The 72,089-nt window shown below is 38.2% G+C and overlaps 2 protein-coding genes and 1 non-coding gene across 7 annotated transcripts; 2 read left to right on the top strand and 1 right to left on the bottom strand.

The window, feature by feature from the left end:
* Positions 1-24,214: 24,214 nt before the first annotated feature.
* Positions 24,215-36,466, top strand: EIF4G2 (eukaryotic translation initiation factor 4 gamma 2). Of its 5 annotated transcripts, none has more exons than XM_075755176.1 (22): positions 24,215-24,550; positions 26,364-26,428; positions 26,584-26,649; positions 27,079-27,204; positions 27,555-27,657; positions 28,311-28,442; positions 28,534-28,600; positions 28,684-28,835; positions 29,270-29,380; positions 29,950-30,033; positions 30,117-30,215; positions 30,456-30,597; positions 30,681-30,841; positions 31,271-31,384; positions 32,161-32,286; positions 32,534-32,638; positions 32,722-32,937; positions 33,257-33,515; positions 33,742-33,946; positions 34,403-34,614; positions 34,759-34,880; positions 35,203-36,466. In XM_075755176.1, the coding sequence occupies exons 8-22, from the start codon at positions 28,752-28,754 to the stop codon at positions 35,266-35,268; spliced, it is 2,106 nt and encodes a 701-aa protein (XP_075611291.1). In that variant the 5' UTR covers positions 24,215-24,550; positions 26,364-26,428; positions 26,584-26,649; positions 27,079-27,204; positions 27,555-27,657; positions 28,311-28,442; positions 28,534-28,600; positions 28,684-28,751; the 3' UTR covers positions 35,269-36,466. The 5 variants fall into 5 exon arrangements, with proteins under 5 accessions (XP_075611291.1, XP_075611290.1, XP_075611292.1 ...); XM_075755175.1 differs by having other exon boundaries at positions 24,224-24,550; positions 26,318-26,428; XM_075755177.1 differs by lacking the exon at positions 31,271-31,384 and having other exon boundaries at positions 24,224-24,550; positions 26,318-26,428.
* Positions 31,426-31,577, top strand: LOC142602226 (small nucleolar RNA SNORD97). Its single transcript, XR_012835906.1, has one exon. It is a non-coding gene; the product is annotated as a small nucleolar RNA SNORD97 (small nucleolar RNA).
* Positions 36,467-50,202: 13,736 nt separating the features above from the next.
* On the bottom strand, positions 50,203-71,750 carry CTR9 (CTR9 component of Paf1/RNA polymerase II complex). Its single transcript, XM_010313610.2, has 25 exons — positions 71,608-71,750; positions 69,428-69,526; positions 68,584-68,823; positions 68,372-68,489; positions 67,636-67,725; positions 66,184-66,332; positions 63,489-63,596; positions 62,919-63,026; positions 62,563-62,799; positions 61,759-61,848; positions 61,527-61,655; positions 61,237-61,420; positions 60,128-60,216; positions 59,698-59,883; positions 59,430-59,517; positions 59,032-59,180; positions 56,907-57,023; positions 56,583-56,728; positions 54,978-55,049; positions 53,646-53,781; positions 53,002-53,148; positions 52,402-52,559; positions 52,022-52,118; positions 51,557-51,669; positions 50,203-51,297 (listed from the first exon to the last, which is right to left on the bottom strand). The coding sequence occupies exons 1-25, from the start codon at positions 71,650-71,652 to the stop codon at positions 50,889-50,891; spliced, it is 3,504 nt and encodes a 1,167-aa protein (XP_010311912.2). The 5' UTR covers positions 71,653-71,750; the 3' UTR covers positions 50,203-50,888.
* Positions 71,751-72,089: the final 339 nt, after the last annotated feature.

The raw sequence follows: 72,089 nt of genomic DNA, 5'->3' as shown, positions 1-72,089 counted from the left end.
TCCTCTGCTAGCAGTGAGCAGAGCTGAGACCTTTGAAGTTCATGAACAGCATTTTTAAAACAATGCAGGATATCTCAGTACAAGTGACGTGTATGAAGAAGTAGTTTCAAGACTGAGTTTGGCTGTTTTTAACGGGATTTATGAAATGTGATACCTGCTGCAGCAGAGAGGTGGATTCTAAGATCCAAAGAGTCACTTCCAATCTCACATTCCCATTCTGCAGACAGAGTTTGGGAAAGTATCGGGAAAGTAATAGCAGCAACTTACGCCAAGACCATCGCTGTTCACTGCCTTGGTCAGAATCTAACTTACATACAAAAGAAAAGAAACCTGCTTTTCAGGTTACCCTGACAAAAAAGGAAAAAGGCATGGCTAAAATCACACCATATAAAAAGGGTCATAGGGTCACTAAGTCTCCTAGCGGCTACATTAAGTAAAACTCATAACTGACTCAAAAAAAAAAAAATTGTTTTTACCTGCTCTCATCAAATCTGCTGTTGAGTAGCCAACAGTATAAAGTTGTTCTTCTGTCATACTCTCACTTAACCTCTTCTACTTTTGCTTTTTCCTAGGCAAATACATCAACACAATATAAAAAAGGGAAAAATCCGTATAAATGGAAGCACATTGGTGTTGCAGAGGAGGCTTCTATTTGAGCAACAGATCCCTCCAAGCCACATAAGGATTACAGAGAATGTACCACCAGAGCGTTATTTTATCTCCGTGAATGGGGGAAGGGAAAAAGAGGTGTATTTACAAAAGAACATACTGTTTTTAGAACCCTGAAGGAACACTTCCCAAGGTCTATCTACCAAATACTCCCTGTGAGGGACAGAGAAATCTCTGCATGCCAGCAAGGGAGCTTACACAATGAGATTTCAGTCTCACCTGCTCTCATCAATCCTGTCTGGTAAAGCCAGTAGGATAAAATGCAAAAAGTAGGAATGCAAATTTCTTCAGCCACAGTGCTCAGACAGCAAGGAAAAGGCTTCTATCAGCCAGCATCCAAAATAACCCAAGGTCAGATTTCCTGGAACTCAGCTGCAGAGGGCATGCACTTGAGTGTACAACCCTCTGCCATTCTTGTACCTCCTGATTCTCTCCAGGCTACTGATTTACATCTCCCACCTGCTGGGTAGTCATATGCTATCTATCAGTAAAATCTGTTCCCACTGTCTCACAGATTGCTGTTCTTAATCTCTGGATTGTTGAAGTTCAAAATCTCAGGTCACTACCCTCCGATACAGTTCCAAATGTAATCTGAAGGAGTTTCTAGTTGCCTGAGACAGGACTGTAGTCTTGCTTGGCAGGTGTTTTGAAAGGATTTTCCATCTCATCTTGTTGCCTTTCAGCAGTCAGATGAAAAATGTCTTGAGCATCTGGGATGACATGTATTTGGGGTTTTACACTTAGTCAAAAAAATATTTATCCAACAGATGGAAACGTGATAAACTAGTCTCTAAAGTAAGCATGCCTTTTGAAAATCTCATGCCTGAGTCAACATCCATAGTTGGCAGTAGACTGTTATGATTTCAAAAGTGTCATTGCATACAACAGAGAAAATGTCAGAATCAATCCTCCTCCTTCTTTATATTAAAAAATGTGCTTATAACCTCAGAAACATATGGGTAATCTGAGTAATTGAGTAAAATCTAATACCTTAGAGGAACTATTTATACACAGGATGAGTCAAAATTACATTTGTTTTACGTATGGTAATCCAATCTTTGCAAAAATTCTCAATAAGGCCTGATCTACAATTAAAAGGTTTTGCCATCCTAGCCAGGTTGGCTAAAAGGATGACAAAAAAAATCACAACCCTACTCAGTACTTTTATGCAGCAATGCACTCCATAAAGACATTTGAGAAAAGAAAATTGCTTATGAGTTTATTTTATTAAGCTGTAGAGGCAAAAGAATTATCTGTTTAAGTTGTTTTTATGCAAGTGGGGATTGCCAATGTAAGCACAGAAAACTATGGTAGGAAACAAACTAAACACTGGACCTAAACTAAATAACATATTTAACATTGGTCATCTTTGATATTTAGTTCCAGATCTGAACTTTGCAGACAGAATTTTTATCTAGCTAGTAAGAGGTGGTACAGCTGTGTTTGTATTAGCAGGCACAAATATTACCTCGATTTCCTTTACTTCCATCACACACTGTAGCCTCAGAGTTACAGTTAGTCACCTTAACATTTTGATTGTACGACTTATCACAAGCCACAGGAAAAAAAAAAAGATGTGACATTTCATCCTGAAGAGCCTTTTGTCAATAATTATTCATGGAGGTAAAGTTCAGGAAAAATTGCTTTCTACTTCCTCAATGATAACATTTATGAATATCATAAATTAGATTGTAAGAGTATCTTTAAAGCTTTTGTTCTACTTTAAGAGACTTTACAGATTATCTGTACGTAATATATTAACCAAATAAGTAAGTATAATCTGTTTATATTACCAGAACATACATGTCTTTAGTCTTCACACTTTTTCTTTAAATATGTACTGCTGCCTTCTGGAATAGAAATTAATGAAAATGGTCTTCTCAAGACTTCATAAACATGACTGTGAACTTGGAAATCAATTATTTCTGTAACACCTAATTTTTGGTAAAATAGCTTCCACTCTTGTGCAGGACTTTCAACTTGACAGATGTCAAATAGCACCTTGAAGAAAAAAGAAAAAAGCAGCAAAAAATATGTTGTCTTTTACTACTGAGAAAAAAAGCCAAAGTATTTCCTACATGAGTTCTTCAATCATCTGAATATATTCTTTTGAGATTATAGGCTATGGTCATTCTGTTAAGGTTATGGTAAAAAATTTCAGAGGTGAATGAAATTAGGATTTTAAAGTGTACTAAGCTCATACAAAAAGTTTTCAGTTTCCTTAAGTACTCAAAATGCTCAACTTTCAGTTATCTTGACTGTTCAGTACTTATGACAGCGTATTGTATCACATGTATCTAAATGCACCTGAGTGTATTTGAGAGTCATCTATTCAATTACAATCACACAGATTTCAATAAGCAGAAATCTTTTGAGTTGAAATCTTTTTTTCTGGATCTCACTTACTGATATTGCCTACTTTTCAGATCAAACAATTAAGTCCAGGTAATTTAAATTCTGAGGCATTTCCTATTTTTTAAATGCTTTAGTTTGCAGACTTAATATGTTTTCTTTTTCTTAAGATACAAATATACCTTTTGTGATGATTTCTGCTTTTACTTGTAATTATCCCATTACAATTGGAATACAATTCCAATTGTATTTGAAGTTAAATAAGTTTCACAGAACTAAATAATCAGATCACAACCCTATGGAACTAGTGAAGTTACACTCAAGTACAAATAATTTTTCCCTAGGAAAGTCTCTCTGAGTTCTACAAGACTGCTCAGTGAGTAACTTTTGTGAAGGTGAGTATTTGTGGGGTCAGACCTTAGTACATAATGTTATACTTTCTTCTTTGCTGCTTTCTCAAAAAAGGTGCTTTTAACCTGCATATTACACTTACTCATTGCTCATGAATTTTCACAATGCATAGAAATTGTTGTTCTTCCCCTCCATCTGTATCCAAAATTTTAAAGTAACCTCTGATTTCACCATCAGACACACTGAGGAGCTCCCACAGGTGTAACACATACTTCAGCAGAACTAATTCACCATCTTTACAGTGCTGCTGATGATAGATGTTTCAGCCTTAAACGTGTATTGAGAGCCACCGTTTCTCAAAAGGCTTCAGAAGAAACATACTTTTAAGCTTCAATTCAATCAATAATAATGTACAAAGATTACATGGGCAAAAATGTTGTGTAGTTATTTGTTCTCCTAGGTCTCAAATCAGCTGGCAGTAAAAGTCCTGACCCTCTCTGTTGCAGTTATCATATGAAAGGTTTGAGGAGGGAAATGACATTTTGGTATTTTACAGTGACTTTTTTTTTTTTAACCACAGTTGCTTAGCTGCTGAATACATATGAACATGCAGAAAGACCCAGAAAACCAGATTGTAAGTTGAAGAGAATGCAAAGAGCTGCAGGGAATTAATTAATTCTTACACATGCCATAGCCTTTTTTCAAAAAACAACCCTTAGGGATCAAGTAGCACTTAATAATCAAGCAATGGTGAGAATTACTCAGGACCTAAATATGATTAAAATGTATATGTTCACAGTAAGATATCAAAGCTCAAATACTCAGGGGTCAGAGACTTTTCAAATATGTTGCACTAGACCATAGTCTTCTTTCCCAAATGAGAGGCTGAGGACGCTGACAGAAACCTAGCAGAATTTAAAAATCCCTCCAACTCGAACAAATGAAACGCTGCTCACCAGATGATCTTAAAATCAGCAGTATGAAGAAGGGACTTCTCAACTCTGGGATTTCTGTTGAGTTCTGAAGGAGATATTGCATCTCCTAGCCAACTCCCTCAATATGTTACGGCGCTAAACCCATGCTAGCTTTGCTACCAGCCTTTCACAATCTGCAATCATGGGTTGCCAAAACCTGCTTTAGACTGTACTCTGGCAAAACTCCCATTGACCAGCATACATGCTGACATAGCGCTAAAGTACCACATGTGGAACACCAATGCATAGTGGTTCAGAAAAGGGGAGACTTTAAAGAATGCTCATTTTACACATTTTTAAAAATACAATTTTTTACTTATGGATTGATTTCCTTTACATAAAGCCAATAATACCCATGTTTAAAGCTACATAAATGCTGCAGCTATTGTGCTAAGGCTTGTAAAAGCTTTGGTAACAAATTCCTGTATGGCTCATTACCTCTGCTCACTTGATCGATTACCTATTTTTAGCAAAGTCTGCATAAAAAATGAAATGGCCTCTGTATTTTGTTTTTACCTATGTGGTATATATTATGTTACCAGTTTCCATTCAGAACCATACCAACCATCAGTGCAATAAAGCATTGTGCCTTCAGTTATTTAAACAGAGTTTGAACACTAAGATGTAGGGTTTGATTCCATCGTGTTTTACTATTCCATTATTAGGCTACCTCATGAAAATGAATGCATTCATTGCTCAGAGCAAGTCCTGCTTCATCTGAATAAGACTGCGGAATCAGCCTCCTCCTATCATCTTTCCTCATGGGCTTCTGTGCTAGAGCTCCTGTAAACAACCGCAGTCTCAGAAGACAAGCCTTGGCAAGAAATCCATAATTCTACTAATTTCACAAGTGTTTGAATTACATAACCTTCTTCATTTTCATCATTGTTACAGAACTATCATATTTCTCTGTATTCACTGCTGTAGTATTTTACAGTAACAACTCAGAAGAATAAAGGTAGCAATAGTCTCACTGTATTCTCTGCAACTAACACTATAGAATTAAGTGGTGTCCTGGATTTCATGCAAAGTCTTAAATTTATCAGTTTTCAGATTATGGAGAATAAAATTTTGAAATCAGAGAAAGTTCTCTTAGCTGTAGCTTTACAAAAAGGTAAATAGTGAAGGCTTTCAAATAGTAAAATCGCATATATAGAAGATACATTTCTGTCCATGTACCCTCCATTTTAGCTTTGAAACAGAATGTCATCACTTACCAGGTTAGTCCTTTGTTATTAACCTAACAAGCAGCTTCCATTGTGAACACTCTTATATTCTATCAATCATGTCTCCCTCTCTCTCATCCTAGCATAGAGAATATATACTGGCATAATTTTTTTAAGCATCAGTGAATATAGAGATAATTTATTTTCAAAGGGGAATTCCCTACAGTCTGGCTGAATACATTAGCTTTTCAAACCATCTAATCAATGGATGCATCTATATGAGTCTTTAAGTTCAGATCAGGAGTATGCTTTTGAAGCGAGTCTCCTGTTCATTCACTCTTACCTTACTTTGTTTCACATGGCTGAGATCAGAGAGTACAGCTAGATATCTCCCAAATGAAACAAAGCTGAAAGATACACTCTACAGAGTATCTAATGTGCTCCAACTATTACTGGACTTCCAGTTCACAGGAGCAAACTAGAGCTAGTTCAAAGCAGTCCTTTCCCCCCACTCACATATAATGTGGATGTCAGGTTCTCAGCACCAACTATAGATTGGCTCTTATTGCACAACACTTTCTGACCTAGACACGGCCAATATTAGCTGAGGGCAGTGGGGAGGCTGGAGCCAAATTTTGCACGGCAGGATGTATTTCCTTCTTACATCTCAGCTTTCCTCTTAATAAAATTTCCTTTGAAGTTATTTTAAAAATAGATCTTTTTGTTTGCATAGGACAAATGGATGCAAGTTAGATTCATGTACATCAGGAAGTTCAAAATGGAAACTCCAAGTTCTAGCAATAAGTCTGACGTTACATGCATGCAAGTGCATGTTATCTGCATGTACAAAGATGAATATACTGAATGTGTGGTTTGTATTGGACAGCTTAGTGGATTCCTAATGGGAGGATGCAAGCCTCTCTTTAACCTGTTTGGTGGTTTATATGGAATACACCTGTGTTGTTAGTTTGGTTTACATCAGAGATGTACATCACCATAACCAGCATTATCTGTCACCTATTTTTGCAGTTCAAGGAGGGGCTAATTGCTGCATAGGTATGTAAGAGTGAGATACCATTTCCTCTATAGAAGTGCTCTCTTCACTTTAAATTGGCAGAAACGGAGGGAGAAACTTATGCTATTTTCACATGTTCTGTGTCCTCTACACAGTCTGCCTTCTTTGCGCACTCAGACAAGTGATAGATGATGACCACAAACTGTCTTGTGGGCTAGCCTGAGCAATAGCGTGCTATCACTGTGAGTGCCCACACGGCCTCATCAGCCTGTGTTTCTCTCCACTCAAGAAGAGTAACAATGTCTCTCACAGAATCTATGCACACTTCCAGTAGGGCAAGAGTGAGAGGGTTTCAGCATCTCCCTTCCAATCTCCCATATCCTTGGCACAACTGACAGCACCACTAAAATACTATACTGAAATAGTATAGTGCAGTCCTACAGCTTTTCTCTATCATCTCCTCAACTGTACTTTTAACATCTTTGTTGGCGACACAGACAGTGGGATCGAGTGCACCCTCAGCAAGTTTGCCGACGACACCAAGCTGTGTGGTGTGGTCAACACACTGGAGGGAAGGGATGCCATCCAGAGGGACCTTGACAGGCTTGAGAGGTGGGCCTGTGCAAACTTCATGAAGTTCAACAAGGCCAAGTGCAAGGTCCTGCACATGGGTTGGGGCAATCCCAAGCACAACTACAGGCTGGGCAGAGAATGGATTCAGAGCAGCCCTGAGGAGAAGGGCCTGGGGCTGTTGGTGGACAAGAAGCTCAACATGAGCCGGCAGTGTGTGCTTGCAGCCCAGAAAGCCAACCATATCCTGGGCTGCAGTAAAAGAATTGTGACCAGCAGGTCAAGGGAGATGATTCTCTCCCTCTACTTCACTCTTGTGAGACTCCACCTGGAGTACTGCATTCAGCTCTGGAGTCCCCAGTACAAGAAAAATATGGACCTGCTGGAGTGAGTTCAGAGGAGGGCCACAAAGATGATCAGAGGGCTGGAGCTCCTCTCCTGTGAAAACAGGCTGAGAGAGCTGGATTGTTCAGCCTGGAGGAGAAAAGGCTCCAAGGAGACCTTTTAGCAGCCTTCCAGTACCTGAAGGGGCCTACAAGAAAGCTGGAGAGGGACTGTTTACAAGAGCATGTAGTGACAGGACAAGGGGTAATGGCTTTAAGCTGAAGGTGGGTAGATTTAGATTAGATGTTAGAAAGAAATTCTTCACTGTGAGGGTGGTGAGGCACTGGAACAGGTTGCCTAGAGAAGTTTTGGATGCCCCATCCCTGGAAGTGTTCAAGGCCAGGTTGGATAGGGCTTTGGGCAACCTGGTCTAGTGGAGGGGGTTGGAACTAGATGATCTTTGAGGTCACTTCCAGCCCAAACCACTCTATGATTCTATGATACTTTGCCAGACTGCCCCAGTTCCTAAATATGGCAAGTGAGCTTGAAGAGGTGAGAAAAACAGTTGTGGTGTGTGAGAAACGCAAATAATAGAAGTGCTATGACAGCAAAGCAGGAAAAAGGGTTTAAACCCTACCTCCACCTGAAGCCCCATTCCATGGAATCACCCACAGCATGCAATAATTTATATTTTTAAATGCTATAATTTCTAACATGAGTCAGTTACCAATCTATTTCTGATCTGAACAGGAAAGACAGCAGAACAACTTTAATCACAGCTGAACCAAAATTAGAACAGAAAATGGATCAGTTCAGTTCCTTTATTTATACTAACCAACTTTAGGTGTACCTATATGAGTCAATCAGAATAAAAGAAGAGTATCCCTAAGCTCCTTCTGTAGATAGTGAGGATCAGAAGCTGGTTTAAAGTGTAATTCAAAACACAGAATTGGGTATTGGAAGGGGCCTGTTCTCTCCAAAGCTTTTACTTAGAAAACTGGCTAAGTCATTCAGCCAGCTAAATTAAGTGATCATCTAAGTGGTGGTGACAGTAGCATGCCTAAGCAATACCTGTAAGATTCACCTCTACACCACTTTGGTTTCATTATGGTGTTTGTGCAGATCCAAGCACACCAAGGCCCTGACAGAGATGGGGGCTTCTAAACACCGGTATAGAACAGAGCAGCAAGTTGAACATGAGTCAGCAATGCACTTCTGCAGTGATGAAGGCAAACCACATACTCAACTGCATTAGCACACGCATAGCTAGCATATTGGGGAAAGCTGTTATTCCCCTTTGCTCAGCATTTGTGAGGCCACATCCAGAATACCCTTTACTGGAATACTGTGTCCAGTTTTGCACTCAGTATAGGAGAGAAAAAGACAAACTGGAGGGGGTCCAGAGGCAGCCTCTGCCAATGGCTAGGGGACTGCAGCACATTATATGAGCTGAGACTAAGAGAACTAGGTTTATTTAGCAAGTTAAAAAAAAAAAAAAAGCTGCAAGGAACCCAAATGTGGTTTTCTACCACCTAGAGAGCAGTTACAGAGAAAACAAAAGCACACTCTTTCCAGAGATATGCAGGGAAAGAACAAAAGGCAATTCTGACTGTGCACAAGGAAAAAAAATCTTCACCATGAGAGTAGCTAAGCACTGCAGCAAGGCAGCAAGGCCCTAGAGAGGCTGCGCAAACTCCATCTGTAGAGATTTTCAGAACCAAACAGGACAAGTCCTGAACCTCTGAGATTAACCATGCCTTGAGCAGGACTGTGAACTAGATGACCTCCACACATCACTTCTGACCTGAATTCTACAGTTCTAAAACTGAGACTCACACATGACACATATGGATATACATGTTAAAAATCAATATAAAGTCGTTTAAAAAAAAAGGTCATGCCAATGTGTGACATCGGAAAACCTTTTTCTCCATGGCAGAACAGTGATAGCTACAAAAATGACACTGACGAAAAGAAGAATAAATCCTTAGTAATAGACTACGATGCTATTGAGGACATCTTATTATTAGAAGATCAACACAATAAGCTTGATGGCACTAGAAACGCAATCAAGCACCAAGATGGCAGATATGAACTCATTAAAATATTAAATGTATAAGCTTTGTTAAAACTGCAGAAAAACTGCTGCCTGTACAATCTGCTGAAGCCCTGCTAACTCATCAATCTCATAATTCCTTTGGAAAACTTGCAAACAGAGAATTACATAAATCAAAATCTTACAGAGGAATTAATAAAAATATGGAGGTATCCTGATGTACAAAGATATCGATTGTAGTGGTTAACATATAAATAGCTCTTCTTTTAATAGCCCAAAAGACAAAAGTAATATTCAGCAGCAAGGCTGCCCTTAAAGCTAGTTGCATGTAAAAAGGAAAAAATCTGTGTCTTTTTCCAAGCTATTTTGACTACTAACAACTCAGGTTCAAGATAAATTTGATATGGGTAATATATGCAGCATGTTTACATTTGGCGTTTACAGCTGCACTTAGGTGATTTTATAGATGTATGTATAGATAAGCATAGGGTCAGGCATGGATACAGCAAATGGCTTAATACAAAGATGGAGATTTCTTGTTTAGTTGCCTAGCAATAAGATCTGACTCCTGAAAGCTAACAAATACTGATTAGAGAATGCAATAGAATTATTTAATGTATCATACAAAAAGGAACATAAGGCAATTGAAGAAAGGGAAATGCTAGGCCAGAAAAAAATCAATTCTATCCAGTGAAACCTACTCAGGAAATACATGATATGAAGAAACTACAATATCTAAACTAAAGAAAGCCTCAGTCTGTTGACTGTCAATATTTTTCATCATTCTTCTTTTAGCAGAAAGTCTAATTCCATGTTGGCTAATGGATCTGGCTTTTGAATTGCTGTGTTTAACTTTGTTCAGCCCCCTCAATAGAGTTTGGAAGCTGGAGAGAGAGGTATTTTTTAAAATTTAACTGGATTAACACGATAGCATTTCTCTTCTTGGAAAACACAGTATGATACTAATTGAAAGTCTGATGACATTGACTACACTGGTGGAGGGGCAAAAGCCCACACTTGTGTTTTATTTGTTATGAAGAGCTTTAAAATTGCACTGATGCCTTTTAACACATTTATAAGGTCTCTTTTTTCAGTTCTTTCAATATTACAAATGTTTTTCTCTCAGTACTTTAGAGGTAGAACAGGAAGGTCACAAGCTAAGGATAGGTAGCATACTACAAGTCCAGCATAGATTGGAAGTATTTACTTCTGGGCATAGTACTGACATTGATCTTTCCCCTTATAATCTAAATTTAAATAGATTATTCTACATTAAAACTTTCTACTGGAAAACAGAGGCCACTGGATAGTATTCCAGCATTATAAGCAGTGTGGACTTGTAATACACTATTTATGAATTATTTAAACTTGAAAGAAAACACGTGACTCCTCTTTCCAACCTTTCTTTAAAACATTCTTCTTTAACAAAGCCTCTAAAACTGTACTTCCCAAGACCTGCTCCTGTTGGAGCTGTCACTTAACAGTATTCCATCTGCTTGGGACAGAAACAGTCATAAAATTCCTTTCATGTGTCCTGTTACACCAGCATAAATCTACAATAACTCCACAGACTTCCTGTGTGACGCACTCACTCGGGGTTTGTCTACACAAGCAAGTAAACATAAAGGGAAACTAACCTCAATTCAGACCACAGTACCAACTGTGAACTAACTCGTAGTGTAAACATTCTTACCACACAGAAAGCAGCTTTTCCCACTCTGAATACGGATTAAAATACTTTGAACAAAGACAGTCCTAGCAAAATCCAAAGGTGTAATCACATTCCACAATGCAGTGCTTTACAAAAATAATTAAAGTTTCAGTATCAGAAGCAGCATATCTTTCATCTACTCATCTATATCCTGCTTCTCAAATGTTCTCTAACTTAACTTAGGGGTAGTTTTAGATACTGTACACAGCCTTGCATTTTGGCATGAAAACACCCTTTCACTGTTCGTAACATACATAGAATAACCCATAACTTTGTACTTAAACAGCACTCATTTTTCCACTAAGACAATGCCTTTATTTCTTAATCTTCCTTCCCCAGTTGCAGAGACTGCTACACAGACTAATTAACTCCTTCTTGATTTGGTCTTGTACTGTGGCTCCTTTGTCCTTGTTACAGCAGTGTGAAACACCCTTAAATGGGACATAAATTATATTTACTACATGAAATGTCTTAATAAAAAAGGAATTTACATTACTGATTTTTCTATGTTGTTCAGACTATAGTGATAGAAACTACATAAATATCTAGAAAAGCAAAAGCAGATAAAAGTGAAGGACACACAAGTGAAGATTTCGACGTGTGAATCATGGTGAGTAATTCAACCACTGCTAATTTACTGAGATACAAATTGATTTGCTTTTTCATTACAGTATTTTATGTATAATAGTAATTTACAGATTTCTAATAATTGAATTACCTATGCTCCTACCACCTACATGCTGGGATGAAAAGCATTGTTCCTAGGTCTTTCTAAACACATCTGAAATTTTGAGACTGTATAAAACCGCGTAGTCATCCCTCTCTACCCATCTCTCTCACAGATCCCCAGAACAATCTGGCACTAAGGAAATCCATGTGGTCAATGTAAAAAATCATAATCTCATTGGAAAAAAACTGTAGAGGCAGTGGGGACACAGAGGTGGCTCTGATCTCTTGTTGATTCTCAAAAGTTTCATACACCTTATGTGGTATAAATAGTGACTTCAGAGAGTTTCCAAAAAAACAAGAAATTAGATAGAAACTTCCAAGGTAAGACTAATTAGTTTCCTTATTTGGGGCAATGCGGAAAACTTTGCATCTATTCTGATATCATAAGTATAGAACCCAACTTTTTTTTTTTTTCCTATGTCATAAGAAATAAAAGCCTAAGGTATTAATTTCAGTCACATGCACCTGTAATTTGAGCTCTGCTCTTCACTCCATTTTTTTTGTTTTGATCTCTTTGTCAAGTCACAAGAAATGTAACATATTAAGTTTGAACTCTTAATTCACTTTGAACTCTTAATTCATTGTGACAGTAGTACACTGTCTACCCTACTTTCATATTTCCACATCACTATTGGCTTAAACAATATTCAAAGATCTGCTGTCAATTACATAGCAAAGATCATGTCTAATTTGTAAGATGAATTGAAAGGAACCGGTATTTATAAACATATTTACTTACAATACTCACACTTGCAAACAAATCTATGTTGCCAATGTACAAGATAACGTATCTTACTTGGTGTATTATGACAGTAACAGGTTATTCTGCATTTGACATTTTCCAGTGCTTCACACTGCACAAGAAACCACAATACTTCATGTTCCCAACCAAGATCCCATAATCCAGTTACTTATGGTTACTCCAGTGTGGAGAATGTGGAAGGAGATGCTCTGGTGAGTATGTATACACCCCCTGTATGAAGTATGACTACTCTTTTCTATCTTTTTATCTAAATTACACACCAGCAAATAGACAAGAAACTGTCTTAGGAATTACATTTCATAATAAAACGTATGTTACACATATATGTAGCCCAATACATTTTTTAGTCTGGCCTAATAGCAAAAGTTATCAAGCTAAACGCACTATAAATTCTACTCATAGTATCATAAGCAAGGTAGCAATGCCACTCTTTCTTGAATTAGATGTCACTATGGTGTACACTGCTTTAGGTAGTCTCATCCTCTTCCTTTTTTACCACTCAAACCACAAACCTTGCTTTCAGTATCTATTTCTAAAATTCCTTTCAAAAATTTTTAATTACAAGGCCTGCATAAATCCTGCATCTGAATAACAAAAAAGACATTTTGGTGCAAGCATATTTTGTATACTTTTATCTACAGATGTGGAGATTTACACTCCTTATCTAAGCAACCATACTTAAAATTGAGATAAAGCAAGTGTTCTACTCTCTCACTCTAAGTAGGAAACATCCATCCCACGTTCTGTGTTTGTCATCCTCTTAGCAAGGTACACCTCAGGTATATCCTGCCTGTCAGGCAAGATATTGTCCTTCAAGCAAATCCCTTTGAATTCTCCTCTCAAGAAACAGTCCATGAAAGCAAGAATCAATGTTATAGTAGTGTGACCATAATTTTTTTAATTATAGTTAATGACAGTTGTTATCTGTAATAGGTTGTAACACCATACAGAGGAGATGGCATCATATGAGGCTAGATCATCAACTGACATCAAAAGGAGGCCAACAGTGTTCTCAGTTCTTTTTTTTTCCAGGCAGCCCTAGTTGCATTAGTAGTGATTTCCCTTCAAGAGCTCAGTGACAGCAATTCTGAGAGGGGGGCAGCAAAAGTCACAACTTTGGATCTTGTAAAAGAACCAATGGTTTGAAACATCAGTGCCAACCCTTTTAAGATCAGCTCTAGCAAGACTGAGGAGTGAGATTTCTGACATCAGGGTTTTTTCTTTACTTTCCAGTAAAGTTTCTAGCTGCAAAACCTTCTTTTGAATCCTGAGGTTCACAGATTCTGAGACCTTGCTGGCCTACAGTATAAATACTGAAGCATTTTTTTCCTCTTTTTCTTGATAGCTGGCTAAACTCCAAATAAAACAATGAATGCTTCTTAGAAATATTTACAGGGATTGGGAAAAAAAAGATATTAAATAGATAATATTTTTTATATGAATTTACATGTGAAAACATAAATACCATGGTGATATTCTGCATGTTTTAAAGCAGCCCGAAGACTTCTTTTAGATTCTTTCTGCCTACAACATGTAAATGAAATAGCAGTTTGAGTAAAGAAGCAATAACTAACTGATCAAATTTTGCCATATCAACTAGCATGTGTTTTCTGTTGAAATATCCTTGATCTTCATAAAGACTTGTAACTTGTGAAACCTATCTATCCTGCAAAGATTTGTGGAAAGAGATCACTATCAGAATGGAGGAAGTCACTAATGAGTTTAATATATCAGCGACACAAATACCAGATTTTCAAATGTTGTATCTTACTCAGAATTTCTGCAGATCTGGGCAGTCACCGGACCTGAACATGAGTTACAATTTCTTTTAAAAGACTTTTTGTTCTTATTTCCATTGAGAAGTGACAACAATCTCCAGCAAGGATAGAGTTAAATTTCTTCTTCCACTTTCACACAAGTGCTCAAGGTAAGGTAAAGAGGCTGCAAACTAGGTAAGATTACACTCAAACATTTAGAGGGTCTATGCAACTTTGATAAGAGGAGAGAAAGGACTTCAGAGGACTTATCCAAAACATAGCTGCTGGAAGGCAGAGTACATGCCCAGGTGGGTTGGGTTTTTTGCGTGTATTCTATCTGATGTTTCTGTAGCAGTTACGATACAATTTGTGCAGGCTGAAGCTTGTTACAGATAAAATCTGTTTTCTGTAACTTGGCTTCTACTGCTTTGCAACTTTTGCTAACAGAATAAAGAAAAAACGGTTAGAGGGGAGCACGCTGCACCCAAAGTTCACCTCTAGTCAATTCAAATGGAGTATAACTGTTCTTGGCATCTTTCTTTGCCTTGCCTCTTCATGTTGTACTGCTGCTAACAATTCACGGAGCAATCGTCAGTCCCTTTAAGTGTAGTCTTCTTAAAGAATACATTTTCTGCAAGTGACCCTCTTGGCAATGCATTATCTGTAGATACAGTTATGTGTTAAGGAAGAGTATAATGTTGGTTGATTACAGGTAGGAAGATAACCTCCTATCCATAATATAATCAACCTTTGTACTAGTTCTTCCTCATCTTAGTCAATTGATGTGACTACACCTGTTGCCTACCAAACTTCATTATCTCCTGGAAAATAATGCTTACATTAAAGAAATTCATGGTATCCATGGTCCTTGCTAGGAAATAACAGAGGTTAAGGATGCCACCCAAATCTGTTGTTAAAGAAATAAATGTACATTATCTTTGTACTATTAATTGAAAGGCACAAATATGAAAATCAGCAAGCTGTATCTTTTGTTTATGAGGAAAATGTAAGTCAGGAAAAGACAATAAAGACAGAACAAAAATGAAGTTTATGCTAAATAAAGCACAAGTGATCTTTTTCCATTTTTAGTACACCCAAATGCTATAGCCTATGTCACTAATATTTGTGCAGGAGCAATGTACCATTTGTTTTCCCTTTTGTAACTGTTAGTGTTACCAAAATAAGCTTTTTTTTTTTTTTTCTGTACATATTCTATTTGAAATCAATCCCTTATGGGTTCTGACTGGCATAACAAGTGAAACTGGGAAATGTAGCCTAGAGTACTGAAGAAGGAAAAAGAGTTTTATAAAAACTCATGGAATATAGCTATTGTTTCACTCCACTTTAAAGGCAGACAGCTTTAGTCCTTATTTACCTATATGAGGTGAAATGCTTTGCTTAAGTGCTTGGATTTTTCTCTGTGGCATCTATGTAGGTACACACAGGAAAAGTAATCCTACTTATCTTTTTAAATTACCAGTTCAACTGTGCTATGTTTCTAATCAGACATTCTTATTGCTCAGAATTAATTTGGTTTAACTGTTGGTTTGTTTGGTGTTTTTTTTAATGTACTTAGAAAGTGCTTTAATAATTTAGTTTAAGACATCCAGCTGAAAGAATCCAAGTTCTAATTTCAATTAATCCAAAAACTGTGCATTTGGACTCACCTTCCAGAGTGTTCTCCTGCTGACACATACTCAGCCTTGCACTTTTTGTATTTGTCACAGTGCTATCATGATTCTATATCTGTTTGGCTGAAAGACATAATGCAAGTATATTTACAATGTGGTTGCTGGAAGCAAGATGAATGGGGAGCTGGCTAAGAATGCATTTATTACTTAAGAAAATCAGGACCAAGAAAGAGAAGGACAAGTGTAAGGAACACCAGAAAGCTTTTACCAAGCTAACTGAGGATGGAAATACCCATTGGGAGGAATAGTTTTGACATCATCTGTATATGTTTTGGCTTCTCTAGGTACTTTAGTCCCTTAGAGGAGAAGGAAGCTGAGCTCTTACTGAAGTTTTCTACTGTAGCTTCTAATCTGCAAAAGCGGACAAACCAAACTGTGACCTTCAATCAGAACAAGCTTTAAATTTAAATTACTGACTCCTGTTTTTCTTAAGCTTTTCTACCAATGTTATTTAGGAAACAACAGTAATAAACCTTTCTAATGGAGCTAGATGAAAATCAGAGTTAGTATATTTGAAGCAAGCACCCTATAACTCTGCTTTCAACTAATTCTCTGAGAGCTGCTGCATTCAATAAATTACTCAATAAAGTATACAATATGGATAAAATGCTGCGTCAAATTAATCCCTGATAAAACTAACATTAAGTCAGTAGTTACGAGACTATGTCCCTTTGTGTTTGTTTAGAGCCTAAACAGAGTTCCACTTGCTAAAAATACAGTACTAAAAGTCTGTAGAAGGAATAAAGCTCCAGTGTTGATTTGATTAGCTCCAGTGTTTATTTCATCCTCTTAAATACTTCAATCCCAGCAGGCTCAGCTGTCACAGTATGTGAACAATGCTGAAACCAGAAATTATCTAGGAACTTAATCTTTAGAAAATTTTGTAATTCCACCTAATATCATCTCAATCTAGGCATCCAGCTATTTACATCCGAAACAAACGTGTCTGTGGCAGATGTGCTAACTTGGATTCACTGTATGTGGGAGTTCTCTTTCAGACACACAGCATGTAAATGCTAAGCCTGAAAGCCTTGCAAAATTAAAATAATTTCAGTAAAACATTTAACCAGAATAACTACCTAGCATGAAATTATGCTTACTTGTATTTTTTCACTTAAAAAACCCCAACAACAACAACAAAAACAAAACCAGAAACAAAACCATTTCCTTTTTACCAAGGAAATCCAGGGGAAAATGCCCCAGTTGGAGATTCTTCTGATTACAGGTATTTCACTATAAGCATACATACAGCTTAACTCTCTCCTGTCTCCCCCCTCCCTTCACCTTGCAACCCTACATGAGATTGCTCACCAACCATAATACAGCAATTCCTGCAGCTGCACATGAGGTTGTTGCCAGGTGGCAAGGCCATACTAGCTCAGAACCTGCAAAACCCCTAAGTTTTCATAATCTTTTCTTCCTTTCACTTTTACTCAAAATTGCATAAGAGAGAATCCAGAGAAATGGGATCATGTTATTCAACTACACCTCTGAAGTCCTTTTTTGCCTTTTGTAAATGATTATTAATTTCCTAAGTTCACTAAACTTGTGAAGCTGGCTAATGGGGAATAATTCTATGGTGCTGAAGTGGCTTGTATTGCCCCAGAGTGTTAAGTATTTTCAATCCACAGAACACATTTAACATTTTCATAGAATCATAGAATGGTTTGGGTTGGAAGGAACCTTTAAAGGTCATCTAGTCCAACCCCCTGCAATGAGCAAGGACATCTTCAACTAGTTCACATTGCTCAGAGCCCTGTCCAACCTGACCTTGAATGTTTCCAGGGATGGGGCATCTACTACCTCTCTGGGCAACCTGTTCCAGTGTTTCACCACCCCCATCATGAAACATTTCTTCCTTATATCTAGTCTGAATCTACCCTCTTTTAGTTTAAAACCATTACCCCTTGTCCTATCACTACAGGCCCTATTAAAAAGTCTGTCCCCATCTTTTTTATAAGCCCCTTTTTTAGTACTGAAATGCCTCAGTAAGGTCTCCCTGGAGCCTTCTCTTCTCCAGGCTGAACCACCCCAACTTTCTCGGTCTTTCCTCATAGAAAAGGTGTTCCATCCCACTGATCATTTTTGTGGCCCTCCTCTGGACATGCTTAAGTTTTACTGTATGATGTAAAATGCCACATGAAGCCAGAAATACCTACTGGCTAGCTTCAGAGTCAGCTCTAGCTTTTTTTTTTAACATCTGAGAGTCTTTAGATGTTTGGCCTGATTTAGGTCATGTTCTGATACTGGTTTCAGTTCTCTTCCCCTGCCTCTCTTCCCAAAGTAAGTACAACCAACAATTTGGGTACAAATGGGAAAAAGCCTTCTTTATGCAATTTCTTTAGAAATCAAACTGATTTCACCAGGAAAAAAATACATAATTTCAATGAGTAGCTGCACTTGCTTTAAATGGATAAAGGACTAAAGAATGCCAATATAAAAATACTGTACAGAAATGCAAAACAATTTTAACACACTATAAGTAGACTGGATTTAATAAAGGGAACCATAGGTCAAACAATGGAAATGCTGTTTATTGTAATCTAATGGTTTCATGACCTTGAACCTATTTAAAAATACAGGTTTGTAATAACAAGCTTATATGTACAAGTAACCATCTTATATTAAGGAAAGATTTTGAACTTTTCAGACAGTTAACAAGGGAGAACTGAAGGACTTCACTGACGTCCAAAAGGTTAACTTGGATTTATAACTGTTTGCCTGATTTCCCTGTAGTTTTGCTTTCTCTTGATGACTGAAAATGCTAAGTAGCTTTTCCTCACCCTTTTTCTAGCTCAAGTGGATCTTTGATCCCTAAATAACATAAAATCTGGCTGTTACAGAAACCTAATGTAGTATTAATGCTATCCTTTGTCATTAATAGAAATTATATTAACAGCAATCATTGATAACTATCATATGCGAATATTACTTTAAATTGTAAGAAGACACACTACATTTCTGCCCATGTAAAAGTAAGGCAAACAGCAAGTACCTCACTACATCCAACAAAAGCTCTTTTCTACAAGCAACTAAAAGTATATACATGTTCTGTGGTGTATTCCTAGTGTTTCCTACGCACACAAACTGTGACACAGCATTTTCTGCAATGAAAAAGATAATACAAAATTATTTTGATAACACCAAATGCAGCATTTTAATAATAGTAATTTCCTATCCATGCTTCTGAGTTCATCAATAATATATTTTTATAAAGATAAGAGTAATGCAATGCAGCTATAGGACACTCTGATGCTCTTCCAGCTCAATCGGCTGTAATTTGTGTTCAGCTTCAGTAGGTGTTTATGAATATGGTAAGTACTTCATATAGAAGATGACTGCCACAAAACCACTTAAGCAGCCAGATTACAGTGGAATCAAGCCAACACATTTTAAAAATGATACTAGGATTATTACTTCTTAAACATCGTACAATTAAAACACAGAACTCACTAAGACATGATATTGGAGAGGCCTAAAAGGTATCAAAATTAGACATTAACATAGAAAATGGAAATACTAATAACTATAAAAATTACAAATTATAGACATGCTTTAAGGTAATTCAAACATGAGCTGGTAATGGTTAGGAGAAAGAAAAGCTCTTCTCTTGGCAAATAATGAAATTGATAAATTTTAAAGCCTTCTTACTTTAAAGCTGGCGCTAACCAATGTCAGAAACAGAACATTGCAGTATAGCACATTCACTCTGCTGATGCTAAAGAATATGAACAAATATGTCATTTTAGAAGACTAGAGAACATAAAAATTTTGAAGCTTACATGTTTCATTGAACTAGACCTGCTGAGAAGACAGTCACTGTTGGGTTTGGGTTTTGGGGGTTTTTTGGTTGTTTTTTTCTTTTCCTAAACCATTCTGGGAATACATATGCAATCTTCCTCTTTGAAAGTTATGATTATTATGCATTAGTACAATTATATTGGCTAAAAATATTCACTGTTCTAAACAGGACTCTGAAAGCAAAGCAAGCTGTACTGTTATGGGCACTGCCTCACTTTCCTTAGTTGCCTGTATAAACATTCACTGGTGAAATACCAATATCTCTGACACTTGAGTATTCTTAGCAGTTTTCACTGGCTAAATATAAAGTCACACCCCAAGTATCTTTCCAAATTTCTGACAAAGAACCACCATAAGAGTCCTGTGCAGTTGGAAGTGTCAGACTAATTGTTATAATTAATAAATCTATCAAGTCTTTATGGTCTTAAATAAAGAATAAGGAGATTTTTTTTTTTAAAAATACATCTGGTAAAGTATGAAGGACTGGTTCTGAGCAGCAGAAAATCCAGGTGCTGAGTTAAGGTATAGGGAACAGCATTTCCAAAGACAACTGGATGAAAGCAAAATCATTGGTTTTATTAGATAGAAGACTCACTGAAATCTGCTGCAAAGGATTCTCCAAAGAAAGGGAAAAGAGAAGTGACCTCCCATGTGGTTAAGGTCCACAACTGTTTAGAAGGAATGCTCTTGCCTCAGTGAGTATTGTTAAACCAGCCTCACTAAAAATAATCTCTACAGATATTCCTAAGTTTAATACCAGTATACGCTCTGCAAATTAATATCCTATAGAGAACAACCACAAAGCTTTCTGTGACACTTTCACACCACCCATACTATATTGTACAAATTAGGCAGAAAACCAATATATTAGTGCATTTTTCCAAAAGACAACGCAAACAATTCTTCTAATAGTGCTTCTACACAGTGTAAATGGGTTTGCTGTTAAGAGCATTCTGCTTCAGTGGAAGTGCCAAAAAAATGTTTAAATGAAAAATATAGGTGTGTTTTTCAGTTTGGGTTTGTTTTTTGTTGGTCTTTTTTTTCCCCCCAGGCCTTTTTTCTACAGTACAGGTCTCCTTGAGACAGACTTCTATTGCAGGAAAAACTGAGTACATTTGGTTAAAAGTTCGTGACAGCCGCTTCATTCATGGGGTGGGTAAGAAACTATATATACATGGCTTTGGAGAAAAATGAGGCTCACATGAAAAGGCAGGCAGAAAAACTGTTTGGAAAGTAAGAAGGTGCAGGAGGTGATTATGTTGGAGAAATTAGCATAAAGCAAACCAGGGTGTGAATTTTCAGTGAATTACTTTGCAGTAATTCTCTACATGGATGCTTTGGTTCATACTCTATGCATGTCTATACTACATTAATGGGGCACTCTGCATAAAACCCAACCTAGCTAGATCCAAAACCAGTACAGTGATGAGATGCAGTATTTACTTGGGATGGTAGAGTGCCACATAGCTACAGCTACCCTGTCATCAGCACTCTGTCTGGAATCTCCACCCAGCAGGGCTCAGCTTTGTAATCACTGCAATGCAACCTACTACACAAGGTAATCACAGTGATTCCAGCTTGGCAATAGTAAGAAAAACCTCCCAGTTCTGCAAAGCTCTTTTCCCACATTTTGTGGGTTGTGTTGGTAGATGACAACAGCCAGTCCGGGTTCTGAGCTATGCCATATGCACAGCAAGAGGCATCCCTCTTCCTCTCAGCCAGATACTGCATCTGTGGCAGCAACTCCTGTTTCTGTGCCACATAGTGATAGCTTCTTCGTGACACTTTACCGACTTCTCCTCCAAATAACCAGTGGCAGTGCACTCCAGTTGGAATTCTGCATAGATTCTGCAAGTTCAGACTTGCAGAAACAAATCCAGAACTACCACTATGTCAATTGTAAAACAGCTTATTTGAATTAAAGCATCACTGGTGTTCAAGGCAAGTGGAAGAGAGAAAGGGGGAAAATCCAAAGGGGGGGGGGGGGATCGGGGGGATTTGAACAATGTACTGAGGTGATTGATGGGTGCAAGGTGATACTGAAACTGAGAGCTATTAAATTCCATTTGCTGATTATTATTTTTTAATTTATTTTTGTGAAGTCAAGGGGACAAATTAAAATATATAGGTATATTTGTTACTGAATAATCATCTAAACAATTGGGCTGCTACATTCTCAGACATGAATAATGGTGTCTTCCACATTAATTTATAGAATTTAAGAAGTAGGTGAGATGTATAAAATAGAAAGCATTTCACAATCACTTTTGTCCTCTGTACTACTGTTCATTGCTTTCATCAATTATACTAGTGCAGCTGGTCTATAAGGCTGACAAAGTGTGGCACAGATGTGAAGGAAAGCTATGAGCAGTCAAGCGCAGAAACTTCTTAGGTTCCCACCTGCCAAAGCCAGTGTGAGCTACAGAATAGCATATATCCTGCTGGCCTTAACATAATGCAGAATTGAGCCCTAAAAAACCAATCATAGTTTTAAGAAGTACCTACCATGTTTTACAGGTTTCCCATTCTCTTATCTTCTTCCTCCCCCCACCCCACCCCCCAAAAAAAGATAAATTCTCATTAATTTTCACTTATGGGGTCTCTCCCCTAAACAGTGTTGGAATCCTTATGCTGGCAACAGTGCATGAGAATATTCTGCCATCAAACGCAAAACAAAATCCTTGCTTTTACTTCCATTTTTAATATTTGCAAGTATTTTTATTACATTTTACTCTGAGAATGTTTATTTCAATAATATTAACTGGTTTAAATATTGGTTGACTTTGCTGTTGCTTCTGTGCCCATTGACCCCTTCTTTCAAACTGGATTCCATTGATTTCAGTGGAGTTCTGCACAGTTCTGTTGTTGCAGATTCACATGCAAGGTCCAAGATTTTGCAGTAATATGACTATTGTTAAATGCAGGAAAGTGTAATTTTATAAAAATTCTGGTATGACAAGTACCCGTCACTGCTATGTTCACACTTATGCAACACATATGTGCTCAAAACTTACTTTCAGGTAGTTTATTCAAGATTTTCCTTAACACAACCTGATAAGTAAACTGTCCTTAATGCTTACAGGTATGAGATGGGGAAACCTATCTTGAACAAACTTCATCCCAGCTAAGATGCGACATTAAGAACTCCTGTATGACAGCACCTTTTAGGCCTTATATAACCCTTGGGACATCGTGGCACGCTGTGTTGAAAGCATTAGGAACGAGGTTGGCTTTGGGAAACTTGAAGTTCTGCAATATCATTTGTTTGGACTTGCCGTCTATATGGTTCAAGAGTTATTACATGTATCACTTTCTCCCAGTCATCTGAATTATGAGTCATACAAACTGAAAGCGGAAGGCGTACATGTGAACAAAGCAGATATGGATGTTTGTGGAGTTTGTTGTCAGGTTAACTTAGCTCTGGTTTTCTGTCCTGCCCCATCTAGGGCAAGTAAGTTCAAATCTTTGACAAGCCCAGGTAGCTGCTACCTCAGTGACAATCTGGGACAGAGACCTGACCTAAAAGTTAAAACCTCACATCAGTAAGCCTCTGCAAGTCTCCCATGACTCAAACTTCCACCTAGAGCTAAGAGCCTGGCCATCTTTGTTTAACTGAACAGGAGCAAGAAAACCCCACATAAAAATGTCTCTCAAGAATCCTGGTTGTCCATGGGTTGCCTGCAGGACGCCCTGCCACGGACAGGCCAGCTAATAGCTAAAAGCACATGCAGAGATAGAAATAGTTTCCAAACCCAGAAAGCAAACCTGAAACTGGATCCATACAGACAGGCTCTTGGAACTCAAATGGCAAGTCTCCTCCTTCGGATCTGATTGCAAGCTCAGGACTACAGTCTGTAATCAGCTAACTTTTTACCTCAACTAAATTTGAAATGTGGTCTGACTGAAGTGAAACCTAAGTTTAAATATATTTATTAAATAAAAAACAACCAAACAAAAAAACTTTATGAGAATACATATATATTAAACTACCCTTCTATGAACGTGACAGAATCAACTGTAACTCACACTCTAGGCCTCTAGAACTGAGGCTCTGTCATGCTTGAAGCACAGGAGCAAGCAGCGAAGGAAAAAGGCATCCAAGCTACCGCCATTAACCGGGTACGCCACTTGCGCAAATGTCCCTTCCCTCCTAGGTCTCACCGCCACCCATGTGGCGTAACGGCTTTCGCGAATACGGATGCTGCACTGCGGCGGTGGCACAGTTCAACCAAACTTCCTCCCTCCTCCGCCCACTTCGACGTTAAGACCATCCCCTTTCTCGGTTGTGATTGGCAAGACGGGCGGAGCCCTTCGCGGCGATTGGCGGCTGCTGGAGGGAGGTGGGGTAGGTTGTGTGAAGGGTAATAAAGTTAGTGGGGCTGCCTCGGTGCGCTTTAGACGCGGCAGCGAGTCGGCTCTCTATGGAGGTGGCGGAGGGAAGTGTTGGGCCGTTGCTGTTCCTGCTGTGGTGACTCGGAGACTCGCCCTGTCTCGCGCGCTCCCCCCTTCCCCTCCCCAGCCCCGGTCCCCGGCTCCCTTCCCCTCCCCCCCCTTCTCTTGCCTTTTCCCCTGCCCTTGGTAGCCGCCGGGACCCGGGGAAGCTGACAAGGCCGTAGGGAAGGTGAGAAATGCGGGAGTGGCGGGAGAGCGATCTGGGGCCGGGAGGGAACGGGTACTGTTTCTGTATCCGTCGCTTAAAATGGCGGCTGCCCGAAGTGGCCGCCATTTTCTCGTCGGCCGCTTCTCACTTTTCTTCCGCACAAAATGGCGGCTCAGGTCGATGGCGGTTCGTGCTGTCCGCTTTAGCATTACCGCAGACGCTAAACGAAGAGTTAGAGGAGATCGGCAGCCCCACCGAGGCGTGGAAGGGAAGCTGAGCAGAAGCGTTTGGAGTTAGAGCCGCATATCTGCAGCAAGGAAGATGTGGTTCTGATAGTGCCGGTTTGTAGCTCAGCCTTTCGGGGGATCGGATCGGCTGTAGGATCCTCGTCTCTAGCAGCGGTCTTTGGGGGTCCCTGTTGCCCGAGAGGTTTACCCTTGCAGGGTAGTAGCCTCGCTACTCGCGGGCTGTGGTCTTAAGATCTTTCAGTATCGGCATTGCTGGGGGGGACGGAAGGAGGGGGTGAAGTTACTTGTTCCCGAGAGGATGTTTTTTTTCCGCTCATTTACTCCTGTGTCTGTTCTGAGTGAGCGGACTACCGGATAGCTGTCCTTGTCGGCAGTAGCCTCGCCTTGCCCGTGTTTCCTGTTCAGGCTTCGGCGGCGAGTAAAGCGAAGTCCCTGCTTGAGCGGAGGTGGTGATGCGGGGGATACCGCCTGCTTCCTCCCTCCCCCGCGGACCGAGGTGGATTCCGCGAGTGGAAGGCACCGTATCCGTCGGCGGGGAAGGAGCGGAGCTCGCTCACTTCCCTCGCAGAGAACAAAGAAGCGGCAGAGTTCCTGGCGGCGCCTGAGCCTGGAAACGGGCGGCGCCCGGTGGGGGAAGGGGAGGCGGTTCGGTGCGCCCGGAGCCGCCAGCTCCATGCGGCAGGGTAGCGCCTGCCTCCTGCGGGGGGCGCCCCTCCCGCTCCTGCAGCCCTTTTGTTCGGCGGCAGCCATGTTGGGAGCCTTTCCTCGTGCCGCCGGTGGCGGTGTGCGGAGGGTTGTCGGGGCGCGGTGGTAACGGCCGCCGCCGCCTTAGTGGGGAGAGGTGTGTTCTGTTGGGCGCTTCTCGGGCTGGCTTTCCGAGGAGGTGACTGCGTGCTCAGTATTATGTCTCGGAGCAGATCTGTGATGGAGCCTCAGAGTGCCTGTAGGGTTTTTTACGTGCTCCCCAGGCCTATCTATCCCTGTGATGAGCTTTCTGCTACGTGAGCAGTGCAATGAAAATCCTCCTGCTCCTGCAAGCTAAAGTTTGAGGTGGGGAGGGGCGATATTTATTTTCATCATTTCATAGCTTAATTGGCCCTTTGGACTTTGATCTAGACTACATTCCTCCTACATTAAGTGTGCATTTTGTGATCTGGTACTTTTCACTTCGAAATTTTGACTACTTTGTCTCGCCATAATTATAGTTTGTAAAACCAATAAAGGATTCGTTTAATTATGGTGTACTAACAAAAAAACCACCTCTTTCTGCTAGTGCTGTTGGCAGGTTGACAAGGTAAATTTGAGGGATCTTACTTTCTCAGTTCGTAGTTTCCTTATGTCTCCTCCCTCACTTCCATTGGCAAATATGTCAATAATGATGAAATTTGCCTTCCTGTGAATATCCCGAGTATTACATAAATAAGAGTTTTCTTGCCTTTTGTGAAGTTTAGTGTTTGAGGGTTCCCCTTCTCAAACAAATGTTTGTACTTCTAGTGCTAGTAAAACAACTATAATATGAATGCTTGATTTGTCTTTCTAGGTTTTGTTTTTCCCCACCCCGTCAATTTAATTTTATTCTTTTGAAGATTCTTCGTTGTCAAGCCGCCAAAGTGGAGAGTGCGATTGCAGAAGGGGGTGCTTCTCGTTTCAGGTACTAGTGCTTTTTGTTTGTTTGGACACTTGGCAGTGGAAACTGTCCTTTGAGGAGAATTTAAACTTGTCTCATGTTTATGTCAAAACTGATAAGTAATTGAAAAAGCATTGGGATTTTGAACTTACACAGGATTACATGGTTGTTTTTAACAGTGCTTCTTCAGGCGGAGGAGGTGGTAGGGGTGCACCTCAGCACTATCCCAAGACTGCCAGCAACAGGTATGTCATCTTGCTGTTTGATTTGGCATGATTTTCAAGGCAGAGAATGCTTGATGGTGAATACTGACCTGAAAATAGAGTATCTTAAAGTTTTACAAGGAGTACCTACTGAGTTCATGAGTTAATGTACTCCAGTCTGTGGCAGGAAAGCATACAATCTGTTCAAAGTGTCATGAGTGGCATGAGATGCACAGACTTTCTCATGCGTTCCACTTAGAGGGTTTTCTTGGGTGTCTTTTTTTATTGAATAAATTTGGCAGTATTGTTGAATACTACGCAACAGATGTTGCAGTGTTGGTAAGGGTAAGTGCATGCTTCTTAAAACTAGTAACATAATTAGCTTAAGTAAAGCAATACTGAAAGGTTAAAAGGTCAGTTCTTGAAATTGTTCGGGTCTCTTTAACAATCATATTCTTGAAAATTTTACAGCGAGTTCCTGGGGAAAACCCCAGGGCAAAACGCTCAGAAATGGATTCCTTCACGAAGCACTAGACGAGATGACGACTCCGCAAACGACAAAGAACGACATGATGCAATCTTCAGGAAAGTAAGAGGGTAAGTTCTTAAAGATAAATACTTTCTTACTGTTTTTTCGGCTATATATATATCTAATAAATGGGCTGGAATAAAGGAAGATAGGTGGATGTTGAGTTCTTTGGGGGGAAGGATGCAGAAACTGATAGGCCTGCAGCAGCAAACACTTCCGATCTTGTGAGAGGATTATTCTTTTCAATAATACTTTACATTCCAAAGATCTCCCCCCACCCCCAAAAAAAAGGTTTGATGGGAAACTGCACATTTCAGTCTTCAGTAGACTTAGAAGTAAAGGTAAACTTGGGTCTGAAATCACTTGTCGTGTGCTTACAGTATCTGTAATCTGGATTTTTATTTTTGTTCCTTTTTAGCATACTAAATAAGCTTACTCCTGAAAAGTTCGACAAGCTATGCCTTGAGCTCCTCAATGTGGGTGTAGAATCTAAGCTCATCCTAAAAGGGGTCATACTGCTGGTAAGCTGGCTGCATTTCTTTTAACTACAGTTTTCTTGCATGTTACAAATAAAGACGTTGGCTGGTTTTGATGGGATACAGAAGTAACATGGCTAATGTGGTGTTTGATAATCCAAACATACAGAAATATTATTCTTTCCTTTTGTGTAAGAAGGGTATATTGGATGAAGTAGACTTAATGCTCTAACTTTCTGTTTTGGAAATCTCAAGAATCACTAAATGTGATTAGGGATTACTTTTTTTTTTTAAATAAGATGTTAGTTAGCAATCTTATTTCCCTGCCCTGCCTCTTCCTGTTTTCTTGACAAACAAGCCTAGTGGTCTTAGAAAAGCTACCGTGGGTGACTTGGTACACTGATCTCTCATGTCACTGTATAATCTGAGATCATGTTGGCGATACCAACTTCGGTATTCTGATGATAAAATTTGTCCTATTTGATGGCTAAGGATTATAGAAGCTCTTTGGTAGCATAGAGCAGGTTTTTCCCTTTGCTTCAACATTAGGACTAGTATTAAACCAAAATCCATTATTTCTGTATATTTGAAATAGCATAAAATAGATGCTCCAGATCACACAGTGGTGATATTCCATTGTGTGTCTTGCTAGTAATGTTTGCATCCTACTACATGCTACCTTACTCAAATTTATTTAGATCGTAGACAAAGCCCTCGAAGAGCCCAAGTATAGCTCACTGTATGCTCAACTATGTCTGCGGCTGGCAGAAGATGCACCCAACTTTGATGGCCCATCAGCAGAGAGTCATCCAGGACAGAAGCAAAGCACAGTGAGTATATCTCTCAATCTGGAATAAATCTTGCTAGCATGTATAGTTGTGCTGATTAGCTTAATTGTTTTCTTTGTTCTTTTTTTCTTAGACATTCAGACGCCTCCTAATATCTAAACTTCAAGATGAATTTGAAAACCGAACCAGAAATGTTGATAGTAAGCTTTAAAACCACTTTATTATGGAATTTATTTATCTTCTCTTTCCACAGCCATGTTAAACAGGCTTCTTTGTTTTTCAGTCTATGATAAGCATGATGGTCCCCTCCTCCCTGAGGAGGAGGAACAGAGAGCCATTGCCAAGATCAAGATGCTGGGGAACATCAAATTCATTGGAGAACTTGGCAAGCTTGATCTTATTCATGAATCTATCCTTCATAAGTGCATCAAAACAGTGAGTATTCAGATTGGGTGCTGGCTGAGAGCAAAACAGGACTTGTAAATTAAAAAACTTATGTGTGTATGCTGCTTTGGGAATCTTTGAGCATAAAATGCCATAAAAATGTTTCCTGACAATTATCTACCCCCACTGTTTGAAATAAACAGTCTTTTGGTGCAATTAAAAAGTAAAATTGGCTTTCTTCAAAGCCATGGGAATTGTCCTCAAGATGTAGTTTGGCCTAGACAGAAGTACCACAGGTACTTCAAAGTACATACACTTATGAATAATAAGTACTTCAGTTAGCAATTCTTAAACTGATTTTCAAGTCCGCTTGTCTTCAGAACAAGATGAAATGTTTCTGTATGTGCCTGTGTACAAAGCTGTTGCTTACTATAAATTGTCATCTATAAAATGTTGAAATACCTAATTCCCCTTCAATGTTTCAGCTTTTGGAAAAGAAGAAGAGAGTCCAACTCAAAGATATGGGGGAGGATTTGGAGTGCCTCTGTCAGATAATGAGGACAGTGGGACCTAGATTAGACCATGCAAAAGCCAAGGTATGTGCATATCCACTGTAGTCATTAAACTAGTTAAATTCTGTGGTTAAGACTAATTGCCTTCTATATTCAATGTTCTGTTCCTAAGTACAAAACTGAGGACTGACTCTGAGTGTGAGAGTGCCAGCTACTGCTCCTGCATCAAATCCTTTGGTAGCAAAATCTTTGAAATGGTTTTAAATGTCTTTCCAGAATGCAGTTAAGGTCATTAGGAAGTCATAAAAGTCAGTGGCATTTCTCTAAATGCTGCTTGAAAAGATTGGGTGAGGAATTCATTCTGAACATAGATCTGACATGTATTTTGGACCCTGACTTGCGAGTTCTAAATGAAAACTTGAAATGGTGTCATAGTAATGAGAACTTTGGCAGGTTTTTACCTTTGACTCAGATGAGATGTCTTGATGCATTAGCTTTCCTTAAGATCTACTGCTGTCAAGGAGACTGAGATGGCAGGAAAGGGCAGCCTGTTCTTTGATCTTGGATGTCTTGGATGTGGTCACCTTTCCTGAAAATACTGAAGACATTGATAGAATTATCCCTGACTTGTAATATCACTTTTGTTCCCCTAGTCCTTAATGGATCAGTACTTTGCCCGTATGCGCTCCTTGATGTCAAGTAAGGAATTGCCAGCAAGGATTCGTTTCCTGCTGCAGGTATGATGATAAAATGGCTTACTGCTTCCGTTTTCTTGCAAAGCTGTCTTGAATCCTTTCATAATAATTCACTTTGTTCCAAGGATACTGTGGAGTTGAGAGAACACAACTGGGTTCCTCGCAAAGCTTTTCTTGACAATGGACCAAAGACTATCAATCAAATCCGTCAAGATGCAGTAAAAGTAAGTGTTGCACGTAAAGTCTTGTGCTTGGCTTTTGCTTAAGTGTTAACATGAATCCTTGGGCTGTTTACTCCATGTCACAAAACTTATGCTGTGCACTTAATGAGCGGCTCTCACAGCACAGTATGATAGTAAGGGGTTAAGGGTTAAAATCAGATTGACTTTTATAGTTCAGGGCTAAAAATTTCCTCAGGGACTATTATTCCAAACTGATAAAAATTCTAATTCCTGTTTTTAAAGGATCTGGGAGTTTTTATTCCTGCTCCTATGTCTCAAGGGATGAGAAGCGACTTCTTTCTGGAGGGACCCTTTATGCCACCCAGGATGAAACTTGACAGGGACCCACTCGGAGGGCTTGCTGATATGTTTGGACAAATGCCAGGTATACTGAAACTGCAAGGCAGATGTGATAGCTGTGGCTGTATTGAGCAAGTACTAAAATTGTCTTTTGTCTCCTTAATTCAGGTAGCGGAATTGGTACTGGTCCAGGGGTTATTCAGGATAGATTTTCACCCACCATGGGACGCCATCGTTCAAACCAACTTTTCAATGGCCATGGGGGTCACCTCATGCCTTCTGCTCAATCCCAGTTTGGAGAACTAGGCAAATCTTTTCTGAAAAGTCAGGTAAGGAAGAAGTTGTTCACAGGATGACTTCAGCATGTTTAGAAGCTCTTCTACAGATGCGTATGTTATGGATTATAGTCTGCTTATGTTGAAAGACTTCCTCAGATTTGATTCTGATAAGAACTGATGCTCAGCTGACACAAATTCTAAACCACTCTTTAAATTGTGCAAGAGATGCAAGGAATACACTATTTTTTTTTACTGCAAGAAAAGGTGCATGTGGCTTTGGTGGGTCAGAATGGTGTGTTTTAAATAAGATAGCCCTGTTTTTAGGGATAGATGCTACTCTCCCACCACCCCTGCTCCTTCTTTCTCCCTTCCTGGCAAATAGAATCTTTGTTCCTCTGGTCCCTCTGGTACTACTTACCATATGATGTACGCCACTCCATCATCTGCACTTCTTTCTCTATATCTCCCTTTCTGAAATAGGGGCAAAGCCAGCTCTACCATAACCAGAATCAGGGACTCTTATCCCAGCAACAAGGACAGTCGAAGGATATGCCACCTCGGTTTTCTAAGAAAGGACAGCTTAATGCAGATGAGGTACATTACATGCCTACATTACTTAAAGCCTATTCTAAATATTGCCCAATGATTATAGCAAGACGCGTTATTATGAGGACTAATGCTGGAACTCTTTCTCCTCCTCCTCCTTCGTCCCTTCCTCTTTCACCTTACCCCTCCCTTTCCTTAGGGTATCCAGCGTCCTATGACCAAGACTGAGATATGAGGGCAATTTCTTGGGGTCCCTTCCCCCACACCTCCCCAAGAACACTACTCTGACATCAGTTCCCATGCATCATATTGATAACAATACATCTAATTAAAACTTCAGAAAATCCTGGACTTCAGAAACTTTAGAAATCCTGAAGTGCTGGACCAGTCTAAATTTTTTTTTATAACTGGCTAATAGGCAAAATGTCAAATGCAAAGTAAACTGCATTGTTATCTTGAGTGATAACCACATTTGTATCCTCATTTCTGAGCAATTGATAGAGTTTTTATCTTGGCTATAAAATACATCAGCAAACATGCTAAAGTTGGGTCTCTAACATACTGCATCTAAAAGGAGCAATTCCAGATCTTGATACCAATGGCACTAAATACCAGTAACTTGCAGCAAGTTGTGATTCAGCGAGTCGTGCTTTTGGGGGCGTTTCAGTATATGTGTGGCTTAATCTGTATTTGAGTGTTAACATTGTAGAAGTGTAAAAGTCATGCTTCAAGTGGGATTAGTTGGTGTGAGTCCATGGCTGTGTATTCTTGGTCAGCATACTTGCAACAGTTTGAGGTTTTTTTCTGACTTAATCTGTTTACAGATTAGCCTGAGACCTGCTCAGTCTTTTCTAATGAATAAAAACCAAGTGCCAAAGCTTCAGCCCCAGATAACTATGATTCCTCCCAGTGCTCAACCACCACGCACACAGACACCACCTTTGGGACAGGTAAATAGAAAAAATTACTGTATATTGTTGGCTGTAATGAATTTTTTCATGCATGTGAAACTTAGGCCCATTTCTAATACGGGAAGGGAGAGAGAAGCCTTTCGTTGCACAGAGCAGGATATAGGAAAAGAAAGTACAAAAACCTAGTTTGACTGTCATCTGCCTTTGTACATACTTAATCTTCTTCTACCTGCATGTGTATCAAGCTTACATACTGCAAAGAAACAAATTCTGCTATCTTTTTCAGCCTCCTCAACTTGGTCTTAAAACAAATCCACCACTTATACAAGAAAAGCCTGCAAAGACCACCAAGAAACCGCCTCCTTCTAAAGAAGAGCTACTTAAACAAACTGTAAGTATTTCATAGTGCTTTTTGAAGCCTTGTATATGCTCTTTAAAAATGAATGTTTATTTAGCTATATTTTTTTTCTCTAGGAAGCTGTTGTGACTGAGTATCTGAACAATGGAAATGCTAATGATGCTGTCAATACTGTGAGAGAAATGAGAGCTCCAAAACACTTCATTCCTGAGATGTTGAGCAAAGTAATCATTCAATCCCTAGATAGATCAGATGAAGACAAAGAGAAAGCAAGCACTTTGATCAGCTTGCTCAAGCAGGAGGGAATAGCCACAAGTGACAACTTCATGCAGGTACTGCAGCCTGATAGGCTCACAGTCCTTGTTGCTTGGCTGTTCATGGTGTTGAGCTTGCATGAGGGTAACGTGCAAATTTTTCCAAGTCTTGTTGATCTGAGGAGGTAAAAACAACATAAAAACCTGTGAGGGGCCTAAGAAGTGATGAAAGGAAGAAATACAGATACAGGATTTCAGGAACTGGAAATAAGGAACCTCTTGGCAAGTGATTCAGTGCAGAAAAGAAACGTGGGGCTCCTGGGTAGTGAGACTATTACTGCTTGCAAGAACAAAATTCCTTCAGAATTTCAAATTGTGCGTGTTTACTGTTTCTTAGGCATTCCTGAATGTATTGGACCAGTGCCCCAAACTGGAGGTGGACATCCCATTGGTGAAATCCTACTTAGCACAGTTTGCAGCCCGTGCCATTATTTCAGAACTGGTGAGCATTTCCGAACTGGCTCAACCACTGGAAAGTGGCACCCATTTCCCTCTCTTCCTGCTTTGCCTTCAGCAGTTAGCTAAGTTACAAGATCGTGAATGGCTAACAGAATTGTTCCAACAAAGCAAAGTGAATATGCAGAAAATGTTGCCAGGTAAGAGTTCCACGTAGCTCTTATGACACCTTATGTTACTGTATGCAAGATGGTTTTTTCCTTTATGTTTTTACACCAGAATAAAACAATGTACAAAGTTACTTTGATGCAAGTAACTGTCATGATTCCTAAGAATGGTGTTTCTTAAGAGGTGATTAGACTGAACTATTGACTAGGTTTTGATTAGTACCAGCACTTAAGTGTGTCTTTCTTGTTTACTTGTCAGAAATTGACCAGAACAAGGACCGCATGCTGGAGATCTTAGAAGGGAAGGGGCTTAGCTTCTTGTTCCCGCTTCTGAAACTGGAGAAGGAACTGCTAAAACAAATAAAATCGGATCCATCCCCTCAAGCCATCTATAAGTGGATTAAAGATAACATTTCACCCAAACTTCATGTAGATAAGGGATTTGTGAATATATTGATGACCAGGTGAGATGCTATCTTGGATGTAGTGTAGTAGCATGTGTTTAGTTAGGTAACTGTAAAGGCTGACGTGTAGCCCTGTGCAGAAAAAGCTGTAGTACACAGGGAGATAATTGTTCTGAGTGGACCTTCCCTGTATTGAATGTCCATTGTATTTGAGAAAAACATGTCTCTAGGCTTGCATCAGTGTCCAGTATTGCTTTTTCTTGGGAAGAAGTCTAGACCTGCGTGTTACTTCTAAAATGTTTCAGAGCTGTAACAGAAGCAAAACAAGGATTTGTGGTACACAGTCCACCACAATACTAATCCACTTGTGCGTGCACCTAACTGCTGATACAAGCAGGGAGAGGTTTTTTAGAAATAGTTAGCAAACTGAACTTGAGTACTTGTATTACTGTTTTAGAACATGAAATCTAGCTGGTCTAACAGTTTACAGAACTTAGTTGGGGTTTTTCTGTTCAGTTTCTTGCAGTATATTTCTAGTGAAGTAAACCCACCTAGTGATGAATCAGATTCTTCATCTGTTCCATCTAAAGAGCAGCTAGAGCAGGAAAAACAACTGCTGCTTTCCTTCAAGCCGGTAATGCAGAAGTTCCTCCATGACCATGTTGATCTGCAAGTGAGTGCTTTATATGCACTCCAGGTGCACTGCTACAACAATAACTTCCCAAAAGGTATGTGATCTTACCCAGAATTCAACTTTTGGTCTGCTTGCTTGTGTTTGTGTAAGGCTTTCAGGCCTGGCACTATATTTCTTGGAGTCAGGTAAGCTGTTTGGAAGGTGATAAAGCTGATGAAGTTTAAATTTACTTCCACAGGCATGTTACTGCGCTTCTTTGTTCATTTCTATGACATGGAGATCATTGAAGAAGAAGCCTTCTTGGCATGGAAAGAAGATATTACTCAAGAGTTTCCAGGGAAAGGCAAAGCTTTATTCCAGGTAAACTTGCTAACTTTAGAATAGAGTTGTCTTTTGTGATCTCTGCTGCACTGGAGCCTTTGAGAAGACTTTCAGACAGTGTTTTAAGACCTGTTAATGTCTAGAAACTTCATGGAGTATTTCACTAGGACATGGAGTATTTCACTAGGAAGGAGTGAGGCAAGATGAACTAAATCTCTCTTAAAAAACCTATGTGTAGTGCAAAGTATGGCTGAAAGATTTTTAAAATGAGATTGTGAGGAGAAAAAAAAGCAATGCTTTGCAGAAGTAGGTAGTGGGGAAGTAATTTCTGCTGCCTTCAACCAGTTTTATGTAACTGCAGGTAAACCAATGGCTAACCTGGCTGGAAACTGCTGAAGAAGAAGAATCTGAAGAAGAAGCTGACTAAAGAACCAGCCAAAGCCTTAAATTGTGCAAACATACTGTTGCTATGATGTAACTGCATTTGACCTAACCACTGCGAAAATTCATTCCGCTGTATTGTTTCACAATATTTAAAGCAGAAGTATGTCAATAGGATATCCTCTGCAAAAGGTTTTTGTAGTATGTCTTAATAGTCTACAATAAAAATATTTTAGAGTATCTTTAATGTTTAGATAACAGTGTATTAGCAGCATGCAATAATTACATCATAAGTTCTCGAGCAGAAGCAGTCTGTTGCAAGGGTCTTCTTTGCTGCCAGTTATCATAGGCTGTTTTTAAGTTAGAAAACTGAATAGCAACACTGAATACTGTAGAAATGCACTTTGCTCAGTGTAATACTTGAGTTGTTGCAATATTTGATTATCCATTTGGTTGTTACAGAGAATCCTTAACTGTAATCGATGGTTGTTGCCGTAATAGTATATTGCCTGTATTTCTACCTCTAGTAATGGGCTTTATGTGCTAGGTTTTAATATCCTTGAGCCTGGGCAAGTGCACAAGTCTTTTTAAAAGAAACCGTTTACTTGCACAAAAACTGATCAGCTGGAGAGATGGTTTAATGCCCTTCGAAAGAGGTTTTTGTGGGTGTGAAACATGACATGGTGAGAAATTTGAATTGGTCCCTCTTTATAGTACTGAAATTAAGTCTACTTAATTTATCAAGACGTGTTCATGCCCTGATTTTATATACTTGTATCTATCAATAAACATTGTGATACTTGACTTGTTTTTGAATGTCTACCAGTAGAGAACCTTTGACTGACAACTAGTTTACTTATAGAAGGAAACATCAGTGGGAATTGACATAGTCTGGGACCATCTCAAGAGTCTTAGAATAGTTACCTTAATATGCAAATGAGTTCTGAAGAGGGTCACAGAGTAGACACTACAGATCTGCTGTGACAGGAAGAAAACTAAAAAATTCTGAAGAAATGGTAGGAGTTTGCCTTCTGGTCCGATGTATGCTTTATCAGTGAGTGTATGCTTTTTAACTTCCTAATGCTTTGAACTTCCCAGGTCATATGCATGTCTAATCAAGTGACACTATAAGCTGCCTGTTTCTCAAATTGGCAAAAAAATCCCACAAAACAGTTTAATGATGTTGCATTGTACAGGCTTGAAATGTCATCTATTAAATACTCAAAACAACTTACTTCCTAGAACCTTGTCCCTAGTGAAATTTTTTTCCTCATTGATACTCAGACCTTAACTGTTAAAAGGTGATGTATTTGTAATGGCGGAACAGTAGTGTCTCCTTGGCTGAAACTTGTTTCTGCCAGTGATGGAAGTGCTTAAGACTACATGCTGTCTTCCGCATTGTGGGAGGTAAACAGGTGGAGCATGATATTCCTAGAGATCATAAAAGGGCTTGCTTTGAGGGGAGGGATAGTTTGCATTTATGCACCTGATAGTGCTGTGTCTGGGGGAGTGGGCCTACCTCTTACTTTCCTGGCAATTAGTGAAAGACAGGCTTCCTAATCTGTAGCTGCAAGTGGTGGCTTCTTGCCTACTTTGGTAAGGTTCCTTCAGGGACTTTCTCCAAATGCCTTGGTAACTTGCTCTACAGTGTGTAGCCTAGTAATTGCAGAGGTACTGTGCTACTGTAAACAAAATGACATTCATAAGTGGTATGTAACAGAATTGCTACAAAAAATTCTGTGACCTGCTGCTGCTGCATTTCAGAAATGTGCATCTAGCAGTAAATGGGAGAGGAGGATATTTCTGTGGGTTCTAGCTCAGTTGAGAGAGGAAAGCACTACCTATACTTGAGCATCTTGAGGTCAGGAGCTGGCTGCTTTTGGTGTAGCTGCAATTTCTGTAACGGGCAAGCAGTGACCTCGTGAGGCCTCCAAAAAAGTAATGGTATGTTTTTCCTCCCAGTCATGACACAGTAGTCTTCAACTTAGGAAAGTATTTCCTTTCCTGGCTGTAGTGTAATGGGAGTTGATGCTACATCTGTAGGGTTTACTCCTCACTTCATGTCCATTCTCAGGTAGATAAAAGATGCTTATCGAGTGGATGCCTGACATACTTAATAAGGTTCTGCAGTTAAATAGCCTTTATTGGGATAGTGGAACATAAGTACAGTTTCTAAGCTTCATTTACTTGCAATGAATTTTGAATTCTGTTTCAGAATTGCACCTGTAAGTGTAGTAAGATTTGGCATTGTTTCAATAACAGGGTTTTTCATTAATTTCATTTGTGTTTTTAAACTTTGCTGTTAGAGCTGATCAGTTCAGTGGTACCTGCCACTAGAATACTTGTGTACTTCAGTTACTAGATACACGAGGCACTTCATTCCCATGTGCTGCAAAGCTGAAGACAGGGACGAACCGCAAGTTATGAAAGAACAGTCCTAAACAGTAGTTTCCAACTCACGTGGTAGGAGGTGCAAGTAAAACAATTCCTAGTCAAAATTTTAGGAGAATAGAATCAGAATTGGCAACTATTGTTTGCCAGAGTTTTGGAGAAGGTTAAGCTGGCAGCTGGAGATTATTTGATTAGCATAACTAAGCCTTGTATTCTTGCCCAGTCTAAAATGTAATTACTACACTCTTACCTACTTGTGCATGGAGGCTTTGCTGCTTGGCTTGTTTGTAACTAGTCACCAAGTTAGGAAGGCTGTTACAGAAGAGTAAAACTTCTAAGAACCATGACCAAAGTGTGGAACTGTAGAATTGCTCACCGTTATGAGCCACTTGCAAGATTTACATGCAGTTAGTATGAACAGATCTGGTTTCTTGAAACATGTATAAATGGTTCTTATAACTGCAGTGTATACATAACAAGTGCTTTTTTCCTTACCTATGGAAATACCATCTTAACTTGATCATCGGCTGCTTGTTAAGTTTTTAGTGCTTGACTGCAGTGCTTGTGACTTAATCTGGAAAAGGGGATGGGTATGCAGTGGTCTAACTCGTGTGGCTTTTAACTATGAGTTGTTGCATTGTACTTTAAATGTAAATAGAGCTTACTCAAGTAGTAAAGTCACAGTCAAAATTAAAGCAATGTAACTGATCAATGATAATGGATTTTATTAGTATTAATTGTGTTAAAATGTTAGGTATAACAACTACACTCATGGGAGCATTGGAGAAAACTGTATATTAAACACATTTCATACCAGTTAGTCATGAAGTTTACCTTCTGAAATACTGAACTAGATTGCAGTCACAATTCAGGAAGGTCACTTCCATGTGTTGGAGTTGCCTGGTGTGCTTGACAGCCTGTCCATTTAAATGAGTGGATCCATATCAGATTTAAGAGAAGTTACGGCTTATTGAAAATGGCCAGTTGTGAATTCTCACCTTTTCCAAGAAATAAGCCTCATCATTGTACTGCTGTCTGTCACTGTTTATACCAGTAGAAGACTTTTTGAAGCTGCAATTGTCCCTGGTGCTTAGTTATATTAAATTGGGATATTGCAGGAGAGCTCTGATCAACATTTCCAGAAGTCAAAACATCTTCAGTTATTTTTGTTGAGGAACATGGGAGGAAGAAGCCAGAAGTATGACTTGGGTGACCTGTTTTTGTAGCAGATGGAAGCTTCCACCTGAATGCTACTTGGATTTGGAGGGCTTTTTTCCCAGAGTAGTGAATAAATCCAAATGATCAGCACAGTCTTGAATAGTAATTGCTGTGAATTTTTAGAAAGCATCTGAAACATGAATTATCATAGCTGATGTTGCAATCTAGGCTAGCAGCTGCAGTGGCTGATAAAAAATGAGTTTATTGCCAGTTCATGCTTACTCTTTAAAATTGGTCACCAGAGAGCTGGTGCAGCAGCAGAGAGCTTACTCTTACATGTACCTGAAGAAAACTATGTTGCCTGCTGCAGTGCTTACTTCAAATACTGCTCACCTAAGGCCTCAACTGTGGCAAACAGGTACAGTGGCATGTCCTTGTCCTGTGTGCAGGGGGTTTGGAGTATGTGGCACCACTGATGTCACAAGTATTCCCCTAATCTAGAAGAAATCAGGAGAAGGTTGGTATTTTCAGTGTTGATGAATGTTATGTTAAAATAATACAGTATTGCTGAGGCATAAGTGTATGCTATGGTTAAAACAGGCCCTGGAGTCAAGTATTTTTGGAATATTCTCACCATCTGAGACCTGTATGTTAGTTTTGAAGAGTTGCTTAAATAATTAGTTGTTGAATACAAACCAGTCTTGAAGCCAGTGGCTTCATACAATTATGATTTGAAAAATAGGAAAATGGAAATGAGAATGTGAGACTAGTGGCAGAATGTATCAGATGTCACACAGAGTACTCAGTTATCAAATGCACTTGTGTGAAGTTGCTTTTTCCCCTCACCTCACATAAATTGCCGTATCTTCTTGTAACTTTATCACCACTGCTTTTTATCTTGAATGATGTTGGCCAGAGACCAGTATGGAGCAGTCATCGTGCCTCTACAGGCAGATAGGGTCTCAGTTCAGGGAGGGTAAAGTCTGCTTACGGGCACACCTATAAATTGGTACAGTTACTTGTATGTTGTATCTTCAAAAGGAAATAGAAGTAACCATATGCAGCTGAGATTGAAGCTACTCACTGTAATAGGAAAGGAAAAAAAATTGTACAGCAGATCTATAGTTGGCAGATGTTAGGGTTTAATAGAACTACTAATAGTAATTTAAAGGAGACTGTATCAATACAGTTTTGAGACTTCTGCAGAGTTCTTCATCTGCTTCCAGAACAACAGAGACAAGACATCTGAAGAAAGCATGACATTGCTTCAAAAATAACTGCATGGAAAAACTTTGTTATGTCATAAGATACAAAGCAGTTACAGTATCTCCCCAGATCTATTCCTGTCCACCTAGTGCTGAATAAACTTCACTTCTACATGATCAAGAATTCTTGGGAACAAAACCAGGCCTTTACCTTTGAGGTTCAGGGACTGAATAAGATTCTTGAGGTAGAACAAGTTCCTGGAATGGCGTGGCTTTTAATGTTTAAGTGATACAAGCACATCTGGATTCATTTTATAGAGCCCACAGCCATTTATCCATTTCCTGTAACAGACTCAATACAGCTGGTAGTTGGAGACTAGTGAAATGTTATTTTTAATGAGTTGACTAAGCAGCCATGACAACAGAGTTGCACTTGGCATAAATAGATGGCTGGAGTGAGGAAAGCAACTATCTGAGTGGGATTTTAATCTTCAAATATTTTGAAGTTTATAACAACATAAATCTTGCATTTAGTTTTTGTTTATGTTAGCAGTGAGAGTGCCTGAAGGGTCTAATGTGTGAAGTATTCCCAGAATTTTATTATCATCTAAGAAGCTATGCAAAACACTTTTAAGTTTGAAAGGAAAAAGGATCTTTAACAGGTTTGATACAGTATGTGGAGGATGAAGAGTTTATAGAATTTGTTCTGTTATAAAATAGATGGTTTTGGTAGGATGAAGTTTGAGAAATGAAAGGTAAGTTAGCAAGAACATTAAGAGTTAAGATTGAAATACAGGTGAAAGTTCAATTTGCATCTCTATGGTGATTCTGTTTAAGCTTTTAAGGAATGCATGTTCTTTCAGACTTCATAGACAGTTGAAGATTTAATCACATTCGAGTATAGAACACTGGGCAACTGGCCTTTCTCAGAGAAGGCTTTGCAGATGTGAATTAAATAAAATTACACCAAAGTTAGAGATCACTCTGGTAGAGGCTTGCTTTGTTTCTGCTGTTAGCCAGGGCTAGCGCTATCATCTGCATCAGCTCAGGGACCCACGGTATGATCGGATACTTGACAATACATTTTATTGGAATCAATCTCTTAATGGTTTTCCTATATATTATATATATAATGTATATAATATATACATATTAGTCAAATTATGACCCCAAAGTCTAATACACTTTTGTGTTGGGAATTTACACTCTGAGAAAATGAACTTTGCAGATTCCTGTGATACTACACTGCCATTATGATTCAGTGATAGGTGACATACAAATACAAGTCTGGAGAAGCAGTTCACAGCTGCTCCTTTAGAAAACAGTTAATCTCCAAAGTAATAGCAAAGTAATAAACAAGGCACCAAGCATGTGTGTTAGGCCATCTCTGCATTCCTTCCAAGCCAGATGCATAAAGCAGGGGAAGTCCTTAAAGCCTTTTTTTCTATGTGTATGTATATATACACACACACAGATGTATATTTTGTGTATGTACATTATATATATCCCCATTTATTTGTATTCTTTTTATTCCTCTTGGAGTAACTGAGTGGCATCTATTATTTTAAGCTTTCATCGCTTGCTGAGTTAACATTTCAGATTCTGATTAATAGTAGAAGCATTAATACTAACTGCCCTTTGCAGAATCATAGAATCATTTAGGTTGGAAAAGACCTTTAAGATCATCAAGTTCAACCATAAACCTAACACTGCCAAGTCCACCACTAAACCATGTCTCTAAGCGCTACATCTACATGTCTTTTAAATACCTCCAGGGATGGTGACTCAACCACTTCCCTGGGCAGCTTGTTCCAGTGCTTGACAACCCTTTCAGTGAAGACATTTTCGCCAATATCCCATCTAAACCTCCCCTGGCACAAGTTGAGGTCATTTCCTCTTGTCCTATTGGTTACTTCAGATAAAAGACCAACACCCACCTGGCTACAGCCTCCTTTCAGGTAGTTGTAGAGAGTGATAAGGTCTCCCCTCAGTCTCCTTTTCTCCAGGCTAAACCACCCCAGTTCCCTCAGCCACTCCTCATCAGACTTGTGCTCTAGACCCTTCACCAGCTTTGTTGCTCTGCTTTGGACACGCTCCAGCACCTCAATGTCTTTCTTGTAGCAAGGGGCCCAAAACTGAACACAGTATTCATGGTGCGGCCTCACAGCTAAGTACAGGGGGATGATCACTCTCCTAGTCCTGCTGGCCACCCTGTTTCTGATACAAGCCAAGATGCTGTTGGCCACCTGGGCACAGTGCTGGCTCATATTCGGTGCCTCATTCTCGGGCGCTAATTTGCCAGATACTTCTTGTGCATCTATAGAAGTAATTCTTAAGTTTAGCTGACACCAAGAAAAAGCTTGCTGTTGACATTTGCTGAAATAACAGACCTAAAATACAATTTGGGAAAACCCCTAACTGTAACACACACACACACACACAAAAAAAAATCTCCTAAAAGCCAAAATATGAAGGGAAGTGGTAGATGGATACCAACTGTACTTGGAAATCTCCCTTTAAGTTTTAAAGTGTGATCAAGACTCACGTAAACTTGATCCTACCCCATTGTCCTTGGGGAAGAGGGGAAGAAGAGAGGTAAATTACATCTAAAAGTGGAAACTAATTTGAATGAATAACAAAGATAATGTCTGAGCTACTGTTTCGCTGGATGGGATTCCTCTTTAAGTAAAACTATCCAAATGTTGAGTGTCTAGACATCTATATGCTCCTTATGCAACAGACGGAAACAGGTTCCTCAGAAAGTGATTCATGCCACCTACCTTAGATAGTTATCTTCGGATAGGATGATTTGCCCTTGGGGGATGCCAGCCCATGGCTTGTACAAGACGTCTAGATTGCTAATTTTTAGATGTCTGAAGATAAATGAAATTCATCTAAATCACTTGGCCATACAACACTGAAATAAAATTTGCCATAATGCTGTATTAACACATAATTGCACTGCACACAAATTGTGTGCTGTCCCAGTGCTCTGCCACGATTAGGCACATCCATGTTCTGACACCTGCTGAAGGCGTAGCACAATGTCCCTAAAAAGCATTAGCACTTATAGGTGCCTGTTGCTTCATCAAGACGACTGAAAAACTGCGGTTGAATCCTGCTCACAGTGTTGATTTTTTGTTTAGTTGGGTTTGGGTTTTGTTTAAATATATATCCCATGAGCTACTTAGAGCATGTTTAAGAAAATATATTCCACGTGTTGATCAAAATTGTCATCCCCACCAGGTAGTTGCAAATCTGAAGGATTTCTACTTTGACAAAAAGAAATCTATTGGCTATGGAATAACCAGCCTTACTGTATCTTTTCTCCTATATCCCAAAAGTTACAACATGTGACTAAAATGAGCTAATCAGATTTACTAATTCTTAAAAAGCAATGATAAAAATGCCTCCTCTTAACTATTACTAGAAGTGACATCTGCATTTGTAGCAATTAACAGCATCATAAGACAATTGACCCAGTGAGTTGACAGCAAAGGACATTACAATTGGGCATTAAACTAAATCAAATTGGAAGGCAGGGGGAAAGATACTAAGTAATAGTATCTAAGTAACACTAAGTATTAGGATAAGCCCGTAAGTCTAGGGAGATACAGTGACTATACTACATCTACAGCAGTTCTGATTCACCGATTATATCATCTGTGAGCTTGTAGGTTTGTCTAATGAAGGTCCGAAAGATGAGATGAACATTTCTATAACCCAGCCTCAAGCACAACTCAAATACCAAGAAGAAATTTCCTAGGCAGTTGTTTAGTTGGGTAGCTTCTTCATAAAATTCTGACAGAAGCATCTAAGCTGAAACACATCTGCCATGTCCTTGACGAGGATTCCTCAGGTGTGACTGGAACCCTTTGTACTAGCTACCTCTCAAGTGATTCAGAGCACTACAGGTGCCAGTAGGAACTGGAACCTTACAAGTCTTAGCTACCTTGGGCACCAGATAAGGCTTAGTATGCTTCAGGCACCAGGAAAATATCTTCTCTTTCCCCTATACATTAGAAGAGCTAACTACAGCATGATAGTTCTGTTAGAGTAAGATAGCTGTCAGTCTTCCAGTGATTTACAAGCTGCTCACTTATACTCATCTGGGTTTTGGGAGAGGTTTCTTTCTGGGTTTTTGGTTCTGCATCTCATCCCCCCGCAATGATTGGTTTGTGGTGAGTTTTTTGGTTTGGTAGTTGGTTGGTTTTGAGGGTTTTTTTCCAAACAAATCTTCACGGAAAGTTTCCACAAACAAAATAAAGGCATGTGATTATTTGGCAACCTCAGTGATTGTGCAACTATAACCACAGCCGATGCTGAAGCTTTCCAGAAGATATTGATTAATTGCCTACAGAAAATACTGTGTAAAAGCAAAGCAGCTTTGTAGTGATTTACTTAAGACAGGAAGTGAATCAGGGCAGGTCTGGCCCAAAACCTAGTGCTTCAATGTGGAGATCAACAATAAAGGTTACTTTTAGCAATAAAGGTTTAATTCTGTAAGACAATTCTGGCCCTAATTTGTTTGCAAGGCATACTCTTGGCCAGGACTTCAACCTTTCTAATAGTAAAATTATGTGTTTATATTCTTCTGTTTTTAAATTAAGCCATTCAAAAACAAACCCAGGTCATTTTCAATAGCCTTTCTACTATGAAGAAGGAGAAAGAGGCTGTTGTACATGTTGGAGATAGTATCCTATTATTAATCAAGCAACAATGCTTGCCATTTTACAATCAAATAAGATACAATTTATGCTTCAAAGACCTTGCAGATCAGGCAAAAAAGGTCTGACATCAATTATAGGAGACTGTATTCTCCTGTTGTGAATTACTGCCCAAAAAGGGTAAGTCATCTAGAATTTGAGTGAAAAACATTGACCGAATCTGTATTATTTTTTTGTAGAGTGATATTTTTTTTTGCCACAGTAACAACTACACATGCTTTCAATAATCTAATTAAAGAAAATAAAATGGTTACAAACAGAACAATAGTTCAGCAAAACATTACTGTATTATTATTAAAAAACACCATCATAATAAAGTAATAATAAATATGATTTTAAAATACAGCTGGACATCTGAACAAATTTGGGTTGCAGTATTTTAGGTAGGTACTGTACGAATCAATAAGAAATCATCCTGGCCCAAAGCAGCTTAAATTCTATTCAAGTCACATAAATCATGAAAGGAGTAAGACGACTTGAGTGATTGTTCCTCCACACATAGGTATTAGTGAGAACACGCAACATGAAATTCAGGTCTCCTGATACACAATTTGTGTCCCACCTCTTTGCCCACCTCCTTGTCCACTATGCTTTCTTACACGTTTCTTAAAAGTAACATCAAAGACAAAAATGTAAGAAAACAGTAAGCAATACTACATCGTTTCAGCTGGAATAAAGAAATGGGACATCCTGCAAAAGTACAATTGCAGGTAACTGCTAATGTTTTTAGACAATTTAGACCAAGACAGTGAGCAATTGAAAATTTGCAATTCTTTTTTACTAAGAACCATTTCAGTGTAAATACTAGAGATGTTACCAACCTTTCTCTCATGTACAAGCTTGCATTGCGGCCAGCTGATGCAAGTCTTGGGTTCTTCTTGGATCACAGCACTATTTGAATGAACTGGAGAAATCAGCTTGGATCCATGGTGTAGATATACCACGGCAGTTCAGAGAGGTGGTCAAGACATGTTTTTCTGCACATGGTCCATTCACACTTAACTTCCTCTTAGGAATGCACACAACTCAACTGATTATGCTGCTGCTTATAAAAAAAAAAAAAGTACCTCTGCAACTGCAACCATGGAGTGTATGTGTGAATGACTGTCTCTAGATGATGTCTTTTGTGATATATTTTTTCTATTTTTTTGATGCATATTTTGTTTGATTTTACTGTTAACAATTTCCACTCTCCGTTTTCACAGTTGGATAGATCAATAGCTCTTGCATATACACTGAAAAAAATATCCTTTCCCCTGCACTGTTTAGAGACAAAGGAAATTGAAATGCTCATGGGCAAAGTGAGTGTCTCTTTGAGCATTCATTATGAGTAAGTGAGTGCAGAGCAAAAGAAAGCCAAAATACAAGATCCAAGTTAGAAATATGGAGACCCAAGTAATTAAGCAGCAAGACCATAAATAATGTATGTACTTTAAGCACTAATCTGACACATAATTTCTTTTTGTTTCTTTCCTTCCCTGTCCCTTATACCATTTTGTTATACAGTAACACCTAATTACCTTATAGCCATAACTCAGCTAATGCTTGTAAGGCTCTTTTGCCTTGCACAAACCACAAACAGCATACAGACTGGAAAAGAGATGAGGAACACGCTAAGAAAGAGTTACGGGTTAAGACTCCTGTAATTACGCATTCATCCCCTGATGCAGTGACCCTAAAACAAAGCAAATGAATAAATATGAGGACTAGTCTATATGAATACTAGGCAGAAAACCCAGTGCATACAAGTATACATCTAGGGAAATGCTTTTTTACTGTCTAACCAGCACAGTCATCTATAAGGAGCAGGAGCACTTAACAGAAACTCAGCTAAGTGATAATAATCTGAGAGATAAGATCTGAAGTAAACTCTGATACTGAGACACAAATTCCAACTTCCTGTAGTTCATCAGGAGAGTGAACAAGTTGAATATCTCTGTTAGAACATCATCAGAAGCAGACAAACATGCCCCAGAAGCAGTTTGCACCCACCATTAAGTGCAAGTATTCTTAACAAGTATGTCCTTGCTGAAATTTAGAAATAAGTATGCTGGAGGTTAAAAATGTACGTGTCTGGAAAGTGAAGATCATTTTGACTACAATGACCAACTTGAATTTGTGCATGAATATGCTTAGGTCCTGCAAACCTAAATGAGTCATAATTCCTCTTTCCTATTTAGCGCTAGAAAATAGTTGCTGACAATAATTCTTCCTCCCTAGCTGGTCCAAGACAGCTCCCTACAGGAAAAAAAGAACGTTACCTTTTCTTAGACAGACCACCTTGAGAATGGGACATGTACTAGACATAATTTAGTACAGCATGGCAGTAAGATAGCAGAGCCAGTTTAAAGTAGGTTGAACTCTATTGAAAGTTGGAACAAACCAAAGTTATGCAACTGTACCTTCTACAGGTTCTACTAAGACTAAAAAAAAAATCCTACATTTTCAAGTATTTCTAGTATAAACCAGACAAAGTTTGAGTGGATACGTAGACTGAAGTTCACAGATAGGATAGAAATACTATACATTTTCAGTATACTTAGAATTTCTCTCCCAAGTATTCCCATATTTGGTATTCCCTTAGATTCTGTCTCCAATTCAAATCCTCTTCTGTAGAGGAACTACACTGTTTAGCTAAATACTAAAAGACCATTATTAGGAGAACAGTAAGTACTGCTAGCTGAGAATAATAAGTATTTGGTTACATATCCTTTTTCACATCCATTTTGTCAACTTGTTTTGTTATCCATATTAATACTGACTTTGTCCTTGCTGACTGCAGCTCCAGCAGTAGGAATATTTCCAGATAATTTCTGAAGTCAAGATTCATTTACTCTAAGTTAGCTACTACTATCCATCAAGTAGATCATCAGAGTACTACATCGTAAGAGAAAAAAAATTGCACAAAACAAATTAGGAAGGAAACATATATTAAAACTTACAGGCTTTCTGAAACAAGATATCCACAGTATTAATCAATCCCTAATGTAGCAGTTTAAATCTGTGCAGGAGGAAAAGGCCTTGCTACAACAAACATTGCTCTGAACAGTGAATTATTTAGCAGGGAAAGCAACTTACTCCCAGAAAGAGGCCCTTCCTTATAAAAAGAACTGATACAATTTTAGCTGCAATGCTCCTACCATAGGTCTTGCCTTGTCCAAAGCATTCCTTGGCAGCACATTCCCAAATACATTCCTGCACCTTGCTCCTATATGTGTAGACTACTGTTGTTTTCAGAGTTAAATTAGCAGAAATGCACATTTAGAAAGAGAATGAATCAACTGACACACAGATGCCTTGTTATTCAGCAGTGACAGCTACTCCTTCCACCAGGTACTCACCTGGAAAAGTTTCTGAAAAAAACCCCAAACAAACCACCCAACACCTCAGCCACTTAAAAAAAATTAAAAATTAAAGTTACATTTGACATGTTTGTTCTGTGAAGGGCCTAGTCTGCAAGTTTCAGATACGGGATTTTTATTTTTTTTTAATCAACTGCTTGCTAACAGCAAACTCTACACAATCTTTTTCTTCTGTATTCTAGAGAAAACATGCTTACACATGAGGAGAGCAAAATGCTAAGCTGCAGCAGAGCTCAATAGGAAACACTTTTCATACAGTCATGCAACTTGTTAATGGATGCATAACAGAAACGAGGAATAAAATACTTCTATAGCAATGCAGTATTACACTTCTAACTCCCTGTATTTTATTCTGCAATGGATTACTGCTATAAATAAAGGAATTTAATAGCTGCAAGCCAACCACCTACTTCAGAAGGCAAGGAATGCTGCCAAGAGAGAATGACAGCAACATTATTCCACCACTGCACTTTCCTAAAACAAGCATTAGAAAATATGAATTAAGCTAAAACATAGCTTTCTCTCCAGTTACAGCAACACGTGACTTTATATATAAACCTTAATCCTTCCATTAACCCTCCTAATCAAAGGGAAGAAAAAAAAAAGAAAAGCTGACTCCTGCATTTTTTTTTCCCCCTTTTGCTCAGTAAAAGCAGGGAAAGAGAGAAGCAAAAGCATCCCATCCCTTCTTTCCCTGCTGATTGGCCTCTTGTATATCATGCATCGCAAGGCCTTTCAAGTCATAACCTCTTCTTACAAGCCTCCTTTCTCACCATGGAAAGCTCAAAAAATGCACTTACTCCTCAGACAACAGATGTATGGAAACCCATTTTACACTTACTGAAAATATTTCACTCCCACTGGATGTTAGATCTGAAGACCTACTCAGCACTTTACATAGAGAGCTAACTTTTACCTTGAGAAAATTTATTTTGCTACATCCTGCACTAAACCAAAACCTTCAGACCTTTCCTAAGAAAGATACAATTAATAACATGATAGAGAAAGCTGTAATACTGAAGACGTATTTAAGGCAGAAAAAAGATTCTAAGATCCTATAGTAAGTGATGTACATTTTCTTTTTCATTCCTACTGTTAGAAGCTGGTTATTCTCATCCTTGCCGTTTCTGCCAGTGCTCCATTTGTTTCACCTTGCATGTATTAGTTTTCCTTAGCTGCATTAATTTCCTCACATTTCTTTCTTCATAGCTTCCTAAGTGAAGCAGTGCGACATCAACTGTACATACCTCATCTATGCACTGTTTCCTTGTGATTCTGAAAGAGATGAGCACCTGGGTCATGATTCTCTTGATAGGAGAATCATTTTCTAGAAGGGCCACAAATTTCCTCAAGCTATCTAGCTTCCAGTCTTGGACTGTCGCAAATCTTCCACCTAAGTGACTATATCAACAAGAAGACTGAGTTAAGATTCAAGTTTTGCTCTAATCCAACAAGCATGACAGCTGTTCTTCTATTCTGAATGTTACCAAGCATGTAAGTTTTAAGTAAGACCACATATAGAAACTTGATCCCAAACTGAGGCACGAAAAGACATCTCAACTGTTCTACATTCTGCTTTGCCTGCTATGGTTACTAACAGCCCACAAACACATGAAAAAAACCATACACAATGAGAACAGCTAATGCTCACAGCAAACCAGAAATAGCAGCATGGGAAACTTAGCTTTCAGTTAGTACTTGAAGTGAGCTATCAGTAGTGACAGTCCAGACCTCCTAAAAGCAAAGCAACATAGTTTAGGCTATAGAGTCTATTAAAAACAGTAGTAATACACTATCTAGATCTACATAATGTTCTTTTAGCAAATGCTTAACATAGGGACTTGATCACCAATGAAAAAAATTAGAAAAGAAAAAAAATAATTTTGGACTGGGGCAAAAGACTGATTTTTTTTTAGAACTGCAGAAAGAAATCAGATTCACTTTAGTCTACAGCAGAGCAATTTTTCATTGTTGTCCCAGAATATATTATATATAAGGACTTAATTCCAGAAGTCATGGACTTAAACTAAAATAAAGTTACAACTACTTCCTCAAAACACACTCCTTTGTAAAATTTAACATTTTCAGATTTTCTGCTTATACTTTTTAAGGGGTAAAATAAACCACTCCAAGCAAATAAGCAGGAACAGTTTATTGTGACACTGGCAGCTTTACCCTTCCTTCTCAAGTAATACGGAGTTCTCTAATTTTCTTTTTACCTGCCAATTTAAATAATTTCATCTACATCTGCATCGTTACTTTACAAAACTTACTTTAATATCTGCATCTTTTCACCCGATTAACACAAAAACAGAAGGAAAAGAAAAAATTCTTGGAAACATAAGGAGTTGTATCATGGCAAATGTATTCTTTAATAGAAAGTAAGAAAAACCTCCCTACTGTCCTTTATTCAGAATGAGGAAAAAGATAAATATCCATAGCTCTTTGTTCCATTTGGTAGGATTTTAAGATCCATCTATGCATGTATAAGCACAGAACACACGGTTTTAGCCACACTGGAACCACCTAGAGATTTTTATGTTCCATAGTTTTTACATGCATTCCATCCTTGGTGTGCTGATTATAGTACAGGGATTCTGTTCTTCATCTACAGCAGTTTCAATTTAAGAATACACCATAAGCCAAATGAGAAAAACATCCATTAATTGCTAATAGAAAGAATCACAGGAAGGTCTCACAACAGTTTACTAAAACATTAAGGGGTTTTTTTAAATCACAGTTTTCAAATATAAAAATTGGATTTTCCCCATAACTGAAACATATTTACATAAACATTTTAAAAAGATGGTCTGTAATTTAGATCTAATCACTGTCATCTGAACCACCTTCAGATCCCTCATCATTGGATCCTTCTGGTTCAGATTCATTACCAGATCCTCTGCCAGATCCCTCGTTGTCAGATCCTCTCTCAGAATCTCTGTCTGAGTCAGCACTGCGAGAAGCTGGGCGAGATTCATTTTCTGAACCACCGGAATGACTTCTCCCCGACTGTACAGACTCATTGTCAGACTGCTCCGAATCTGATCGCCTCCTTTTTCTAGCCGACCTGTCACTGTCAGAATCTTCCTCAGATGGGTGGACACTGGACCTCCTTGGACTACCTGCCTCGCTACCAGATTTGTTTCTGTTATCAGAATCACTATCAGAAACAATACGTTTACTGTGCTGCTGTTCCCCGTCATCTGAATCACTGTTGCTATTTCTAGCATGTCTGTAGGGAAAAGAAAAAAAAAATCCAGTATTAAAAGATGCTATCCTTAGCTTAAAAATAAAATGAAACACCGGGATTTAAGTAATGCTAGCGTTACCAGAATGAGAAGAATGAGTGGAATTAATTTGCAATGGAAAGCGATGTTATGAGTACATTGAAAGGCTTCTCATTATCTTCATGTTATCTCATAAACACTGCAGTTTCTCTGGAAAGCATGCATTGAAACTCTAGTACATACAAAGTTAATTAAAGTTCTTACCCGTCATCAGCAATTTTGAGTTTATCCTCATCAGAAGAATCATCACTTGATGAAATGATGGCTTTTGATTTGATCTTTCCTTTCATTGAAGGAGGCAGACGTTCTGGTTTGGGCTGTATAGAGGAAAAACAAAGGGTTGTTTGTTCATATGGCTGGTTAAAGCATAGTGCCCAAACGTAGAAACGTATTCAGAAAACCAGATATGCTTTTAACAGTTGTTCTAAAGTTGTTAGATCAAAATTTTCCATTTACTATCACTTAATTATAGATGACTTCAGAAATGTCCTTTTCATCCTTGAAACAACTACAGCAACAAGGGAGGAGGACAAAAATAAGCTCAAAGGCAGTTTGCTACAAGAAGTTTTGTTGTAATTTTCACCACTAATAAATCTCTCTTGAGTAGGGTAATACTGAAGTCCAAGTGCATATTTAGAAAATGATGCAGTTATTCGGGGTTTAACTTACAGCCTTCTTTTTCTCTGCTTTGGGTGGACGTCGTTTTTTAGGCCTTGGAGCATTTTCGTGTTCCTCTTCATCGCTCCCCTCATCTGCCTTCTGGGGTCTTAAACAGAAATGTATTTTTTATTATGTAAATCATAACATCACAAAAAAAACTTAACACATGCAAAAATAGCAGTCTCAAGAAACGTCAGGTTGATCAAGTGTTACTCATACTTCTTCTGCAGAATGGCTGTTTAAGTCTTATAATGTGCATGTGTAAATAAAAATTAACCATGTGACCTCTTAACAACCATTCATTTTTTAAGTCTTTACGAAAAACTGCATGAGATTATACTTAAAAGCCATACTATTTCTCAGGGAAGTCTAACATTAAAGTATCATACCTCCTCCTCTTCTTCTTCTTTCTCTCACCCTCCTCTTCTTCCCCATCTTGTTCACTACCACTGCCCTTCCTCTTCTTTTTCTTTCTAGACATGGGCAGATCTTCATCACTGTCATCGTTGACAAACTCATCAAATTCCCCTGCTCCTTTTTTGGAACGCTATAATAAATGAAAACCCCACAACATAGCCTATTATTCACCTTCCAGTTAAAAAGCTACCAGAAAACAATTCAAAAGACAAATTATCTGAACAGGTTTTCAAAAATAAGAAAATATAGACCTTCTTGTGCTAACTTTCCCATAATCTCTAGATTGATGTCATTAAGAAACTGACTCCAAATTTGCAAATAATAAAGCAATCATCATCTGTTACTTTAACAGCTGAATAGAACAGATTTTGGTGATGCCACTGTGCTTGGAACTTTTAAGTATGAGCTTCTAATTTTCACACTTATATGGGTATTAAACTTGTGCAATTTCATTCAGTAGAGCCTAGAAGCTTGAAACTAAAAATGGGTGCTACTGCAAGAGACCGTATATCAAAAGGAGAAAAACGAGGGAGATTAAAAAAAAACACAATAATAATAATAATCTGTTCTACCCTGCCTCCACCGCCACCACGTTTTTTCTCCTTTGATCCTTCTACTTCACCAGTGAACATCAGAATATTCTTGGTTTTCTCCACATATTGAGCTCTTTGTTCCAGAAGTTTCTTCTGCTCTTCTTTTTCTCTTAGGCGCTTCTCTTCCTGAAACAGAGAGAAAACTAACCGTTACTATTGTATTCGCAGATTTGCAGTGATATAATCACAGGTATATAAATTATTTGCTGACAAGAAAATGTAAAATTGACTTTTGACAGCGTGTATCATAGCAAAAGGTCCACATGTCCCAAAAAAAAGTTTTCTACAAGTCTGTGGTAGACTAGGCAAAAGTCCAAAAGAACTTTTGCACCAGGTGCTTCCTCATCTAGCCTATCAGTACAGAAATTTGATAACAGACCTTCTGGGGCATCAATTTTATTTAATTGCAACAATAAGAAAATTATTTCTGAGGCTATGGGGAAGAAAGAGTGAGTATAACCTGATAGCTATAACATTTTCTGCTAGCACTTAATATAGCTAAGAAAAACAGGTACTAGACATTTTATCAGTAACACCAGGGAGCACCACAGAGCAACAGGGGCATATATATTGTTAAGTATACTTTTTAAAAATATAGTATGCAGAATGTAACAGAACAAAACCTGTTCTTTAAGTAGTTTTTGGCGAAGCAGCTCCTTTTCCTGCTCTTGCTTTGCACGCAGCTCCCTCTCTTCTTCATCCTGCTTGCGTGCCCGAGCCACATGATACTGGGCTTGACTCAGTAAGTCAGAGCATTGCCTGTAACATGCAATGTTTTCAAGTAAAGGAAGGTGGCAGGCACATACTACAAGAAGAAACAGTTTTATAAAGGGCATGCATCACAACACTATGTTCATATCACCAAAGAAAAAAAACTACTAGCACAAGAGTAGTACAAATTTTTGAGTAAACAAAAGCACTTCCTAATAAGCTAGTTTATCTTTAAATTGCAATATATAATTTCAGAACATGCTGCTTCACACTTAAAATTTAGCCAATTCATATACAAAAAACCCCACATGAACATAAAAGGAATCATCTCAATTAACCTGGACAGCTTCAGAACTATGGTTAATAAGAACTTGAATTTAATCACAACATACCAGCAAACCTAATCAGAAAGGCAGGTAGAAATTCAATCTTAAAAAACCCAACTGTGTAAGAGGTAAGGTTGCATGAAGCGTTCAAGTCTCATGAAACATTAAAGCAAGGTGCTTTCGATACCCTCTTAGAAATGTCATCGTAATAGTAGCTTTTAATATTAAGATAGAAATTCTCTTCTCTGTGCAAAGTGCTTTAATGACACCCATTTAAGACGTACAGTGCATGGTGGCCAACAGATGTTATTTGTATATGGCTATGAAAATTCTAGAAGAATGCGCAATAAATGAAACACAAGGCATACCGAGTGAAAACCTAAGAAATAAGCTTACAAGGAAACTGATTTGAACAGGCTTGTGTACAAACTCATTACCCTGAGCAAAAGTCAAAGCAGACTAGACTCTGCAAAACAGAAGTTTTTTGTGTTTCAATAACTGACCCATGCTATTTACCCATGAACTACCTCAAAAAAATCTCTATGAAAGCAAACACTGCTGTTAGATTATTATGTTTACAGTCAAAACAGTTAAGAGCTAGAGATGTTTAAATAAACATCACTGCACTCTCATTGATGGAAAAATCGCCATTAAACCAGTTAAAGTTTCACAGGCTCCAGCTAATGACAGACACCAGAAGTTGAGAGTTTTAAACTACACAAAAACGTTAGAAAGCAAAGACAGGAAAAGATTGAAATAGTAATAGGGACTAACCCTGCACTTGTGCTTCTACTGTTATAAGAAACTGTCAGTTGAAATTCTGGAATCCAGTTTTAGTATGAAAAAACAAGACAAAAATATTCCACTTTGTATATGAATGCAGGACTTGTTTGTGGTTTGGGTTTGTTAGTTTTTTACCTGGCTTCCGTAGCAGCAAGTGCCAAGTCAAATCTCATCTTATCACCTACTTTACTCAAGTAACTGAAGTACCTGGGGGAAAAAAAACCAACCAAACAAAAAAACCTCAAAGATGGTATTACTTACATATTTATTATAATTTTGCCTTCAGCATTTACTCCTGAATTACAATCCTATAAAACTCAACAGATGAGGAAACCTCACCAATTTTCTCTGTGTGCAGCCCCTTTCAATGCAACAGTATAAAAGTACATTCAGCGTTCTCCAAATGTAAAACATTCTAAAACCACTCTAGATCAAAACAAAACCCCAGAAAAATTCTAAAGAGAGTTCTAAGACGTCATTTACTGGCTCTTAGCTGACCCCAGCAGATTTATTCCTTATCTGTCACAGCTTATGTGCTTGAAACCAGCAGAAGAAAACAAAGGAAAACTTATTTTTTAAAAATCCTTCCAGAACAGGCTCCTTGAACTTAATTCACAGAGACCTTCAAGTAGATGGGTAAGCTATGATGATCAGTGTTTTGAAAACAGTTTCTCCAATTCATTTAAAGGAAAACAACTGTCTAACTCTCAAGGTTGCCACAGTTTCTTGCTATATTCCATCACAGACATTTTAAATAAAGTCTTTTTGTGCTAGACTGAATTCAAATTCTTATGCATATGAAGAAAGTAAGTCCTTGCTCAAGTTTTAGATTATGGAAAATATTTTCCAAAATGTGATAGACATCTAAATTTTTAGTTAATCGGTACAAAATAAAGGCTTTCATGCAACTTTCTCAAGACAATAAATAAAAAGCTTCCAACTGAACTTAAGTTATAATTTGTGTTTGAATGTTCAGTTTGCATTATGTAAAGCACTAGCATTGTGAAATGTTTGTATTAAAGGCTCACTTCAGTTGACAAAATTACTGAAAGGCAACATCTATCCTTGACATAACAGTAGAGCAAGGAATGCATAAAGCAAGCACCAGCTATACCAGCAATACCTAGGAGCAGAATAAATGGCTGAAAGCTTTTTGTTCAAAGATGGTGACAATCAGATCAGATTAATCACATTGTTTTCTGCTGCCCCCCCTCCCCTTTTTTTTAGGATAACTAAAAGATCTCAAACACACTTAAGAAACTGCTTCTGTTCTTAAGCCATGACAGTGTTTAAGGCTTTAGTTGTAAAAGGAGGGTAAAATTAGTCTACAGGACTACCAGTCATTAACTAGGCTTACGTAACATACGTAGATTTGCTTTTGAGCCTTATAGGTTGTTTTGAAAGAAATCGTTGAAAAAAGTATTACATTCATAGAATAATTTTCAACATTTTTTTCAAGTATGCCCTTCCAGGAAGAAATGCATCTTGGTCATAGTAATACAAAACCCTTTGAGAAATACATATTGGCCACCTGGCCAAACAAAACTGGATTTGGAGCAAAGTCTGTATAAGTAGCTTTGTCAGCCTCACTCTTTGTTTTCCCACTAGAAACTCTAGAATTACATACGGTGTTTCATAGCAGGTGATTGCTCTTCTAACCAGATTGGTGAGGTATACTGCAAATTTACTGTAAGGGAACAACAAAATAGATTATAATGATTAGAAATAAATCATCTTTACCTGTGGGCTAGCTCCAGTTCTTTCACCGCATTAAGCACCTCCTTTAGATTGCTTTTTTCATCTTTCAAGACAGAGGTAGCTAGTCTTTGTAGCACTAAAGCCACATTAAACATAAGGACTGTATCACTTGGTGCTACATGCCTCGCCTGTAATAAAAAAGTATGGTTTAAATATATTCTACAATGGGATACAGAGGTATACTGAAGCAACATACAGAGAATAAGCACCATTATTTAAACCCCAAAGTATCGAATTTAAGAGAAACAAATATGCATCAACTTACAGTAATTTCATTTTATGATATATGATGTTTTATATTCATACCTTTAACAAAGTTTGTTTGCATTCCTGTAATTTCCCACATTTGAAGAGTGCCCGGGCCAAATACAGCAATACTTCAGTATTTTGATGCTTATAGAACTTTCTGAGGCAGTTTTCATACTGAAATGGGGGAAAAAAAAAAAAAATCAAATTAAGAGGTCATAATGGTTAGTTATTTTGGTCAGCTAACTCCAGCAAATGTTTCTATTCCTAAAAAGCATTGCTGCTAATATGCCTTTTGTTTTCTAAAGTAGTGTGTCATGCCTCATGGATGCCTCCTTTTCATTAATCAAAAAATTCTTTCTGCTATTCTATAGCAAGTACCTGATTTTTTTAGAAACTGGCAGCAGTCCAGAAGGCTCTGCAGGTCTTAGAAACACAACAGAATACTTTACAAGTACCATCTATTGTAACAAAGTCCAACAAACATGACTCATTGTAAAAGCTCTCAATTATTCTCTGCAGTATGAGGGAAAAAAACCCCCGAACCAAACTATTTTCTTTATTCGTACAAGATATTTTACAAATTGAAATATATTTAATATAGTAATTCCATATATCTGATGCAATTAATTAAAAAAAAAAATTCACATCTTTCAGGTAACTCAATGTCAAATTTGTTCTGTCCACTTAGCTGACTTGGCATGCCAAGGGGTATCTAGTTGTTCTAAAGTATAAAAGACGACTTCTTACTACAGGTTCTGTGGGTCTAGAATCAAAGTTTTAAACAGTTACGAAACTTTGGTAACAAGTGCTTTTTGTTTGACATACTCTTTTCTTAAGAAATCATTCACTCTTTCTAAACCTCCAAAATAATAAGAAATCCAAAGTAGTTTTATTTCCAGCTTAAATACAGAAACTGCCCTGAACTTTAATGCCTGAAGTTACTACTCTTGGATTGCACTGTGTTGTAAGCGCCCAATTTTCACTCACCTTTAGAGTCAAAGATTGTCTATTTAGCTTAAGTCTACCTTGCAATTGTATGCTTTATGGTAGAGAACTCACTAGAGTAATTGTAGTGGCTGCAGTGAGCTAGGTTATTAAATGCAATTTGTCTCCTTTTGAGTCCAATATCAAGTATTTTAGACTGTGGCTTGTACAGACTACATAGTAGAACCCAGGGAACAATAGAACACCTCAGTAAATACACATTTCTACTTACAGCTTTACTTAAATATCTTAGCAGACGAGTACATTTTTCTGACATATCAAAAGGTGAAAATGATACCTAGTTTCCCCATGGTAATTCACTGCTTAAATAATTGCTAAAATGAGATTTTAATTAGGCTTTTTGTCAATAAAGACAGATAAGGTGTTAAAAAGACAAGAGACCCCATGCAAACACAACAGAATGAATCTGATCACGTTACCAAAGCTTTTTAACAGTAGTTCACTGGAGGATAGCAACTACTAAGGTCTTGACCAGTAAGAAAGGCCCAGTATCTCTTCCTTATAATCATCACAAAAAGCTTCAGGATAGCTTTGAATTAAGTATTTTTGAGCCTCAAGGTGGATTCAGTCTTAACGAAACAAGTTTGTTCTGAGCCTCCATCCTGTCCAACATAGGCTTTTTTTTTAGCTTACTTGTATGCTTTTGATCAGCTAATTGAGTCAATTTAGTTAGAATAGGTTGATACTTGGAAGTTAGCTTGCTTAAGCAGGTTGAACTAGATGACCTCAACAGATTTCTTCCAACAGGAATTACCTTGTGATGTTAACTGTGGTGCAACAAATCATGGCACAGTCAGCTTTTCAGACAGCTCTGATTGTTATTTATGTAATCACTTGCAAGAACAAAAATAGGGAGTTTTGCTATTAAAAAAATCCCAGCAGCAAACTGCATTTACTTACTTCAGTAACACCTGAATATAAATCACATACAGTAGCTACACTGACAGAAACCTCTCTGACTAAAAATTAATTCCGAGACCAAAATTCTAACCCAATTAATGTTTTAACTCTGCTACCAAAAGAAACCCAAAAGCATGTAAGTTTGTAGGTACTTTGTTACCCTGACATGGTTTGGCAGTTTGTTTTTAAATCTAGACTTGACAGGCAACACCATGCTAGAAATAGACCTATGTCATCTAACCCAACATATTATATAGTTCAATTTTAGAGATTTTACCATCTGCACAGCACTGATGTACTGTTTCTGTTCTACGTAGATATGTGCCAAATTCAGCCACACATCACTGATATCTGCTGTTGCCTCTCTCACTTGGGCAAAAACATCACGAGCTTCACGGAAATATCCTTTATGTGCCAAGACAGCTCCTAAGGGGAAAGTAACATGTACAGCGTAAGCTTCCAGGTTCATGTACTATGTACTCCTACCAAAGAAAACAAAATATTGCCCAAATAAAGTTCCCCATTAAAAACTAAGTGACATAGCTGCCATACGAAAGCTATTCTTTCCTCTGCTCTACTACATAGTGTTCAGGCCCTGCAAAACCAATTCTATATTAAAGCATGAAACATAAGAATATCATCACCTCTGAAGGAAAATTAGAGTCTAATACTCACCTATGCCATTAGCAGCATACAAATTCTTTGGATCATTTCTGAGTACTTGCTTGTAGATTGCTAATGCACGGTCTTGATGACGCTTCTCCTGCAGAAAGACATATCCTGATTGATCACTCATTTCTATAATAGGGTATTAAAAGATCTACTCAGAAGTTTTATGGACTATAAGATGCCAAATAGGCATCAAGAAATGGCTCTGAGTAGCTAATACCATACAAAAATTAAATAAATAAAACCACACACAGGGCAGAGAGATGCCCATTACCTTTTCTCTGTCTCTTGTGGGTTGATGTAGAGTCTGCAACCAGACATTGCCAAGAGCCAGCATAGAATAAGTATCATTTTGTGTGGAGGGCTGTTTCAATATTCTTTCAAATTTCTTCTGTCCTGGACCCCACTCTTGTTTAGCCAAATGAAGATTGCCGATCAGAGACCAAGCATCTGGATGGTCCTAAATAAAAATTCACAGTAAGTTGCAAAAGCACTGTTTTCCCTTACAAGGTTACTTTTGCAAGTATAAAATGCTATTTTTCTTAAATAGAATTCCATATGTTAAAAAACCCAAAAAACACACAGCGAACAGACTACAGTAGTTCTCTCTTCTTCCCCTAGTTTATATGAACAAAAATGCAACAAAAGGAAAACAAAACTTAAAAGTTAAAACACTTGAAATACTAACTTAAAGGGTTACAAACCTGATTTATCTGAAGTGCTTCTTTAAACCAATCGGAAGCCTCATAAAAATTTCCTTTATCCCTAGCCATAGCTCCCAAGCGCAAGTAGCCTAAAAGTAAGAGTAGAAAATAAAATAAAAATCAGGTAACAGGTTAACGTCAGCTCAAAGAAAGTATCGCCCATGCCTGAATTTCAAAAGCAATCTTTTCCTTGATCTGCTAAGGACAGCAAACATTGAGACAGCTTTCATATTCTTCTCAGAATGAGACACACCATGTGAAGAGGAACGGCCATCCGCAATGGTAATACCGAAATTGCAGGTTTCTAATAGTTAAAGCAATGTAAATGTTTTTAATTGGTTTCCTAAGTTAAAGACGATTGAGAAACCTCAAAGAAAAGAAGGATGCATCAGTTTCATAATTCTCCTCCCTCCACTTTAAACAGCCCTCACATCCCTGCAAGCTGTGGGAAGAGTATCAGCAGGTAACAATGAAAAACAAGCAGGAAAAAGACTATAGATTAGGCTGGGGCATGCCATGTGCTGCAGCTTGCTGAGCAAGTGCTACCACCTCACCTTTGCAGCAAATATCACAGATCAGCTACTTGAGGGCAAGAGGAAGAGCAGAGTGAGGAGAAAAAACAGGATATGCCATAGAAGCTGTGCTAACACCCTCAACAGCCCTTCTTCCCTGGAGGAAGGCCAAGGTCTAAAATAAAGTGATTCTCCCAAAAGGCCTCTATTTCCACCCACATAAGTAGAGTTGCAGAACCTGCGAATATCAAGTGGATGGCCTTTATTACACCTGAGTGCTCAGGTGCTAAGGCTTTGCCGGGGGTGGGGAGCAAGTGAGCAAAGGCATCCAAGTCTAGATAAGCTAATTTTGCTAGGTTTTTGGAGTACAGTATCATTTACCAATAATTAGAAGACTTAAAGCTGGAGATTGGACTGTAAGGACGATGCAGGCCTTAAAAAAAAAAATTAGGGAAAATAGCGGGTAGGTAAGCAGGCCGCAAAACTACTAAGAAAAAAAATGAAGACAGATATAAGGAGAACAAAAGACACTCTACATGGGAAGACTTTCGGTATTATAAGAACAAATTTGGAACTAAAATACCAAACATTTCTTACAATCAACGTAATTAGGATGTTCTCTTAAAATGTTTTTATACAGCTTTTCCGCTTCATGAAATTCACACATCGCTTCATATAGTCTGGCAAGGTTATAGGACGTTGTTACAGAGATAGCATTGTAATAATGCTCATCATGTTCAGCTTCTGCTTTTGCACGATCCAGTGATGCCAAAAAATATTTCTAAAGTATAAAAAGAAAAAAAAGGAATAAAGCACTCCAGAATATTCTTAAAGGAAAACTTCTGGGTAATCAAGAAACTCAATTCAAACTTTGAATAATTACATACCTTTGCTTCTCCTAGGTTTCCCAGCCTGAAGTGCAGAGCACCCACATTATTCAAGATCTCTGGTGGGACGTCAGCCTGTACTTTCTCTTGCAGAATACGTGTGGCTGTACCATAAGCTGACAGTGCACCCTTTACAAAGAAAGAGAAAGTAGATGAAAGAAATAAAAGAATGAGCTCTATGTGCTCTTATGAAAAGCACACACATAATTCACCACGTGTATATTAACAATACCTGTATATCAGTCTGTTCTAGAATTTGGGCTAGCTCAATCCATGCCTCTACATCATCAGGATACTGTTCTGTGACTTTCTTCAGATGTCCCTGAAAAAGAGGCATAATTATTTTCTGCTGTTTGCAGATAAACAAACTGTTTAAAAAAATAATAAATAAAATCAAAAGAAAGAGTGAAGGTATTAATCTTAATACTAGAAAGATATACCATACTGCAAAAGAAAACATCCTAAATGTCTTCATAATTTGGTCACGAAAAATTTGCATTAGTTTCCTACCTTCATTACTGTATTTTTCTGTAGAATGTAACACCTGATTAAAGTCTTACAGAAGCAGAAACTATTACACCAACATGAGAAGCTAGAAAAATGATGTCTACCATTCTTTGCATTTATTTACCCAACAATAGATTTAAACCTCCTTTCATTTAAAAAAAAAAAGCATAACATTGTCCATCCAGATAAGCTAAAACAAGTGTTTTCTAGAAATCACTAGCTAACTTACCATCTTTAGAGAATTTCAATGTATACGGAAAGAATTCTGCCCCTCTACAAAACACAAATGTGAGGCTGAGGCTCCTCTAAATTCCTGGACTTGCTTTAGCCAGAGCCCAGTAGAAGTGTCAGTTCTGTCCAGAACTTGTGACTCTCCACAGTTAGGAGGATGTCTCGTGACAGCCAATAGTAAATATCCTGTATCTACAGCCAAATAACCCTGAGTTAAGGTACAGTCTGATTTCAAGTCTGATTTTCAAGTTCTACCCTTGTATGTAAAAGTATGATGCTGGCAGAAGCAAAAACTCACCTTTGCAATATCCCGTTTCTCCTGGTCTTCTGAAGCTGCATAAAGAGATCCAAGGATCTTCATAGTTTCATAATTGTTAGGATAGGCTTTCAAAACTTTTTCAAAGCATTGTGAAGCGTTCTCTTTGTCCCCTCGATAAATGTACATTTGACCCAATCCAAAAAATGGAAGTACAAAAGAGGATGAGGCAAACTGAGTGGCCTGGTAATAATACTGGAAAGCTTGATCATAATCTTCCTAAATAAAAAGAAGTAAATAAAGAATGGGCAGTATTTTCACAGGCAAGCTTTGTATGAGCTTTCAGAACAGAGATTTTAAAGTGTAATCTCAAAGGAGGCTTTTAAAAACTGCCATACCTGTACATGAAAAGACCTAGCCAGCTGATAACAACTCTCTGCTTGCATTGCTTCAACTTCTGTATTATGGAAAGCATGAAGAGCCAAGTGTTGCACTTTACCATAGTCCTGAAAAAAAGGAAGTTAAATGGAATTTGAAAGCCTTTATTTATAGTCAAGTAATTTATTATTTAAACAAGGATACCTGGAAAATACATAAAGCTTTAGCCATAGCACTGACTAAATTAATGACAACAGATTTAGTTTCAGAGGTTACTGTTCTTTTTTGTATCTCATATTTTAAAGCATGGAAGAGGGGGGAAAAAAAAAAAACCAAAACAACCAACCAAACAAAACCCCTTCAGGACACAAAGGTGACCTTGACTTAAGATGTAAGTGTACCTTTTCTTGGTTTTCTTGAGAAAAGTTTATACAAAATTTAAGTCAAAAACTTTACACTTGTCCATTTAGATTAACAGTTCTGTATTAGGCACCATTTAGTCTGATGAAATGAGATTGAATTTAACACCAGAATCCTTGCTGTTCAGAGGTTATCAAATATTTAACTGTAAAATTCCATAGACCTCTTACCTTCTTGAAGAAGAAGTGATTAGCCAAGTGATTCAACACCATTGGATTACTGGGATCAATTGTGTAAGCCCTAGAGAGGAGTTGAACACCATTCTTGATGGAATCAGCCTAAATGAAACATTGAGAGGTATCAGCAGCATCTCAATAGCTGTATCCTATTAACATCTTCAGAACTATTCTTCAGTGTAGGCTGCTACAGAAACTCTGACAAAACCTTGCTGGGCTCACAGAAAAAGGTAAATTCAGCTACTAGCTTATCTTCCTGCAGTTTACCAATGGAAAATAGGAAATGAAGCCACTACACAGGCATAGAAAAAAGCAGAGTAGGAGTTTCTAGGGAAAGAAGAAAATACTTAATCTTGGTGTCCTTTGACACTTCATACTTACACTCTGATAGCCTTCCTTCTATTGTTCAACATCCCCAGTTCATGTTTGGTTTAGGTTTCAACTTTTTACACAACAGTGAAATGAAAATATTCTCATGTTCAAATTCTAAACAAGAACTTCAGATGTTGAACTAAGAGCTACTAGTACTCAAGTTCTAATTTAAAAAAAAGGTAGAAGTTTCTGGTGTTTACATAGGAATATCATTATATCAATTTACTCTTTTCTAGAGAAACTTTACAGTTTAAAGAAAGTTTTCTATGGCTATGAATTTACTTTCCTACAAGTTTATATCCATAACTGACAAAATAATTGCTATTTATTTGGGACACTCATTAGACCTGTATCACAAGCACATCAGCTTAAATCTGTATTTATTTCTGAACAAAACCACCAAGAATGGTATCTAGCAATCATGTAACATCTGTGCTTTACTTTGCAATTACTATCAGCAGAAAACTATCTTATTGAACAGATTAGGTTTTATGAGGTTGAGACATAAGATTAAGTCCAACAGGCAGCTAAAAAACACAAACTCAGTTTGAAAAGACATTACCTTTCCAAACTTAGCATAATGGTATACCTTGATTAGGAGATACTGAATCACTCTTCGTTTAATTTTCAAAGGCAAAGAGGTTTTAAAATCACACTATGTATATATTTGTGTTCTCCAATAACTTGGGTCTCATATCCAATTTCAACCAAATCCAATTGATGGTTAGAGTTCTCAAAGCTCCTAAGTGCTTTGTTTAAAGACAACCAGAGATAAGACAGACCTCAATGAGAACACATTGTAATCTCAACTCTGATTTGACATCATAACATCTTCTAGGAGGGAGAAACATGAGAAATATCTAAGCACAGAAAAGATGTCAATTATCAGTTCATAACCCAGAGAGAATCTTTCCCCCAAATAAAGTGTTCTCCCTCCTCCACGTCATCTCTTCAATGTTATACTAACTTTGCTGTGCAAACTGTGAAAAGGTTGAAGTAAAGCACAGATGATACATTTCTTAGAAAGAACAAGAAACATATTTGAGCGGGTCAGCTTTTAATCACAGCTTTTCAAAGCTGAAGGTGAGTGAGCTCATCCCTTGACTTTAGTCAAAAGATCTTCAGGGGGGGAAAAAAAAAAATATATCAGATTTCATTAGTTTCTTGCCTAGGGAATTATTTTTTTAAATTTGAATTTAGAATATTTTTGGCTGTCTCCATAGTTTTAGGAAAGAAAACTCTTGTGCCCACATTTTTGAGAATTATTCATGGAAGTCTTAACAGTTATTTTTTTTCTCATGAGATAGTAAACTAAGTAATTTTCAGACATTCTGCACTAACAAAAGATCTTTCTAGGCAGCTACGTGTTATACAGATAGCATAACACTAAATTTTAGCAACATATAATTATGTAACAATTTTTAATTTATTTTTTTTTTTTTTAAACACTCAAAGGTCCCATCTTCTACTGATAACTTCCTTATTATGGATTAACCATCTTGGATCATAAGATCCCAATTAAGCTATACGAGCATATGTATTTTTCTAATGATACAACATCTAGAGAGGCAGAATCATCATTTTATTGTAGTTTCATCAGCTTAGTTAAAATTTGTTCTTGTCTACTCTTTGGTTTACCATGTGGCATGCATGCTAAGGCAGCTTGAATGCAATTTTAACACTTGTTTGAAAGCTTAAGTTCTTTAAAGCCCAGGATTAATCTTCAGGGACCAGGTCTTTTACCTTGACCTTCCTGTTAGCATGATGCTCTTTTAAAAAAAAAAAAATAAAAAAAAAATTCCTGATGCTCTGGAATAGAGCTGCCATTGCAAGTGAGGTCTCAAAGTATTTGAGGACTTTCAGAGAATCCTGAGTACCAACTGATTTAGTTAGCCTTCACAGAGTCACAAATGACTAAGTAAGGCTGGCTATTATAACTTGCTCATTAAACTAATTTTTTTAAATCAGCACTTTTAGGGTTTTTTTAATTGATTGGACATACATTCACAAATCTCAACATGGATTTTTATTACTTTAATTAAAATAGTTAACCTAGCACTGTTTCTCTGTACTTAACACCTCTAGAAGCAACAGACTAGAAGATTTTTAACAAGAGAAGAAAGTTATTCAGAATATGCTGCTCACATCACAAGTACGTATCTATAACATCATTCAATAGTGGCCCAGACTTAAAATGATTTAACCACAAAGTTGTTACCCCTTTTAAAAACTGGACTACCTTTCAAAGGATAAGATGTTTGCTTTTGCAGATAAGAAGAAAGTAAACTGAGTATAGATTGTTGTCAGTCAGACCCACCTCTTTATTATTGAGTTCCAGAACAGCCAGTCCAACCAAAGCCCCTACGCATTTTGAATTTAGCTCCAGAGCCCTGCTGAACGCTAAGCGAGCTTTTTCCAACTTGTTCAGTTTCACGAAGCAGTGGCCCATACCTAATCGAACCTCAGCTAGAGAACAAGATGACACCATTCAGAATCCCAAAATTTCAACTTTATAACTTTTTACATTCTGGACATCAATTAAAGTGAAAGCAAAATTTTTAATATTTCTTTAAAGCTTGTAAAGCCATCTAATGATTTGCTGTTTTTAAAGGCAGCCTCCCACACTTGGAAGCAAAACTAACTTTAACAGATTAGTAAGATTTTATTTCTTCATACACCCCAGAATATTGGTCTGTATCTCCAAAAGACTCTGATACTAAACAAATAAATAATTACTTTTATGGAAACGTATTAAAAAATAATAGAGAAAGGCATTAAAAATTGCCAGATGAAAGGGCTGGAAATTTCTTACGCAGGGTAAGTTCACCTGAAACTAGTCAGCCTCCAGAAAACGCAGACAAACAAACAAGTTAGCTAGACATTCCTCCTCAAACGATCAACTGATTCACTGCTAACAAAATGCTGTTTATCATCCTCTAACTTCCATGATCATGTACAGATGAGCTAATACAGGTAATTCAAATCACATTGCCCTTTCAGACTGCCTGTGAACTAAGAATACAGAGACATTTATACAGTAATTTCAAATCTGTGTATGTGAAAAAGGAGAATGAATGAAAAATGTTTGTTTAAAAGTAAGGCTTGCATTTCTAAATCCACTTTTGCAGCTATGATTCTTGTGCTAAACCAGACTACAGAATACACATCAACTTTGTAATAAATTCTTTTTCAGATAGATTATGGTAAAGTATACTACATCTCTCAAGAGACTTTATTTATGATCCTCACGCAAATACCCTGAACTAATACCTCTAAATCACATGCATCACTTTTACAGCCATTACTGATAAGCTTTCCCAGATTTTTACATTAAGAAAAATCATACAACACCAGGAAAACTCACATCATGCACTTCAGGTAGAATTTTACTTTTCATGTCTTGTTTCATTATTTCTTAACCCTTATTCCAAGAGTCCACATACAGGTTCTGCAACAGTCTTAAAGAGTTCCCCTGCTACCATACAATTTTAACTTCTCTTACATGCAACTTCTCATTTTTAATAGCCCTTTAAAAGGTAATAATAAGAAAAAATGAAAAGTATTTTCCTAAGCACAATTTCCTTCTCTAACAATCAAGGAATGCTCCAAATCAACAAACACCTGAAATCCTCTATAATGATGGTTGTGTTGTGAGTTTTTTTGACAGATGTAGATCACAAAAAAAAGCCTTTAGGTATTTCAGTGAGGAAGACCTGAGTTATTTGCAAGCACAGCAAATATTTCCACTAACAAATACTTTCTGTCTTACCTGGGCAACCTGGGTTGGTACGCAATGCTTTCTTGTAGTATGCAAGGGCTCCTCTATAATCTTTCTTGTTGAAAGAAATGCACGCTTTACCTGTTATAACATACCAGTTACAAATCAATCAGAAATATAAACAAAGCAGTTATAAATCAGAAGCTCATAAATAATATTTGGTAAACTTGTGCTGTGCTGACTTTCAAAAGCTATAGTTAAAAACTAACATAAAATTCAGACAACTACAACTTTTATTATCTTTGGTAATGTCAAGTATACAAAAAAAAAAATCAAACATGGGAACACATTAAAATTTACATTTTCATGGTTTGCTGCAGAAGCTTAATTCTTTCCTGATCCAGAAGACAGATACTTACTAAGACTAGATTAATTAGCGAAAAAATTAAAACACAAGTGTTACAGCCTGCTGACCCCTCACTACTGGTTTCTTCACCTTTAACAGAGTATACAGCTTCATTGGCATCATCAGGGAACTCTATGTAGTCAGACTGTATGTATGCCCACACGTCTCAGAAGATGCTAGCTAGCATTATGATTTTTCCTAGTTTTTCCACCTATGTACACTTCCCAAGTTTAAAGTCATCTCTGTCATGTGATTCTGGTCAAAAGTGCACATTTCTTTATCCCATTCTTTCTCTCTACACACTCTCTTCTTAAGCACATAATTCATCCAAAACTCAACTAGAGAGACCAGGTTTTTACACAGATACCCATGAACTCATACCAAGAAGGGCAGGAATATTATTTGGAGACTGGTTGAGCACGAAGTGGAACTGTGCATCAGCTTGGTCCATCTTATCACCTTCAAGGAGACAAAAGCAGGCTCTTCCCAACAAGTGATTCTAGATAAGGAAAACAAAATTGCAATACATTTAACTTTGTAAAATATGAAGATTAGACTACAAATATGGATTTTTAAACAGATTTTGGTTTTACCTGATCATACATGATAATTTTGTCAGCCATAGTATACAACAAGGTAGCTTGCGTAATGAGCTCCTTCTTGTTATCTTTGTTCTTCTCCTTTCGAGCCTGCTGTACATAGTATGCTGCCAAAGTATCCAGACACGTCATCTGATCTTTTTCATGGTCTCTGTAGTCCAAGTTACCATCTATGCGTGCAGCTTCCAACAGCTTCACAAAGTCTTCTGTTTTCCCTTGTTTGTAGTATTCCAGCTGTAAAACATACAGTTTTAACAGACAATACTACCCTAGAGAGTAAGCAACATATCAAGTGGGTGCTTCAGGTGTCACACAGATTCTTCTTCCAGAACGTAGGGATAAATCAGACACAAATATAGGGATAATCAGACAAAGGCATTCCGATACCACCAAATATTTTTCTGTCATCATCCCAACTTACCATTTTTAGATGAAACCCAAGTCTTACAGCCATTTATAAATGAAGAATCAACTGTTTTTCCTCTGAACTGCTTTAAGTTTCTGTACATTTCACTATACTTTCCATAGTATAGATACTGTCCCCTCATTTTTTATGAGGTGCATAATCAAAGGCACAAACCAGGAAAACTATGGATTGAGAAAAAAGACTTAGAAAGCAGGCCTCAAGCAGCATTTTTTCTTGAAAAAAGATTAAATTAAAATCTTAATATGCATATGTCAAATCAGAACTATCTGGCCTAGAGTCAGCAACCGAATAACCCCATTAAGTTCCTGTTCAGAATTCAGTTATCCGTGGTCATAAAAGTAAAGGAAGTCGAAATTATTATTTGATTTTCTGAATATAATATTTAAGTATACAATTTGTAGATATACTAACCGCTAAGGCAATCCATATGTGCAGTTGAGTGTGTTCCTGTTTCAGTATACTTATAACTTCATCACCCTCAGGCAACTGATCGAAGTCAAGCTCAATAACCTAGAACCAAACAATACAGATTTTCTTTTCACAAAGCATTAACAATGTTATCTATCATTGAGCTCGAAGTACATTTCAGAGCACAAAACATAACTATTTGTGTTTAAACATGGTAATGGACAAAGAAAGAAGTGATAATGTATTGTATTATGTACAAGACAAAAGTGATGGTCTCTCACAAGTATCAGAGAAAAGACAGCCCAATGTTTGGGATACTAGTCAGGGACAATAAGCAGAGATGCTAACTCAACTGTTTTCACCATAAACTTCAAGCTCAGAATTTGTACAGTTCAACTAATAACCAACTTGAGTGCATCAATTTCTAAAACTTTTCTTACAGGTAATACAAAGATCTAGGATACAGTCAAAATCTTCCAAGTAATCAGGTGTCAGAGAATCAATGCCTAAGACTTATCCCAGAGCTCCAAAATTTTATAGTCATCTTTACGCCCAAGAAAATGAAGTGATTGTTGAAGTGGCAAACATTATAAAGAATGGAGTAAACTTCTGAATATTACAACCATAGTCATCAAGAGCAAATTACATGAACAACTTTTCATCATGCAAGCATTATTTTGCAAGTACTATTTTCCCATGTTGATCTACTCTTCTGACACCAAAAATGAGGGGGAAAAAATGAGGAAAAAGGAACAGATATTCCCAAGGTGGGATGTTTGTGACCACATTTTAACTGCCTGTTAGTTCACTTACTACTCAGTCACGCTTCAATATTAGTCACCTACACTACAATTTAATTTTACAGCAAGGAAGAGGTGCCGTTGTTGTACCCAGACTTGTACCCTGATTACCAATGCAGAGACTCTTTCTCCGAAGCCTTGATTAGAGCAATCCAGTTTATAAAGGCTTACAGTTTTGACTATGCAAAACTTGAGAGTACCAGCAAAAATATTTCTGCTACTATCATTATTTTTAGTTTAAGTTTGTCTTGCACAGTACTTCCTGTTTGACAGATAATGATGTTTTTATGTTTGGGCAACCCTTACGTATAAACTAAAATAGTAACGAGAAATAGATATTATCAACACAGCAAATAAACATGGAAGTTAAAAAAGGCAGTTAAAAAAAGATATGTTATAGCAATCCTTAGTGATTAATTCAGAACTTCAGGATCTAAGTAGTCCCAGGCATAACTTGAACAGCAGCACCAAGATCAACTATTCATGTTGACATCTCAGACAGAAATTTCTGTCACAGAGAAAAAAAGTCCTCCAACATGTAACCTACAGAGAGCAAAGCACCTTTGTGAAACTTAAAAACTCAATGGCACTTGTATGGAAGTTTGTTAGAGTATGCACACATGTTCACAAAATACATTCTTCAACCTATAAGCAGTATGTTTCAATACCTTATTTAGCTACGGTATTAATTTAGTATCTGCTGTGAAATGACTCAAGTTCAAACTTCATAATACCCTTTAAATTTCCAAGTACTTCTCTTAAATCTTTTTAACCTTGGCTTGTAACAGTCTACCTTAAATAAAAGTTAAATAAATTTCTACCACCACATTGAAATAACTTTACAGAACGGACCAACTGCCCTACCTGTGCCTATATGCTAATTTAGGAACATGCATGCTGTTTACAAATCAGCGCAGTCAGAAAAATTAGTGTCTAACGAACTAAGGAGAGAATTTAGCTGGACAAGGCTGTTCTCAACAGATTCTTCACTCCTGAAGGATGCATATGCCTGAAACATATATTGTGGGAGAAAGGGCTGCCCCTTCCTCACAGACATGTGGTACCGAAGGACCCCGGACAGACTGCCTGAATGTTCGCAGCAGCTCTCCTTCACCAGCAAGCCACTAGACAAGGACAGGGAGGTTACGGCTAGCAGAGGGCAGCCACTGTTCACCGAGGGGGCACCGGCGAAGGCAGGTTCGGCTTTTTTTCCGCCAAGCGAAACACCCATGACCCCACCAACTCGTTCTGCTCAGGGAAGGGAGTCACAGTCCCTCTCGAACCCAGGACAAAACTATGAGAGGAAGCGACAAACGCTCGCACTCCTTCCTTCCACCCCTCCCGGGACCAGGCCGCACCACCACCTCCCAGCCCCCGACTCGCCTCATCGGTGTCCCGGAGAGGGATCTCGATAGACCCCCGCGACATGATGGCGACACCGCTGTCCGCTCAGCCGCCGAGCCGCGAGAACGCAACGGCCCGCTCTGCGGGCACTTCCCCTCACAAACACCGACTGACCCGGACGTGCTCGGGGGAAAGGGCGGGGAAGGTGGGCTGGCTCCACCTCCGAGGCGCAAAGAGCCAATCGCAGCGACGCACGAGCCTCGAGGGCCGCCTCGCGCCTGTGGAGAAGGGAGGGCTTCGAGGCTGGGCGCGCGCGGCCCTGTTGCTGCGGCAACGGCGGCCTCGCGGGCGCCCCTCAGCGAGCGCCAAGGCACCAGCGGGCCGGGAGCTGGGCGGCCGGCCGGCGCCACCAGCGCTGTCTCCACCTCGGGCTGGAGCACTACGTGTTGCGCTGTGAGACCTTCCGTGCGGCTGCTCGGAGCGGTCTTCCGTGTGGTGGCATTTTAAAACGCCCTCCTCGG

Source organism: Balearica regulorum, chromosome 5 (assembly GCF_011004875.1).
Source record: "Balearica regulorum gibbericeps isolate bBalReg1 chromosome 5, bBalReg1.pri, whole genome shotgun sequence".
Lineage (NCBI taxonomy): Eukaryota > Metazoa > Chordata > Aves > Gruiformes > Gruidae > Balearica > Balearica regulorum.
Note: the sequence above shows the minus strand (reverse complement) of the source record. Positions and strands in the feature narration are given on the sequence as shown.

Bases quoted from the DNA above. Each gene is read 5' to 3' on its own strand.
- EIF4G2 (XM_075755176.1), top strand. From the start codon at position 28,752: ATGCTGGGGAACATCAAATTCATTGGAGAACTTGGCAAGCTTGATCTT. The intron at 30,034-30,116 runs GTATGATGATAA...CTTTGTTCCAAG, and splicing joins GGATTCGTTTCCTGCTGCAG to GATACTGTGGAGTTGAGAGA. The intron at 30,216-30,455 runs GTAAGTGTTGCA...CTGTTTTTAAAG, and splicing joins TCCGTCAAGATGCAGTAAAA to GATCTGGGAGTTTTTATTCC.
- CTR9 (XM_010313610.2), bottom strand. From the start codon at position 71,652: ATGTCGCGGGGGTCTATCGAGATCCCTCTCCGGGACACCGATGAG. The intron at 59,181-59,429 runs GTGAGTATTAGA...CTTTCCCCTTAG, and splicing joins GTATGCTGCTAATGGCATAG to GAGCTGTCTTGGCACATAAA. The intron at 51,670-52,021 runs GTAAGTTAAACC...TCCTCTATACAG, and splicing joins AAGCAGAGAAAAAGAAGGCT to CCCAAACCAGAACGTCTGCC.